The sequence below is a fragment of the Cetorhinus maximus genome, chromosome 19 (assembly GCF_964194155.1).
Source record: "Cetorhinus maximus chromosome 19, sCetMax3.hap1.1, whole genome shotgun sequence".
Taxonomy (NCBI): Eukaryota; Metazoa; Chordata; class Chondrichthyes; order Lamniformes; family Cetorhinidae; genus Cetorhinus; species Cetorhinus maximus.
The window spans coordinates 94,164,057-94,236,145 of NC_135897.1; the positions used below are offsets into that span (position 1 = coordinate 94,164,057).

At 42.6% G+C, this 72,089-nt stretch overlaps 1 protein-coding gene across 1 annotated transcript; it reads right to left on the reverse strand.

Annotated features, from left to right (window-relative positions):
• Positions 1-23,122: 23,122 nt before the first annotated feature.
• On the reverse strand, positions 23,123-41,408 carry LOC144694116 (scavenger receptor cysteine-rich domain-containing protein DMBT1-like). Its single transcript, XM_078564474.1, has 10 exons — positions 41,054-41,408; positions 38,259-38,570; positions 35,335-35,649; positions 34,644-34,958; positions 34,032-34,106; positions 33,063-33,218; positions 29,142-29,273; positions 26,597-26,683; positions 26,427-26,510; positions 23,123-23,196 (listed from the first exon to the last, which is right to left on the reverse strand). The coding sequence occupies exons 1-10, from the start codon at positions 41,406-41,408 to the stop codon at positions 23,123-23,125; spliced, it is 1,905 nt and encodes a 634-aa protein (XP_078420600.1).
• Positions 41,409-72,089: the final 30,681 nt, after the last annotated feature.

Genomic DNA, 72,089 nt, shown 5'->3' on the forward strand with positions numbered 1-72,089 from the left:
TTTAGGATCATATAACCGCTGTTCCAAGTATTATTAAAATAATAATTTGCATTCTTAAAAATAAAAGGTTAAGCTACTTTAGAGGCATGCTTTCAACAGAACCAAATATCCGCAGTGGATGACTGCCTTGCAGTCTCAGAGTATAATCTCAGAAAATCAACATTGTGCCTACACCGAGAGCGAGGGGAGTGGCGTATATCTTCTAAGCAACATTTGTTAAATCAATGCAAAGGATTATTGTATTCCGATACTGAATAATTTATAATGCATTTAGCTCCAAGTGTAAAAAACATGTACCTTTCTGAGTCGTTGCTTCAACTGTAGCAATTTGACGGGTCGGGTGCAAAGAGGTTCCAAGTGTTGCGTCTGAAATTTGAAAAGCGATTATATCAATTCTAACAAATGTAAAGTGTTTGGTTACTGGCATTAAATAATTGAACATGAAAGCTTCAACCCCAAAATAAAAACTTTGTTAATTTCTATGCGTTTAGCTGAAGCCCTTCATTCATAAAATATCCGTATAGGGAATAGTCACCAAATTGTGGAATATTGCAACAGAGAAGGAGGGCTTTCGGCTGATTGGGTCTGCGTTAGATCTTTTGAAGAGTAAAGCCATTAGTTCCACTCCCCAGCAGATGTCATAACCTCCCACGGTGATATCAGTGGTACTCAGGAGGAAGAGTATAAATGACTGAATATTTTCGGTAACAGCCTACTCTTTGCATCCTCGCCATCAATTGAATTGCATTCTGAGGACCGGGAGCCCATAGAAGTTCAAGGGCTAATTAGATAAAGGCGAACACAACACATTTCCTACGAAACATCTCTCATGGCATTGAACCAACTCAGAGAAAGAGCCACACATTTAGTTTCAATATCCGTCCATTGTAATTTAATCTATTGTCCGAATCAATTTTCTCTGGCTCCCCTTCTTAGCAATTGTGTGCATTGTGGTCAATCCACCCTGATAAATAATATTCCGACAGTCATTTTATTTTATACATTCTAATTAAACAAGTAAACTTACAAGGAATCTTTCGGAATGAAACGTGATAAAATCCGATAGACTATATCTATCTGGATTTTGTGTGATAGTGTAGCGAGTTGACAGCCTGTTTTACATCATTCTCAATTTGAAATTCCATCGACATCAAAATCACTCTCATAAATCTTCATCATGAATTAAATTGTGACATTTATCTTATATCTTTTCCCATTCTGCACCTTCGTTAAAGAAAATAATGTCATCTCCGTGATTACATCACCGGGGCTGTGCGCGATAACCCAGGTGGGATTTATCAGGAACAGAAACCTGTAAGAATATGGTTTTGCGGTCCGTGGGATGAAGTTCACCATTTTACAAAGATTTTCTGGTGCAGTTGTGGGGACCATTATCTCTCATGATCGGGTGTAACACGGGTATTCGTGAATCAGGGATATGTTTTTAATCTCTTTTGAGTTTCATATTCATCCAAAAAAACTGGAAAGAAAAAGAGCAGAGATCTACTCTGCTCAGATTATTCCCGATCACCCATATTTTGCATAGCAACAAGTTTCAAGAACTGCCGAGTTCATCTTCTTTTTTGTTTACAGTCATGTTGTATCATTTCTTTACTCTCTCTCCCACCAGCACCCATTATATCCATGATGCCGGGTCATCTCTTCCTCATTCTCTGTGTTTCGATGACCACATTGCGTACCCACAAGTTTTATTCTTCCACACGACTCTTCATTCTCACAGGGTCTCATCTCTCCCATTACAACAGTTACTGCAGGTATTTAAAAACAGAAGACAATGGAACAGGGGCAGGGTATACGGCCCATCGAGCCTGCTCCGCCATTCAACACGATCATGTCTGATCTTGGGCTTCAACTCCATTTTCCCCCCTGCTCTCCAAATCCCTTTATTCCGTGAGAGACCAAAAATTTCCCTATCCCAGCCTTAAATGCATTCAACTGCGGAGCATCCACAACCCTCGGGGCTGAAAATTTTAAAGATTCACAACCTTTTGAGTGAAGAAATTTACCCTCCTCTCATTCCTAATGATCGGTTGCTTACCCTGAGACTGTACCCCTGTGTTTTAGATTCGCGGAGCAGCGGAAACAGCCTATATACTCCAGATGTGGTCTGCTAATGACCCTGTACGAGTGTAGCAAGATTTCCATATTCTTGCACTCCACTCCTCTTGCACTAAAGACCAGCATTCCACCTGCTTCCTAATTCATGCATAGGCCTGCAAAATTTGGATGCCCTTTGTAGAAGCACATCCAAGTATCTTTAAGCATCACACAAGTGTCTCACCTTTTTAAACAATATTCTGTTTTGTTTGTTCTCATGACCAAACTGAATAAGTTCACTTTTATTGCCCACTCACGTAACCTGTCAATGTCTCTTTGCAGCCACCCTACAGTTTAGTTTTCCACGTAAGTTGATATCATCACCACTTTGTGTCTCTTCATCAAGGTCATTAATATAGACCCTAAATAGCTGAGACTCCAGCACTGATCCTCGCAGCACTCCACTATTCATTGTCTGCCAACTTAAAAAAGCCCCTCTTATGAGTGTTCTCCATTTTCTATCCCTTAACCAATCCTCTGTCCATGCTAGTTTATCACCTCCAACTGCATGAGACCTTATTCTGCCTATTAACCTTCTGTACCGCACCAGAAATGCATTTTGTGATTACACGGTTACTACATCTACCGGTTCCCCTTTAACTACCCTCCTCGTTGCATTCTCACAAAGACTCAAAGGGCTGTGTCAGACAGGATTTCCCTTTAGTTAAACCATGCTGGCCCTCTCTTATCAGATTATGTTTTTCTAAGTGAATTGTTAAAACTCCCTTAATAATAGATTTCCAGCATTTTCCTAACAACTGTTGTACAACAAACTCTCCTGTTGCTCAATGATTTTTTTCTCTCCCTCCTTTCTTGAAATCAGTGCAGCCTTTGGCAACTTCCAAACTATTGGGGCCAATTTTAAACCTATGGAATTTTGGAACATCATAGCTAGCATAATCTATACCTCTGCAGCTATTTATTTTAGAACACTATGGCGCAGGCCATCAAGTCCCGGGGATTTGCTGGATTTTGGCTCCTTCACTTTCTCTAAGGTTTTACCTCTGCTTTTATTAACTTCCCTAAATTCCTCATTCGTTGTAGCCTCGGGATATCGTCTATTTCTAGGATGGAACTTGTGCCCGCAGTTGCAAAGAAAGACATAAAATATTTGTTCAATGCCTCCGCCATTACTTCATTCCCTTTGATCTCCTCCCCTGCCTTGGTTACTAAGGGACCAACGTTACGTTTAGCTACTCGCTTCCTTTTTAAATAATTTTTTAAAAGCTATTACAGACTGCTTTTACATTTTGGGCTATTACAATCTCATGTCGTATCTTTTGCATTTTTATCATAATTTTGGTGGCCCTTACCTCCTTTGCAAAACTCTCCCAAGCCTCAGACTTGGAACTTTCCTTAACATTGTGAGTATCTTCTTTAAATCTACTACTATCCTTCACTTCCTGTGTTTGCTACGGATGGATCCTCCTTGCTGACTTTTTGTTCTTCAATGGAGTGTATATTATTGAACATTTTAATTTTTAAAAATATTTCCCCCAGTTCCGTTACTTCCATACCTTTCAGTCTAATTGCCGAATTAATCTGAGCCAGCACTCCCACGTGACTATGTAACTTATTCAGTTTACATTCAAGATTCTTCTTTGCGGTTCAAATGTGTCACTTTTAATTTAAGATGGAATTGAATGTTATAATAGCCATTGTTTCCCAATTGATCTTTTATAATGACACTTCTAATTAACACTGTTTCATTACATAATACTTGATCTGAGATAGTTTGTCCCTAGTCAGTTCCAGCACGTACCGCTCCAAGATACTGTCACGAAAACAATCTGCAAACACGCCTTCTAGAACCATTATAGTCAATTTGCTAGTCCCAGTCCATATCAAGATTAAAGTTCCCTCCAAATAATCACATTGCCTTTGTTGCAGGCTCTAATATTTTCTTCTTTAATGACCTGCCCAACGGTATAAATACTGGACGGTTGCCTATAAACTGCTCACAGCCGTGTTTTCTTTACTCCTGCTGTATCTAATTTCCATCTGATTCTACTTCATGATCTTCGAGACATAATTCGTTCTCTTTTATGTCGTTATGTCATCATTTACTATCAGGGTCATCCCGCTTCCTTTGCCATTCTGCCTGCCTTTCAAAACTGTTGTATAGCTGGAAATATATATTTCCCAACATTGATCGCCTTGCAATCATGCTTCTGTAATTGCTATTAGATCTAAATAATTTACCTTGATTTGTGCCAATAACTCAGCTAACTTATTTCAGATGTTTCGTAAATACAGATAAAGAGCAGTTAATTTCATTTTTTACTTCTGTTCCCTGCAATTACCATATTCTTTAATGTATTTTTTTTTGTTGTTAACTCTCTATCCCTCCCTATTCAACTCTGCTTGTCTTTTCCTAAATCTCTTTACTGTTCCGATACTTCGACATTTCTGTTTGAAATTCTAAGTCTCCCTTCACCCGAACACCAACAACTACACCACCCCCGCAACCCCCCCACCCCCACATCCCCAATTGGCATGAACTTTCAATCTTAAATTTAATTAAAGTTTCTTTTTCACTTGATAGGTCAATGTACCCACCAAGGGACTGTAAGGATGTGAATCACCTAACTGCGGTTAGTTTACTAATTGATATTAAAATAATCATTAACTGAAATCCGCCGGATTATAGATACCTCCACTCCTCTGAAAATTTTGCGTTTGTACTGGGCTCTGTATTTATTTAAACAGTAGATAAGGCTGAGGCATTTGCATTAATTCTCCCGCCAGAAATATAGAGTGAATGATATATATCGGCAACCTCCAGAGACCGCCAGGATCACATATGTCTGTCTTCAGCCACTTCGATTCACTCCACGTGATAAAAATCAACTTGCCGCTCCCCTAGCCAGGCTGTTCCAGTACAGCTACAACACTGTCATCAACCCGGCAATATGGACAATTGTTCAAGAATGCCCTGTACACAAAAAGCAGAGCGAATCTAACCCGATTAATTATTCTCAAACTACTCTCGACCGTCCGAAAAGTGATTCCAGGGGTCATCAACAGTGCTATCAAGCGTCACTTGATTGGAAGAATTATGAGAGTGGAGACGGGGATTCCTTTTCACGCAGAGTTTGGTAGGGGTCAGGACTCAATGCCTGAAAGTGTAGTGGAGACGGAGAACCTCAACGAATTTTTAACCTGCCTGGATATGCAATTGATGCCCAGTAACATCCAGAACTATGGACCAATTCCAGGAAAATGGGAGTAGCGTGGGTGACTCGTTCTTCGACCGCCGCAGACACGTTGGGCAGAGCGGCCTCCTTCTGTGATATAGTTACCTATATTTTCTAAATGTCATAAATACCTGAAAAGGAGGAAAGTGTCGGGGTGTCAGGAGACAGCTGGGGAGTGACCGTACGTGAATTGCTCCTTAGGAGAGCCAGCACAAACACGATGGGCTAAATGACCGGCTTTTGTGTTTTAAAGATTGTATGATTATAATTCTTCAAAACGATAGGCTGTTGGCATTGAGAAAAAGCGAACTTGATCATGACCTATGTAGCAAATTGAATTAAATAACGTATGGAATTTTCAGCCCATGTCGCACCCTGTCGAATATTATTTTCTATAGAAAGGGATCTATTATGATTCATAGACCTGATGTCGCCTATTTCGCGCTGCTCCAAATGTTGAAAGTACTCCCGCTTCCTGCCTTCTTCTGATATTTATTTCTGTTACTCAATATTAAACCAAAGATCCAAATCTAAATCAAACAAACAACGTTTGTGACTTGATTCGAACAAGACACAAAATAGTGAATTACATTATTTTAAATGATTGTTTCGTATGTAAATTCCTTGCGCCTTTCAAGGAACCTCAGCTCACATCAAACCACTATAATATACGATTAATATATTCCAATAGATTTTAACTAAGCCTTTAATAAAGAGAGTTAGTGAGCTGTCCGCCAGCTCATGCAGCGGAATATCGGCAGGCCGCAATTTGTGCACCAATAAGGCATGGGTTGTCATACATTTAAAGCTGTTATTTATCTTAGCCCATCGCAGCTGACCAGTGTCTCGAAAGGTTTTCAATGAGCAGTGCACAGATAAGAAACAGACAAAGCCGTTTACTGCAGAAACACTTATTGTTACATGGGAGTTGACATTGCCCCATCCATGTCTTCCTTAGCAGTGTGGAGCTGATAATTTGTCAATAATCACCATTAAGCGCAAGGAAATTAGCCAAAGGGTGAACAAAAGTTAAAAGGGGGCGTAATATAACAAATGGCGAAGGATTCTATGCGACTGAGTGAAATGTGCCAAATCACTCCAATACAATGCACCCTTTCCAGATTTCGGGAAAGCAGAATAGCGAAATACTTACCCAGTAAAACTTGCAGAATCATCACGAACATCCCCAAGCGATGCATTTCACGGCGATTGTATCAGAGAAAACTGCTGAGAATCTGATCAATGGATCTGCGAAGGAACTGTACCCCAGCGCGGTGAGAATGACATGTGGCGCTCATCCGGCAGCGGTTCTAATTAATCAGCGGAAGGGGATTATTTCTGCGACTGACTTCTGATTTCCATTTTCAAGACCAGAGAACTGGAATCGATGTTATTATCAATTTAGACAAAGCGACATCCACTCCGTGATGGTGGGAGGGGTTTTATGACCTCGAAATTGCCCGACAGGTAATCAGTATTCAAATTTAGAAATTATCAAGGGGTTGGATTTAATAATGCTCAATTTCATTAATTCGTGCAATTTCCTTCGGTTTATATACAGTTACTAAACGAACAAAAAGGCCCGGCAGCCACAGAATATGACGAAAGATTGAAACAGTCGTTTCTACGCAGCTATAGACATCTTTGCCCAGCGAATGGAATGGCGGAACCTCACGTTGAGGATCTACATTGCGTCCTAGGCCACAGCCCTGTCAGGTACAAAACTTAAAGTGATCGTCTAGATAGATAGATAGCGAGATAGACAGACGGACAAGAAGACAGACAAACAGAGAGAGAGACAGGCAAACACTTTTCTCACTGACACGATTAATTTGTCTCTCTGTATCTGAAGAAGAATAGCGAAAGTGATTTCAAATCGCAGAAATATTTCAGAATTTGAATTCATTTTCGAAAACAGGCATCCGTAATGGGGATGTTTAACCCTTGCCCACCCCAGCCCCGCTGCCGCCACCACCACCGATGATGGTCAACTTGCCACAGGGAAGGACTCCCACCACGAAACGGCTAGGCCAGATTTGCATGAGTCCAGCAAGTTAAAACGGGTTGTCGTTTCAAAGGTGAAGACCTTTTGAATTTCCGTATCCATCGTTGATGGCAATGGCCCTCAGATAGAACTTGGAAGTACGAAGCTAACAATCTATAGGGGCCAATTTGAGCGTGAACCGGTGGGGGTGGAGACAGTGACCAGATGAATAATGAGCATTGGCTAAAAGGGGGGATTTTTTTTTTCCCACTCGTTCGTGGGATGTCAGCATTTATTACCCATCTCTAGGTGTTCTATTTAAGAGGGCATTTAAGAGACAACTACATTGCTGTGGGTCTGGAGTGACGTGTTGGCTCCTAGATTTCCTTCCCAGGTGGTTTTGTACAACAATCAGCAATGGTTTCATGGTCATCATTTACAATTTTAATTCCAGATTTTTATTGAATTCAAATTCCACCATCTGCCGTGGTGGGCTTCGAACCCGGGATTCGAGTGCCAAAAGCATTATCCTGGGTCTCCGAATTTCTAGCCCAGCGACAGTCGCATTACACCATCGCCTTCACTTTGAGCTGAATATATATTTTACAATCTGTTTATTAAGTTCCCACGGTAGTGGCCTTTTTAAGAACTCTAAACGCCGCGGCTACATTTGGTTTTAATGAACATAGCTATCCAGATTTACTCAATATTGTAAAGGGGCAATAATCTCTCATAAATCCCCTTAGTTTCACGTGCGAACGTCTAAAATCTGTTTCAGGGAACAGTGCTGGACACACATTTTGATTCCTATAGCAAATTGCCAGTTGCTGCCTCAGAATATAAGAGACACTTCATTTTGGATATTTTTGTACTTCTTCCCGGCTGGTCGAATGTGCGCCATCTAAATTCCGGGACATGTCTGTCTCTGTCACCATTCTCGACCTTTCAAAAACCCACGTCATTGCTTTTTTGTTCCAGCTTTCTCTGCATTTTTCCATCTCAATCCTAGCTTATTTCCTGACTATATGCATCCTTCTGGCTGTCGTTCACTGACGCGATTTCTTTCTCCTTCTCTACCTGCCTCTCTATGTAACTCGCTCTATTTTCCGTTGAATATGCATCTTTCTCTCCTGTCCCGCTGTTTCTTTAGGTATTTGTTTCATTTACTGGTTGCTTGTCAAAGTATACATATTGTGTAAATCAAGTTTCACAGAGACATGCCAGTAATTTAGAATTATAAAAGCACAGACTAATACAGTACAGAAGGAGAGTATTCGGCCCATTGTGCCCATGATGATTTTTTTTTTTTGCAGCAGAGTACAGCTTAATCCCATTACCCCGTAAGCATGCATTTATATAACTTTAAGAATTTAACCGATTTCCGTTTGAGAGAAACGGCTGAATGATCTTTCAGGCAATACATTCCGCGTCACAAGAATTCGATGTTTAAAAACATGTTTTCACAATTTTTTTAGCTGATTCTTTGCCAATCACCGTAAATCTGTGTTAACAGACCTTCCGACACTGATACATTTTCTGCTTATTCAATCGATCCAAGTCACTCATGATTTCGTGCATTTTAATAAAACTTTCTCTGTTCGGTGGAGAGCAATCCATATTAACTAGTGTCTCCGCATAACTGAAGCCCTCGGTACCATTTGAGTAAGTCTCATCTGTAATCACTCCAAGGTTTTAACATCCTTTTATAAACTTTGAACACAATAACCCAGTTCCGCCTTAACCAGTGTCCAAAACTGCTGTAACATAAATTCATCACATATGTACTCTGTCCCTCTATTAAAAAGCCAGTGATCGTTATGTCTCTCCTCAACTTGTCCGTTGATGAAGATTTATACACATGTGTTGGCAAGTCTTTCTAATCTTGCGGCCCCTTTAGAATTGTACCATTTGGTTCAAATTGCCCCTCCATATTCTTCCTATGCCTGTGTTAAAATTAATTTCCATGTGCCTGTAGTTTTTACCAGTCTATCTATGCCCTCATGAAATCCGTGCCTGTCCACCCCAGTTGTTCCTAGAGTTTAGGGTTTTGTACCACACGTTCGTCCTGTGATTTTATCGAAAAACTCGAACACATTAATCAAGCATGAGTTGCATTAAAAAAGTCCACGCTGAACGCCATTTATTATTGTCTTTAAGGTTTGTAAGTTCAATAGTCCAGTTAAAAGTTTGGTAAGGTAGCTGACTCAGCTGGCTGTGTGACAGTTAACTGTCAATCACATGAAACCTGATTAGTGCCTGAATAGGTGTTAATTACTATTTGAAGCTTAACTAGTGTGAGTTACCTGAACTCTATTTAAGAAAGGGATCATTTGGAATCACACTACAGGGTGCCTGCACACAAACAGAGGGGAGAGCTCATCCCGAGTGAGGGACAGCCAGAGTGAGTGTGGGTATTGGCAATTTGGTGCACCGTGGGAATTCGGCGGCTATGGGAAGAGGTGCTCTTTAAATTTTTCTTGGCTATCCAACTTCATAAACCTTCAGAGAGCGGTCTTGCCCTGCTACAGCAGTAGAGGCTACAATGGAAAGGAATGACTGGCAAGTACATGGTCAGGCGAGTAAGTGTTTACTACTTTAATCGCTTATAATCTAAGGTCTTTTTGTGGTTTATAGTTTGCATATTCTATAGTAACGAAGATCAGGAAAGAAGGGCCCTTGACTAATTGATTTAAAAGGTTTTATTTAAAGTGATAAGTCATGGCAGGAGAGCTCAAAGCCGTGGTGTGCTCCTGTGGGAAGCCGGGGGCATTTCCAATGCCCAGGACCAGCATGTGTGCAGGACATGTGTCCAGCTGCAGCTCCTGGAAGCTCAGGTTTCAGCTGGGGACACTGTGGAGCATCCACCAGTCTGAGAGCATCATGAATAGTACGTTTAGAGAGGTGGTCACACCGCAGCTGAAGGGGTTTGAGGAAGGAAGAGAATGGGTGACCACCAGGCAGTCCAAGAGAAACAGGCAGATAGTTCAGTAGTCCCATGGGGTCCAGCTTGCAAATCAGCATGCCATTTTGAAGGCTGATGAGGGCGCCAGTTCCACCAGGGAGTGCAGACAGAGCCAAGTTTCTGGCACCACAAGCAGCCTGTCTGTACAAGGGAGGAAGAGCAATAGTAATAGGGGATTTGATAGTCAGGGGAACAGATATGCGCTCCTGTGGCCGTCAACGTGACTCCAGGATGGTGTGTTGCCACGCTGGTGCTAGGGTCGGGGATGTCAGTGAACGGCTGCAGGGCATCCTGAAGAGTGAGGGTGATAAGGCAGAGGTCATGGTTCACGATGGCACCAATGACATATGTTGAAAGAGGGATGAGGGCTTGCATCAAGAATTCAGGGAGTTAGGCAGTAGAATAAAAAGCAAGACCTCTCGGGTTGTAATCTCTGGATTACTCCCAGTGCCACATGCTGGCGAATTCAGAAATTGAAGAATAGTGCAAGTGGATACATGGCTTAAGAGTTGGTGCAATTGGGAGGGTTTTTGATTCCTCGACCACTGGGAGTGTATGTGGGGAGGGTGGGACCTGTATAAGCGGGATGGTCTACATCTGAACTGGATTGGGATGAACATCTTTGCAGGCGGGTTTGCGAGTGCTGTTGGGAGGAGTTTAAACTAATTCGGCAGGGGGCGGGGACACAGAATATTAGCCCAATAGGGATGCATCATAATACAGCAAAACAAGCAAGTCAGAGCGAGTACAGCTTCATTAACTTTCAAGGGAGTAAGGCAAGGCCGGATGGCCTCTATTTTAATGCCTTGAGTATTACACATGAAACGAATGAGTTAAGGGTAAGGATTGACACGTGGAATTGTGATATAGTAGCCATCACGGAACCCTGTTTAGGAGAGGGGCAGGATTGGCAGCTCAACATTCCAGGATATAAAATTTTCAGGTGAGACAGGGGAGAGGGTAAAAGAGGAGGAGGCAAGGCATTCTTGGATAAGGAGTCATTTACTGCAGTAAGGAAAGATGATATAAGACCATAAAACCTTATGACATAGGAGCTGAAATTAGACCATTCGGCCCATCGAGTCTGCTCCGCCATTCAATCATGGCTGATAAGTTTCGCAACCCCATTCTCGGCCTTCGCCCCGTAACCTTTGATCCCCTTACCAATCAAGAACCTATCTATCTCGGTCATAGGTATATTCAATGACCTGGCCTCCACAGCCTTCTGTGGCAATGAATTCCATAGATTCACCACTCTTCGGCTTAAGAATTTTCTCATCATCTCTGTTCCAAAAGGTCTTCACTTTACTCTGAGACTGTGCCCTCGGGTCCTAGTGTCTCCTATTAATGGAAACAACTTCCCCACGTCCACTCTATCCAGGCCTCTCAGTATTCTGTAAGTTTCAATCAGATCCTCCCTCATCCTTCTAAACTCCATCGAGTGTAGACCCAGAGTCCTCAAACGTTATTCATATGTTAAGCCTTTCACTCCTGTGATCGTTCTCGTGATCTTCCTCTGGACCCTCTCCATGGTCAGAACATCCATCCTGAGTTACGGGGCCCATAATTGCTCACAATATTCTAAATGTGGTCTGACCAGAGCCTTATAAAGCCTCAGCAGCAGATCCCTGCTTTTACAATCTAGTCCTCTCGAAATAAATGCCAACATTGCATTTGCCTTCCTAACTACCGACTCAACCTGCAAGTTAACCTTAAGAGAATCCTGGACTAGAACTCCCAAGTCCCTTTACATTCCAGATTTCTGAATTCTCTCCCCATTTAGAAAATAGCCTATGCCTCTATTCTTCCTACCAAAGTGCATGACCTCACATTTCCCCACGTTGTATTCCATATGCCACTTCTTGCCCATTCTCCTAACCTATCCAAATCCTTCTGCAGCCTCCCCGCCTCCTCAATACTATCTGCCCCTCCACCTATCTTTCTACCATCTGCAAATTTAGCCAGAATGCCCTCAGTTCCTTCACCTAGATCATTAATGTATAAAATAAAAAATTGTGGTCCCAACACTGACCCCTGCGGAACTTCACTAGTCACCGGAGGCAAATCCTGAGATGGACCCCCTTATCTCCACTCTCTGCCTCCTGCCAGATAGCCAGCCTTCTATCCATGCTAGTACCTTGCCGCTAACACCATGGGCTCTTATCTTACTGAGCAACCTCCTTTCTGGCACCTTGTCAAAGGCCTTCTGGAAGTCGAAGTAGATAACATCCATTGGAACTCCTTTGTCTAACATACTCGTTACCTCCTCAAAGAATTCTAACAGATTTGTCAGGCATGACCTCCCCTTGATGAAACCATGCTGACTTTGGCTTATTTTACCATGCACTTCCAAGTATTCTGAAATCTCACCCTTAATAATGGACTCTAAAATCTTACCAACGACCGAGGTCAGGCTAATTGGCCTGTAATTTCCCGTCTTTTGCCTCACTGCCTTATTAAACCATAGCTTGGAGGGGACATCAAATGAAGCTTTGTGAGTAGAGCTAAGGAGTAAAAATAGGTCAGCCGCATTGTTAGGTGTTTATTATAGACCCCAGATAGTCAGTGGAAAATTGAGGAGCAAATATATGTACTATTTGCGGCGGTATGTAGAGACAATAACAATAGGGTAATTATATTAGGTGATTTCAACATTCCCAACATTAATTGCAATAGACATAGTGTTAAGGGCTTGGATGGAGTGGATTTCTTGAAATGGAGACAGGAGAAATTTTTAGGTCAACATGTAGAGGTTCCAACAAGTGATGGCGCAGTGCTGGACCTAATTCTGGGGAACGAAGACGGACAGATGGCTGAGGTGGTGATGGGGGAGCATTGGTGATAGCGAATACAACATGCTTTCACTTAAGTTTGTTATGGACAAAGCGATAGACAAGTTGCAAATAAACGTTTTGGATTGGGGGAGACTGGATTTTAGTAAAACCAGGCAGAATCTGACGAAGGTAGACTGGGAACTGCGAATTACAGGGAAATCTACAAAGGAGCAGTGGGGGGCGTTCAAAACGAAATGGGGAGGGTACAGGCTCAACATGTTCCCTCTGGGGTGATAGGAAGGAGTGACAAGCCCAGAGATCCATGGTTGACCAGCGATATTCAGGTTACAATAAGAAGGAAAAGAGAGGCTTTTAGCAGGTACAAGGGGAGCAAATCAGCAGAGGGAGGCATTTGTTGAGTACAGAAAGTGCAGGCTGGAGCATAAAAGAGCAATTAGGAGAGCAAAGAGCATATGAGAAAGCTCTGGCTGGTAAAATTGGGGAAAATCCCAAGATATTCTATAAGTATATCAATGGGAAGAGGATAACCAAGGAAAGAGTAGGGTGCTTAAGGGGCCAAGGGGGCAATCTCTGGGTGCAGCCAGATGACATCGCAAGAGTGCTGAATGAATCCTTCACATCCATCTTCACCGAAGAGAATGAGGGTGAAGGGATTGAGCTCGAGGATAGAGACTGCGAGTTTCTTAAGCAACTTGATATCTGGAGTGACAAGGTATTGGAGCTGTTGGCAGGCTTACAATTGGAATAAAATCCAGGCCCGTATGATTTGTGTTCCAGGCTGCTGAGGGAGGCAAGGGAGGAGATCACCGGGGCTCTGACGCAATTTTTTAATTCCTCTCTAGCCACGGGGGAGGTGCCAGAGGACTGGAGAACAGCTAATACTGTTCTGCTATTTGAGACGTGTTGTAGATATAAGCCATTGAACTAGAGGCCAGTGAGTCTCAGGTAAGTGGTAGGGAAACTATTGAAGAAAATTCTGAAGGAGAGAATCTATCTCCACTTGGAGAGGCAATGTTTGATCAGGGATAGTCAGCATTGCTTTGTCAGAGGGAAGTCATGCCTAACAAATTTGACTGAATTTCATGAGGAGGTGACCAGGTGTGTCGATGAGGGTAGTGCAGTTGATGTAGTTTATATGGATTTCAGCAAAGCCTTTGACAAGGTACCACTGGGAGACTTATAAAAGGCAAATTCACATGGCATGCAGGGTAATTTAATAAGGTGGATTCTAAATGGGCTCAGTTGTAGATGACAGAATGTGATGACAGAAGGACGCTTTAGTGACTGGAAGCTTGGGTCCAGTGGCGTACCACAGGGATCTGTGCTGGATCAGCTATTATTTGTCATATATATAAGCGACATAAATGACTTTGTGGGGAATTGAATTGGTAAGTTTGCCGATGACACAAAGATTGGCCGCGTGTTTAATGGTGAGGTTGAGTGTTTTGGGCTACAGGAAGATATTGATGGGTTGGTCAAATGGGCAGATAAGTGGCAGATAGAAATTAAACCTGAAAAGTGTGCAATGATACACTTGGAAGGAGTAATTGACAAGGAATGATTCAGTGAACGGCATGGCACTAGGAAGTTCTGAGGAACAAAGGGACTTGCGTGTGTGTTCATAGATCACTGAAGGCGGAGGGGCATGTTAGTGGGGTGGCGAAAAATGCATATGGGACACTTCCCTTTATCACGCGAGGCATAGATTACAAAAGTCGGGACGTGATGTTAGAGTTGTGTAGAAGTTGGTGAGGCCACAGCTGGAGTACTGTGTGCAGTTCTGGTCGCCACATTCTAGGAAGAATGTGATTGCGATGGAGCGGGTGCAGAGGTGATTCACCAAGATGTTGCCTGGGATGAAACATTCAAGTTATGAAGAGAGGTTGGGTACACTTGGGTTGTTTGCGCTGGAGCAGAGAAGACTGAGGGGCGTCATTATCCACTATACAATATTCTGAAGGGCATGGACAGTGTAGATAGGGAGCAGTTGTTCCCCTTAGTTGAAGGGACACAAGGAGACATAAGTTCAAGGGGAGTGGCAGTAGGTTTAGGGGGGATGTGAGGAAAACGTTTTTACCCAGAGGGTGGTGACAGTCTGGAATGCACTGCCTGGGGTGGGGTGGTGGAGGCGCGTTACCTCACATCCTTTAAAAAGTACCTGGATGAGCACTTGGCAAGTCATAACATTCAAGGCAATGCGCCATGTGCTGGTAAATGGGATTAGTTAGGTTGGACTGGTTTTTCTCAAGTGTCGGTGCAGGCTCGATGGGCCGAAGGGCACTCATTGATTCTGTGATTCTGTGATTACCCAATGGGTTTCAAAATGGGAATTATGTCTTTCAAAGCTTAATGCCTATAAAAGCTTCCCACCACCGATCGGCTTGCAATTGTCAGTTTCACCGTACTTGCTTTTTGGGGGAATTTGCAGTCCTTCAGTCACCTGGTAGCAATCCCAGAATTCTACTGTGACTATTTCAACCCATATATCCTTCGATAGCCGAGGAAACATTCCGACCATGAGCATTCATACATTCATTTGCGCCACAGGAGGAGGCCATTCGGTCCATCAGTCAACAACTGCTCCCCTGGGATCAATCCTGTCACTTCCAATTCCTGAATCGATCCCTGCATTCCTGCAGGTTCATTTCCTTCAAGTGACCATCCGATTTCCTTTTGAAATCATTGACTGTTTCTTCTTCCACCACCTTCGTTTGTAGCGAGTTCCAGGTCATTATTATACTCTGGCTAACTGAAGTACTTTTTGCACTTCCTCCACACCGCCGCCCCCGTCCCCCCACCCTCCCTCTCCCCCCAGCCCCCAGCCACCGGTTCCCCAAAATATTTGATATGTGATGCTTACACCTTGTACCATCAACCAATGTCACAATTGTATGCACCGCTGCCAAATCTCCCTTCAATCTCCGTTGGTGCAAGACGAAGAACGTCAGCTTCTTCAAGATAAAGTTTTAGATAAAAGCCCCTATCACTGGATGAATTCTGCAACAACCCCGCCTCGTTGTCTCAAGTGACTTCACACATTTTTGTAAAGTGCAGTGCCCAGAAGTGGAGGAAATACTCTATTTAAGGTCTAATTAAGGATTTGTAAATGTGCAACATAGCTTCAATGCATTTGTGCTTAACGCCTCTCTTTATGAAGCAGAGGGTCCCACAAGCTGTGCTAACCATTCTCTCAACAAATCATGCCATCTGCAAAAATCGTTGCACATGAACTCCAGGTCCCACTCTCCCTGTCCCGCATAGATTTGTGCCATTAAGACCATAAATTCTCCCTTATCCCTTCCACCAAAATTCACCACCTCACACTGCACTTTATTAAATTCCATCTGACACTTATCTACACATTCTGCTGGCCTATCTCTGTCCTGTTACAGACCATTAACATCCTCCTAAAAGTATGACATTCCTCCAAGTTTGCTATCACAGGCAAATTTTCAATTTTTTCCCCGCATTCCAATATCCAAGTCATTAATGTATCGCAAAAAATCATTGGTGATGACAATGACAATTTCTTTATCTAGCTTTTAAAGTGTATGTGCTAAAAAAAAACTAACGATTCTTTTTCTTTTATTTTTTTCCTTACTTATGCTCATGGGCATTGCTTGCAAGGCCAGCATTTACTGACGATCCTTAATCGCTTTTTTGAAGGTGGCTTTGAGCCGCTCCATTCCTTATGATGTAGGCACATCAACAGATCTGTGAGGGAAGATTTTCCAGGATTTTAGCCAAGTGACAGTAAAGGAACCCCAGTACGTTAATGCTGAGTAATTGTGAGGATACGGATTGTCCTCTTCGTGTGTGCGTGTGTGTGTGTGTGTGTGTGTGTGCGCGCGCAAACAGTACATACAAGTACTATTTACCACAAGGCCGTGTTGATGCCAATGTTGTAGGTGTACTGGAATAGCTTGCCTAGGGGCATGGCTTCGTCTGGTGCAAATTTCTTCAACATTACAAGTGGATGATATCAGAGCCAAATATATTTGCATCGTTGGTCGTTATTTTATGCTCACATTCTCTCTTTGCCTCTCCTGTTTCCTTTTTAGATATTACTAGCAATGTTTGTATTCAGCTTCGTTCTCTACTTCCTTATGAACCTTAGGATTGCCACAAATATCTTTTTATGTTTAATTTTAATCTTTATATATTGTTTCGAGTGAGCTCCAGTTATTGATGTCTTAACTTTTCACTTCGTGGGATTCTGTCGTATAAGTATAAGAACTAGCATTCGTGTTAAGACCTGTCGTTGCTGTGTACGTATTTTTTATTTGTTCATGGGATGTGGGTGGCTCTGGCTGGGCCTTCATTTATTGCCCATCCCTAATTGAGAGGCTGGAGACCTACTAAGGATGGCAGATTTCCTTGTCTAAAAGACATTAGTGAACCGACAGATGATTAATGGTCATCAAACGTTTAATTACCGATTATTTATTGAATTTTAATTCCAAAATCTGCCCTAGTGGAATTCCAACCCGGGTCCCCAGAGCTTTCTTTTAGGTATCTGGATTACCAGTACAGTGGCAATAACACTATGCGGTCACCACCTCCCACATACTAATTTACCTTTCTTTAATATCTGTGTGGAGCTGGGCCAGATTCTTTTACAGATCACAGCAGCAAGTACTCATACGGTTAAGTGCATAAATGCTTGATTATGTCTTGTCCTTCTCCGTAACTGTTCTAATTCTGACGATGCTAAGTTCACTGTTCCCAAAATGCACTGACAGGGTATCATGCTGCGGAGCATAACTCCATTCCTCAGATCCTTGATCCATTACTACTTCGTTCCTCGTTGGAATGCTAACACATTGCACGGGATGGTTCTCCAGGACACATTTCTGAAATTCCAGCTATTCTTTACGCCTTACACTCTAACTATTCCAGTCTGAATTAAGATAATAGTGATCCCAGCATCCCCACCCTCGAACACTCCCCACCTCGCCCCACCCCCCCCGCCCCCCCACCACCCCCGCCACCCAACCCCCATTACCACTGCTCTCTAACTCTTGCACTTTTATTCTAGCTAGCAGTAATCTTGCTCGTCTATCTCCTTTCCTCTATTTGGTGGCCTATAGTTTATTCCAGGAGGGCATTGGGCCCCCATTTTCTTTCTTCTTCATAATTAGACCTCACCTTTGTTTTCCCAACTAAATTACCCTTCCCCTAGATGCAATCGTTCATTTGATCGACTTAAACACCCGAACTTCCTTTTTACTTCTATATTTTATTTTTCTGAATAGGTTGTAGACATAATATTAAGTTCCAGGCCTCGCCTCTTTCAAACAGGCCTTTGATATAGCAGCTCTATAATCGCTCAATATGGATAGTTTACTTATAGGTTAGCCACATTATTGAGCAAGTTCAGTGTATTTATTTACATTCACTCTAAACATTACTATTTAGCCCTATGTTTCAATTCTTTCAAATTCCTCCTACTTCTGAAGCATTCTAAAACAGAGTCATTATCCTCGCCCGTATAATTGTGCATCTCCTTTCCCCTCTCTAAAATTTAATCCTGTTGCCCACTCATCTGCTAAATTAGTTTAAGGTCTTCAGGTCCAGCCAGACATGAGTCACACCAGTGCTCAGGCCTTACCAGCCAAATTAAATAGGCCCCTCCTGCCCCAGATATGTACCCAGCGCCCCGGCGCCATTATACAACATTTGTGCAGCAGCGTGTTAACCTGTATTATCTCATTCATTTTATGCTCCAAAGTGGGCGGAAGTAGGAATCATTTAGAGAATGCAACCTTTGAGCTCGTGTATTTTTAATTTCATTCCTAAATCCTGAAAATTTAATTGTAAGACGTCTACCATTTCCTTTCTTATGTCATTTTGTGTCAGCTGGTTCACTTCTTCTGTTTATGCTGCATCCAGCACCCTAAACCACAGCTTCAGAGGAAGACTGCACTGCCTGCCTCTTCCTACAATTCCGAAGGACCATGCACACAGATCTTTCTAACTCTCTAGAGCTGCTGAGTGAACACTTCTTGAAACACGACGGCCCCAATTTTCAAAGACTCCCCATGCGCGGCAGTGACTTAATACGCTCTTCAAACTCGAAACTCTGAGTTTTAGGTCGAGCAAGTGGATGCACTCCCCGAATCTATAGTAATCCAGGACAGCCGAGTGTCCTGAAGATTCCACAATATAAAAGAATCACAGCCAAAGTATCTCAGTTGTCAAATTAACTTGCTTAAAGTTAACTTTAAGTCTAATTGTCTATTCCGATACTCAGATATGTTAAAATTGTGTTTTACTCTTGATTCATTTTTTTTTTGTAGAGCTGAAGTTATAAACCCAGCTGTGAGCCTGGAAATTCCCGTTTGTTTATGAGCTGTGTTGCCAACCTTTACCCAATTAGCTGAACTTTTTGTGTAGCTGTTGCCACGAGCAACTGCTTATCTGAATATCTTTGTTTGAAGGGTGACGCACAATCGAACACTGAGATCTTTCTGAAGCGATGCCTGCAGTAGCAATACAAGGTCGAGTGAGCAGACGCTGGCTGCAGAGCAATGGGCTGAGTTACCGTGCAAAGTGTTATCTGATTTATGTCTAGGCTTTCAATAACAGCGCAGCTACAAACATAAGATTTTACTATCTACATGAATAAAAACCGCAAAGAGTCTAAATTCACAAGAAAAAACTTTAAAGCCATAAACAGTATTTAATTCTGTCTAACACTGGTATCAAATGCTGATCCTCCTTATACAAAACAGTCCATAAGTATATTGAGCCTTTAAGGTAGAAAGAAGAGCCAAAGGTTCCTCAGACCACTCTCTGAAAAAATGACAGCGTGCGCAGTACAGAGGCTTTAGACGGATTATTTGACATAGCTGCTAGAATGGCTCTGCTGCAGGTGGTGAGGTAACCAACAATAAGGAAAACCTATTTGGCCTCTTTCTCACCAACCTATCTGACGCAGAAAGCTTTGCACATGACAGTGTTGGTAGAAGTGACAACTGCACAGCCCTTATCGACAAGAGGTCACTGCTGCACATTGATGAGAAGTTGCATCGTGCTTTTTGGCACTACCACTTTGTTCAATTGCATAGATTTGGAACAGATCTCGAACTCAAAACTGAGCATCCATGAGGCATTGTGTGTCATACGCAGCAACATAATTGTACAGGAACATAGGCACAGGTGTAGGGCATTCAGGACAGCTCCAACATTCAATGAGATCCTGGCTGAACACGTACTTCAATGTCACTTTAACAAATTTCTCTCTTGAACGTAATCAATGATTGAGCTTCCACACACCGTGGGATAGAGAATTGCAAAGATTCAATACCCTCTGAGTGAAGAAATTCCTCCTCATCTCAGTCTTATATGGCCTGCCCTTTATCATGAGATTCTGTCCCCTGGTTTTAGACTCACCGGCCAGGGGATACATTGTATCTACATCCAGCCTGCCACGCCCCGTTAAGAATTTTATAAGTTTCAATGAGGTCACACCTCATTCTTAAAACCTCTGGGGAATAGAGACCCAGTCTACTCAATGTCTCCTCATAAGGCAATCTTGGTACCCCAGGGATTAATCTGGTGAGCTTCCAATGTACTCCATCTATGGCAAATATATCTTTCCTTAGATAAGGGGGCAAATCTGGACACAATACTCCTGGAGGGGATTCACAAAGGCTCAGTAGAACAGAACCAAGACAACTTTGCTCTTGTACTCAAATCCCCATGCGTTCAAGCCCAAAATATCATTTGCCTTCCTAATTGCTTGCTGCACCGGTATGCTAACTTTTAGAGACTCATGAACGAGGACACCAGTTCCCTTTAAACACCTGCACTCCCAACCTCTCACGATTTAAGAAATATTCAACATGACTGTTTTGTTTTGCTATGAAAATGAATGATGTCACACTTATTTGCATTATGTTCCATGTACCATATTCTAACCTATTCTCTTAGCCTGTCCAAGTTCCCTTGAATCCTCCTTGCATCCTTCTCAAAGCTTACATTCCCTCATAGTTTGGTGTCACCACATAGTGTATCGAACCCCACTCTGTAACCTCATGGTCCAGCATATCCCCCACTCTAACATTACCATGAAGCCGATGAATGAACTCTGGTTCAATGACGAGTGCAGGAGTACTAGCACCAGGCATGCCTAAAATGAGCTGTCAACCTAGTGAAGCTACAACACAGCATAACCTGCAGACCTAACAGGGGAGGCAGCGCGTGGTAGATCAGCCAGAAAGCAGGCCATTCTAGATCTAGTGATAAGCAACATGACAGGATTCATTAATGACTTCAGCTGTTTCATCAATGATCTTCCTTTGATCATCAGGTCGGAAGTGGGGATGTTTGCTGATGATTGACCAAGGTTCAGCACTATTCGCGACTCCTCGGGCACTGAAGTAGCCCATGCTCAAATGCGGCAAGACCTGGGCAACATCCAAGCTTGGGCTGATAAGTGGCAAGTAACATTCACGCCACACAAATGCCAGGCAATGAGCCATCTACAACAAGATAGAATCTAACCATTGCCTCGAGGCATTCAATGACATGACCATCACTGAATGCCACACTATCAACATCCTGGGTTTACCATTGACCGGAAACGGAACAGAACTAGCCATATAAATAATGTGGCAACGAGCAGGTCAGAGGCTAGGAATCCTGCGGTGAGTAGCTCACCTGCTGACTCCACAAAACATGTCCACCATCTGCAAGGCAGCTAGAGAGGGAAGCAAGTATCACATGGTCAAATGCGAAGCTCCTCTTTATTTTTACAAATTATCTTGCTGTTCTGGATTTCTCAAATTTCATCGTTTTTTTAATATGTTCTAGGCCTGGTGGTATATTGCTCTCAATTACCGTTGTTAGCGAAGAAGTATTTAGTCATAATTTGCTTCTCAAATCAACAATGTTCTCGAATTTTGAACAAGATGTATCATTAGTTTATTAAGTATAAAGCGCCAAATTTACACATTTCCGTTAGCTCCTCCTCAATGCAAACATGTTTAATTTATTAATTACATAAATGTTTAAATACAGCTTGATTAAAATAATTTGCTACACATTCCTTATCAATATTTTCTGGTTACTAACTCAACTCAACAAATTCTGTTTCCGCACATCTCCTTTAGTTTCTTTTCTCAGCTGGAGTTATATGCTTGATGCGTAGATCTGCCATTCCACGAACTGAAATTTTAATGATAAATTTATTGTTCCTTCAGTGTCGCTCTGTAACAACCACTAACTTGGATCAATGTAAACTGCAATTGAAAAGGTTGATGTAAAGGCGGATGTTTTCCTCATTCAAAGCTTCTTATCCTGGATATGTCGGAAGTTCAGTAAAACTCTCAGATGTATTAGAAATGTGTTGCTTTAAGGAATGAGTTATTATAAGAATCCCCCCTTTATCAGAATTCAGATTTATTAACTGATTGACAAGACAAAAGGTTAAATATCTGCAATGTGTCAGAAAGATGGATAGAATACTCTACAGTGTGCAGCTGAATATCACACGATATGCTCAGTACAAAGGTTCATACCCCATTTATCGCTCCATTCATCAATCTATGTTATAACTCTCTGCGTTAATTATGGCACATCCGTGTAGGTCGTCCCAATGTCGATGAATCATCAGCCTCATCACTTTCATGCAAAGTAGAATCTAATGGCCACGAATAACTTTAAAGTCAAATATAATTCATCGAGGCACACATGCACAATAGCAAAGATAGGAAAACTTCCAGTTGTGTGTGAGTAAGCATTTCCGAAGCAAATGACCAAGGCATGAAATTGTAATGTCCACGATAATACCAAAATAAAGGCAAATCCCAACTAAATCGATTACGAATTTCAATTATGGGACTGACACCAAAGAATGCTATAACTTATCATTCAATTCACAGCAAAAGTTTTACTGTTTCATTTCAACAAATTGTCATTCCTCAGCAATGCTAAATGGGCTGAATTCAATTGTCGATTTTCACTATTACAACTTGTTTCAAATCAATGTACAAAACCTAATTATCACATGCAGGAGAGTGTGAAACCAACTCCTGGTGAGCAACTCAAGCGGAGGTAGTCCTCATTGCTCCATCTCAAATGATTGAACATCATCATATTCTCTTCTGGATTCAGCATCACATGATGAAAATGAACCTAAAAAGGACAACAGGAATATTAAGCTGATTTTGCTCCAAGTAGACCCCAAAATAATGAGTGCAGTTTTCAGTGAAATTGTTTGAGAATCTATCGCGTTGCTATTATGATCCTTGGACAGACCCCAGGTCATGCAGGTAGGTTCAGCTAGGGATCAATAACGTTGTGTGCAAAGTGGATAAGTTGTGATATTCAAGATGCTTACCAAGTGAATAAATGTTTGGAACAAACAAAAATAAACCTTACTACAGGTTCAGAAAGATAAAATAATTTACAATACCTAGCTAATACTTGAACATTCAGTGTAACTATAAGGTACATGTGAAATAACAGGCAATATATGCTCGAACACACTGCATGACAAAATAGATGACAGATGTGGCCAAAACTGATTCTATGGAATTCCCAACACCCCAGCCAGTTAGGCTCTACATTGTGAGCCAACCAAACTCACCGAAACTTCGTCTTTCTCATGAGAGCTTCCAATTACTACACTAAAAGATTGTGCCTTTGTAAAATCTCGAAAAGCCTTTCCCAGTCGGCTGGCCCACCTCACAGGGTTTCAGTCTCGCCTTCCGAGAACCCTTTCCCCTAGATCTCCGAGTACACTCAAGATACACTTCAAAGCACAACATCAGTTCTTCAGCCCTGCCAAGATCAGAAGCACTGCTCCAAAGGGGTACCTTTCCCCAACGGCCCACAGCACAGATTCACCAACTTTAGGCTGCCTTTGTGGATCTTCCGGGCTTCTCTCGAGCACAATTCACTTAAAGCCTGCTAACTGCAGCCTTTTCTCCAAATTTGTGTGATCTCTCCGCACTCTTCTTTTTAACTTAACGGGACCTATTGCCGTCCCTTGAGTTTTATCCCTTGCCTGGGACTTCCTTTGCGGACCTCTTCCAGCCCCCGTCCCGGTTTTGGGATCTCTATCTGCCCCAACAACCCCAAACCACTCCGACCCCCGCCCCCTCCCCCACCACCACCACCCCGCCCACCCCCCGCACTCCCCCCGTGTCCTGACCACTGGAACGCTCAATCAGCAACGGTTCTCCGTTCCCGGACATCTGACCTGCCCTTGCGGGCCTTCTTTCTTCCTTTTGCCGAGGCGCACATGGCCTCGTAAACAGCGCGTATAATAAGCAAATTGTGCATAGCCGGCCCGCTTCCAGCCAGCGCATGTGTGAAAGGCCCACGGGAATCATTGGGAATCGGAATTGCCGCCCTCCAAACTGAGCAATCTAAATACAGGTTTCATCATAACATTCAATCCATGTCATCATTCCTAATATCCATTCATCTATCGCTCACTAGACAAAGGGTTGAAATTACTTCAACTGAAAGCCCTATTCCCTATTTAATGTTGACCCCACTAAAACGCATGAAAAACTTCAGGTTGAAGATTCTTTATGGCTGATCATGGGTTTAATTTATGAGAAAATGCATATTTTGCAATGTCATTATGCACAATTCGCTATTTTTGTATTTCTGATTGCCATTGCGTTACCAATGACTGCTGCTTAATGGCTCACTCTGTAAAAGATATGCAAAGGGCGCTTGACCTCTTAAACATCACGTACAAGCGGCTTAGCTTATCCTTAAACATCACCAAGATGGAGGACCCTCACCACCCTTCATTGGGCCAGCTGAGGATCCCCGGCTCCATTGACATAGGTGGGGTGGTTCTGGAGTATCTGCGCTGCTTCACTTATCTAGGCAGCCACCTCACTCTAGGTGCTTGTATCGATGAGGAGGTCCAACGCCGAATCAACTGTGTCAGCGCTACCTTCTTTAAGCTGCGCCAACATGTCGTTGACAACAAGGAACTTTGGAATTCAACAGAGATTCTGGTTTATAAGGCAATTGGGTTAACCACCCTCCTCCACTGCAGCAAAACATGGACTGTCTACTGATGCCACATTAAGGACCTCCAGAGCTACCATCAGTGGTGTTTGCGTGGAATACTTGATCAAATGGGCGGGCCGCTGGACTAACGTGAGCGTCCTCAATGAAGCTGAGTCTACCAGCATTGAAGCCCTGCTCTTGTGGAACCAAATCCGATGGATGGGTCATTGCATCTGAATGCCCCAAAACCACCTCCATCAGCAAATTCTCTTCTCTCAGCTCTCCATTGGCCAATGCTCAAAAGGTGGCCAAAGGAAAATGTATAAGGATGTGCTCAAGGTCGCCCTAAAGCACGGAGGCATTAACACCACTGGCTGAGAGGAGAATGCTGCCAATCGCTTGGCATGCCACCACCTGATCCATCAAGGCGCAAGCCGCTTGGAGGCTCAGCTCCTGCACATTGAGGTGGAATGGCGGCGGCAGTGGAAGGAGAAGGAAACCAAGCCGGGGCTGCGATTTCCACTCTCCTGTGCAACAATGTGCCCCCATTTTGGAAGAAGTCGTGGATCCTGAATGGGCACCTCAGCTATCTGAAGTCTCACAAAGCGTGACAGACGCGATCCTCGATTCTCAGGGACAGCCGATGACGGCCAATCCTGCAATTTCTGTAACTCTTTCGAGTTATCAACAGATCGCATGTAACTCTTTCGAGTACATTCACAGTTCGTGGTTTCCGGGAGTGGGACATGAACCCACAACCTTCTGATTCAAAGGCGAGGGTGCTATGAACTGAGTCCCAGCTAAGTTGCAGTTGTAAAGCTTTAATTTGTATTGAGCACAGGTGCAGGACTTCTTTATTAAGCCAACCTTTATGTGTCCCCTGTCACTTCTAACAGCTGAGTACAGGTGTAATCGGAGTTTTGACCTTATATGGACACAGTGTTGTAGCTCTATTGTTTATTCTTTGGTAAACGTCTGGATGGTGTTCACAAATCCTTTTAGCTACACGAACTGTTAAGTAACGATTATTTAGTCTGGGAGTAGCTAATTACCTAGAAGTGAATTTAAAGGCCTCCTATCACAGTGCAGACAGGGATCGGTTGACATTTTTTTCTCCTGACTGCTTATGGTCAAAAGTAAAGGTTGCAACAATCCTCTAACGAGGCAATCGATGGACGTCAGTTGGAAGGAGCTGGTCAGAATTAACATATACATTTTGCATTGAGTTTGTGTTAATAAAATGACTCCGCACTAAAAACCAGGCTATTGATAGATTATTGTGTGTTTTTAAAGTAAGCCCATCTACGAGGGTGTTGGCTTATTTTATCGGCTTCCGAATTGCGAGGTGGGGAAGAGACGGCATGTGGCAGAGTCTTAGATTGGCCTACCTTGCATATTTACATCTTCACATTCATGTAAATCGCTGCCTGTATAATATTCCAACTTGTCCAGTGAACTGTTGGAGTGGAAATCTAGAAGTGAAACAAATTCCAATCTTAAAATGCAAATCTCACTTAAATTTAAACGTTCAATTTAAACGAAGGTTCAAAAACATTACCTGGGCCTGTACCAATCTCCTGAATGTCAACCTCTTCATAAACAGGGTCAGTTAATCCAGCGTTAAAATATTGTCCATTTTGGTTGCCTGTAATAACAAGTACTCAGAAACATAGAAACAGAAAATAAGAGCTTGAGTAGGTTATTCGGCCCCTCGACCCTGCTCTGCGGTTCAATGTGATCATGGCTGATCCCCTATTTCAACGCTATACACCTACGCTCTCCCCTCTCCCTTAACGTCTATAGAGTCCAGAAATCTATCGATTTCCTTCTTCAATATATTCAATGACTTGGCCCCCAGAGTCTTCTGTGGTCGAGAATTCCACAGGTTCACCACACTCTGAGAGAAGAAGTTTCTCCTCGTCTCAGTCTTTAGTGGCCTACCCCGCATCGGGGTATTATAGATATGGGATGTTGTAGAGGAGCAACCATCAAATGTTGCATATTTATATCTCATTCCCCCTTTCCGTTTCCATCTCTCCTTCTGGCTTTCTAGAAACTACCCATTATCAGAATTCCTCTGGCCCTTAAGAGCACTGAACACTCATATATATGCTTTGGCAGCAAGAGCAGCACTGAGGCTAGGAATCCTGTGAAGTTTAACTCGCCTACTGACTCACCAAAGGCTATCCACCATCCACAAGGCATAAGTCAGGTGTGCGATGGAATACTCCGCACTTATCTGAATGAGTGCAGCACCCAAAACACTCAAGGAGTTTGACACCGTTTTGGAAAAAGCAGCCCACTTGATTAGGACCACATCCACAAACATTCACTCCCTCCACGACCAGTGCAAAGTAGCAACAATGTGCACCATCTACAACATGGGCACAGGAATTAACCGAGGCTCCTTAGACTGCACATTCGAAAGCTACGCGGACTACCATCTAGAAGGAAAAGGGCAGCAGGTAGATGGGAATGCCAACACTTGGAAGTTCCGCTCCAAAACACTCACCATCCTGACTTGTAAATGTATTGCTGTTCCTTCACTGTCGCCAAGGCAAAATCCTGGAACTTCCTTCCCAATAGCACTGTATATATACCTACACCCCATGGACTGCAGCGGTTCAAGAAGGCAGCTCACCACCACCTTCTCAATGGTCACTCGGAATGGGCATAAATGCTGGCTCAGTCAGCGATGCCCAACTCCTGTGAATGAATAAAAAATTCTATATTCCTAATCTTGCTGGATAGGGCGAGTGGCACTGCCTGAGCACATTGCCAGCGAAGGATCAGCTCCTGGCTCGATATTGCTGCTGGAACTATGGCTCAAACAGGTGACGGTGCTTATGATTCCTCTCAATATACTCCACCCTTTGGCGCTCTAGGTTCTCTGTCTTATTTGTTTCGACAGGCCAAGGACTGAATATGCTGCCCAAAGACACACTTGGTCTCCTCACTATCACAAATGCGCCCTCACCATCCCTGGACCCTCCCGTTCGCAAGAGAATCCTGGTGTGTCCACCATTGCCAACATCTTGTCTATATATAATCGGCTTGGCAATCAAGTGTATTTGTTTCAGTGGACGCCATGGTCACACTTCGACCACTTTCGATCCGCCATGAAAGAACAAATTAATCAAGGCAATTTTTTCGGTGCAGCTCCAGGTTTTGGCTAGGTTCAAATATTCTGGAAATTCCAGGCAAGAGTTTGAGTTGGGGGGGGCATAACATTGAGGATCTTCTTCAATTTTCTTTGCAATGGATCGAAATTTAACATGTCTCGCACGCTAAGAAGAAATAAATCATTCCTTTAATATTGCAGAGAATCGGGGCTCTCTCTGGACGCCAGTATCAATGATTTCTGTAAGCAGGAGTTAGATTGATTTAACTTATTCTCCCACAAAGCAGACCTGTGCAACATTATGCATTCACAGTTATATTTTTCTATGTGTATTGTGCTTTCTGCAAATTCTCAGCCGATTCCAAAAACACTAAACGCTCATGAGAACATGACAAAATCATAGGAAGCCAAGAAGGAGGCGGTTCGGACCCTCGTGTGTGTCGTCCAAAAACCAGCTATAAAGCCGAATCCTACTTCCCAGCACTGTGTCCAAATTTTGTAGGTTGTGACATTTCAAGTGCATATCTCAATACTTTTTAAATGCCCCTGCCACACTTTCAGAACAACCCAAACGCGACCCCTACGACTCTGCGCGAAAAGACTTCGCCTCAAATTCACTCTAATCCTTCTACTAGTTATTTAGTTTATGCCCTTGGCTGTTGACTTCCGAGATAAACGAAAGTGGTCCCTCCTACCCACTCTACCTCCGCCCCTCCTTAACATATATACGTCAAACTAAGCTCTTTTAAGCCTCCTCTATTCCAAAGTAATCAACCCCATCCTATCCCATCTCTTCTGCAAACTTAAATTCTCCAGTCCGGGAAAATCCACATATGTCCCCTTCTAATCTAATGCGATCACATCCTTCCTGTAATATGGTCGGCAAAACTAAAATGACCTGTAAGAACTGCAGAACATTAACATGAGCAGGAATAGGGCCCTCCATTTATGGTCCAGAACTCATAATTCTTCATTAACCAACCTTTCTGGAAGCTTCTCCGCAATTCCGCCGCAAAAGCAATTGATACAGCAACGAAAAGGGTAACAAAAATGCAAGGGATCATGAAAACGGAGAGTGTCTGCAGTTTGAAAGGCGATGTGTACTGTCGACGGCCTGTAAGCAAAAGCATTACACATTAACACTGTCAAAATCTGCCCCTCGCGTTTAATTCACTCGCGGAAACAGCCTCGTGATCAAAGTGAAACATCAAAGTGAAATCCACTGGGCAATAAACACATTACCTGCCAGGAGCTCTGTTATTTACTTTACGGTATTATTAATTTAAGTAACAATTTTTTTCAGCTCAGCTAAGGAATTCAATCTGAATCTCGCACTTTCTACCTTGTCACAGTCTTCGATCTCAAACTGGCATTAACCATTAATTTCATTGGCTGTGTAGAAACGTTCCAGTTCTGCACAGCCATTGGACTGTGGCACAAATGGGAAAATAATGTAAATTATCAATGCCAATAATATGAAGAAAGAAAAGTATATACAAGTTTAATGACGAAACCAAGTTAGTTGCCAAAGCACAAATTGCAGATGGGGTCAGAAAGTTGGAAATCGTCATTGACAGATTAACTGAATGATCAGAGCTGTGGGAAATGGAGCTCGAAACATTTCATTCAATCACGTAATGTTCGCATCGCTGGCTTGGCCAGCATTTATTGCCCATTGCTAATTGCTCTGGGGCCTCGATATTTACAATCTATATAAATGACTGGGATGAAGACATATAGACAAATCAATCTATGTTTGCTGATACCAAGATAGGTGGGAAGGTAAGCTGTGGGCAGGACAGACAGGCTGCAAGGAGATAGACGGTATCCACAGGTTAGAAGAGTCGGTTACAAGATTGCAGATGGATTATAATGTAGGGAAGTGTGAAGTTATTCACTTTGCTCGTCAGAATATAGAAGCAGAATATGTTTCAAAAGGTGAGAAACTTGTAAGTGTGGAAGACTTGGGTGTGCCTATACAACAAACATAGAAACCTATCATGCAGTAGCGTTAAGAAATTAGGAACACAAAAGGAATTATTGACTTTACTGCAAGGGAAATGAAGTACAATAATTAAAAATTCTTACTACAGTTGTACAGGGTTTTGGTGAGCCCACATCTGCAATACTCTGTGCAGTTTTTTGTTTCCATGTTTAAGAAAGTATAAACTTGCATTGGCGCGGTGCGGTGAAGTTCCACTAAATTTGTCCCTGGAATGAAGGGTTAGTCCTATGTTGCGAGTCTGAGTAATTTAGGCTTATATTTTCTGCAGTTTAAAAAAATGAGAGATGATTTCATTGAACCCTTCAAAATGCTGAAGGTGTTTGACAAGATGGAAGCTGAGAGATTGTTTCTGCTGGTCGGGGAATCAAGAACACGGAGGCACAGTCTCAGGATAAGGGGCCGATCATTTCGGACAGAAATGAGAATAAATTGCTTTACTGAAAGGTCCCGAATCATTAGAATTCTCTACCCCAGGGGGCTGTGGATGCTCCGTCATTGAATACATTTAAGGCTAAGGTAGATAGATTTTGGATCTCTCATGGAATTAAGGGATATGGGAAAGAGGAAGCATTTGGAGTTGAAGCCAAGATCAGCCCGGATCGTACTGAATGGTGGAACAAGCTCAATGGGTGGTGTGGTCTTCTCCTGCTCCAGACGTGTTCTTTTGATAAAGTGTTGATGAGCTGCCTTCGTGAACAGCTGCAGCCTCTATGGTGCAGGCACACGCACAGTGCTGTTAGGAAATGAGTTCCTGGATTTTGTCGCAGTGAAAGTGAAGGTACAGCTATATTGCTCCAAGTCAGGAAGGCTTGGAAGGCAAATTGCAAGTGTTGGTCTATTCCGTGCATCTGGTGCCCTTGTGCTCCTAGCTGGTAGGGGCTTTGGAAGGGGCATTTGAAGAAGCCCAGGTGAGTCCCTGGAGTGCATCTTATAGATGGTACACACTGCTGGCACCACATTCGTGGTGGAAGGAGTGAGCGTTTTTTGTGATGGATCTGTGCCAATCATAAAGGCTGCATTGCTTGAATTGTGCACAGCATCTTAAGTATTTTTAGCGTTGCACAAATCTGGCGAAGTGGAGAGATTTCCATTGCAATCCTAGTTTATGCCTTGTGGATGATGAAAAGGCTTTGGCGATTCAGGAGGTGAGTTACTCGTCGCAGAATTCACAGTTTCTGACCTGTACCTGTAGCCACAGTACTTGCATGCTTGGTGCAGTTCATTTTCTGGACAATCGCAACCCCCAGGATGCTAATAGTTGGAGATCAGTGATGACAATGCCATTGAATGGCCAGAGGAGATCGTTAGATTTCATCTTCTTGGAGATCGTCATTGACCGGCACTTTTGTGGCATGAATGGTATTTCCCACTTATTTGGCCAAACATGAATGTTGTCCACGTCTGTTGCATATGATGATGGACTGCTTTGGTATCGGAGAAGTCACGAATTGTGCTCAACAATGTGTGTCATCAGCAACCATTTCTTCGTCTGACATTATGAATCACGGAAGATCATTGATGAAGCAGCTAAATATGGTGGGTGCTAAGACACTACCCTGAGGAACTCCTGCACTGATGTCCCGGCGCTGAGATGATTGACCTCCAACAAAAACGACCACCTTCCTTTGTGCTAGGTACGACTCCAACCAGTGGAGAGCTCCACCCCAGGTTTCCATTGGTTCCAGTTTTACGACGGCTCCTTGATGCCACACTCGGTCAAATGCAGCCCTGGTATGTAGGGCAGTCACTCTGATCTCACCTGTTGAGCTCAGCTTTTTTGGCCATGTTTGGCATAAGGAAGTAATGAAGTCAGGAGCTGAGTGGCCCTGGCAGAACCCAAACTCAGCGTCAGTGAAGACTCTGGGGAAATATGAAGTGATAAACTTTGGGCTTATGCTTAATAGATCAGAGTATTTACTAAATGATGAGAAGGAAGGAGCTGTGCTGAAAAAATGTTTTAGTATCCAGGTACAAGAATCACTTTAAACCAGTGGGCAGCAGCAAAAGGTGATGAGACGTATCCCAGATCTGAAGAGCTGCATAGGCTACTCATCTTGTTCTAATCGTGCCGGGGGAGTGTAGGCGCATTGAGGGTGAATTATATCAAATTTACACGTTTTACATGTGCAGTCAGATCTAGATTTTCTTCAACAGGTGACGTCATCGGAGAAGAATCGCACTTTCAGAAGGTTAAGGCTTTCAATATTTAAAAAAAAATGTCACCCACAAGATTGGCGTGGTTACAAAGCTAAACATGTACTTTTTGAAAAAAACTAAAAACTAACAGGCGTACTAGTGTTTTCCCAGTAAGGCGCTGTCCACTTTGGAATATAATCAGGACACCTTGCTCTTATATAGCGCATTTAACGTAGTGTCAACGCCCCAGCGGCAGTTCAGATTACCATTCGCAGAGAACATTTGGCAAAGAACCACATATACAGATATTAGGGCAGATGACAAAATGCTTCAGCAAACAGGTAGACAGGGGCAATTTAAGAGAGGATAGAGAGGTAAAGCGGTGGAGGTGGTTAGGAATGGAATTCCCGAGCCTAGCGCCCAAGCAGAAGAAGACACGAATGCAACGGAGAAACCATTACATTCAGTGTTACACAAAAGTCCAGAAATGGAGAATTCTCCAAGGCTCTACGGTAAAACTTGGACACATTAATAAGTTGGGGTGTGGCCATGGGGGGATTTGAAGGCGAGGGTAACTGTTGTAAAATCGAACTTCAATTTAAAACCGCGTACCGGAACATATCACATTGACGTCTTCTTTATGTTCACAGACATGATCGCCCATTGCTGAAAATTGGCAGTCCCATAGGAAGCGTTCACTCCCCTTGCATTTAACGTCGTCCATCCAAATTGTGCCGTTTGCTGGGCCGAAAAACGTCTCACCCGGTGTCCACACTGGGTAACCACAGTTTAGTTGTCTACAGACGACAGAGGCATCGTGCATATCCCAGGAATCATCGCAAACCGTTCCCCATGTACCATTGAAGAAAATTTCAACTCTTCCGGAGCAATTGTTGAATCCTGCAGCCAGCCGTAACTCTGCAGTAAAATATAGCATCTGAGAACTGAGCACGTTAACTTGCAATTGGGTACAATTCTTTTATTTGCCCAGAACTGAATTCCAACCAACTGGGCTACTGTTGGACGACACTCATGTTAAAGACCCTGGGATTCGCACTGGCCTAGGAAACTCTTCTGGTATACATAAAGCTAAACTAATTGCCCAAAATGTATAACACAAGTTAACTTTTCACTCTCGTGATTAACGATGTTTAATAGGATGACTGAAGAACTTAGGAATGTAGCCAAATTTATTGAAATTCATTCGACTGACAGGCGGTTGAAATCCTGACAGATATCGAAGAGCACTTGTTACGCTTCTCATGTTGTGCCAGAATTCAGAATATAAAATTCGAATGGTCCCCGAAAGATGGCAATTGGCCGAATTCCAGTGTTGAATGCAGGGTTGATGCAATCTTTGGGAAAACTGGCTCTCTGCTGGATGGATCTGATTCATGAACCTCCAGTTCCAAACATTGTGTCCAGGGAGCCACGCCTTCAACATTTGTCACTGGTTAGCAATAGCGCCTTACGAAGTGTTCAATGACATCTTACTATGGCTACTCTCAAAATCACGGATCTTGTCAATGATGGAATCTGCTGCCGGTGAGACATTCCAGGGATCCGCTGCCCTTAAAGTTGTCAAGTGCACTTGCTACTCTACTTAAAATGATTGGTGTGTTAATAGACAGAATGTAAACATCTACATATGATTTTTTTAAATTATATACACAAAGGAAAACATCAGAATCATATCCCACGATCATTATTAAGATCGTTATCAATAATTACCGACACGGCCTGAATCTGGTCCCATATTTATTTTCTTCATATTTCCCTCATGGTGAATCTTCATTGGATTAATTTCTGGGAAAAAAAATCAATTACTTCAAAAACAACATATTTATTTAGCGCCTTCACCGTCACGAAGCGCTTCACGGTAGCATTAGAAAACAAGGTATGACATGAAGATACAGAATGGGATATTAGGTCAGATGACCAACAGACAGGTTTTAAGGAACCTCATACAACTGGAACGCTAGGTAGGGAAAGGGAGAGGTGCAGAGGGAGATTTGGGCCTCGGCAGCTGACGACATGTCCAATGGTGGATTAATTATGTTGGGGGAACGCACAACAGCCCCGAATCAGAGAATATCAGGTTTATCGTAGAGTTGTGGGGTTGGAGTAGTTTACAGGGATAGGGAGAAATAAACCCCTGGAGGCACTTGAAAGCAAGGATGAGAATTTCAAACTCAAGATTTTGCTTGATCAGCAGTCAATGTGAATCATCGAGCACAGTGTGCTAGGTGAAAGTGACTTAGCGCGAGTTAAGACAGGAGCTATGAAACACTGAAACATCGATGAAACATTCCAAGAGAAATAAGTTCCATTTGTAGTTGATACCTGAGCAAATGACTCCTACATCATCCCGGTGGTCACAATTATGTTCACCCCATGGTGAAGATGGACATTGCCATAACAGTGATTCGTGCAAACGACAGTTCACATCATCAAGCCAGATGTGTCCAAAACCCCTTCCAAAAGTGACACTGCTTTCCACAGATCGGGCCGATCCGCAGCTGAGCTGCTTACAAACGACTTCTGCACCCACCATTCCAAACGAATCAGCACAAACACTCCCCCAGGTAGCGTTATACAAAACCTCAACTCTGCCCTGGCAGGGACTCGGTCCATCCTGCAGCCTTACAGCCCTGTGCTCTGCAAAACAAAATTGAAATGTATTCTTCTCATCAGTTCAGTCCTAAGGCAGTAAATGTAGGAAACGACGATCAGGCATTCTGCTTTGAAACGACGTTAACGTTATGAGATTGCTTATCACAGAGCACCCAGAAGGACAACTATTCCAAAGGAAGGAACTTAAGAGATACTCCACTGTTTCTTATAGGCTTATTCTACACTAATCTGTTTTGTGAGTAGACCAAAGGACGTGCTAATTGGTTACCGAAAACAGTGAGGTCTTAATTGTCAATCTGAATGATTACCATGGCTACAAGTCAATGGCTCCCACCCTAAATTTGTTAAAAAATTCTCTTCAACAAGTGAAAAAGTGCGAGTGTTTGTCAGTGCATCTCACCCGAGCAGATAACTCCAGCATCTTCTTTATGATTGCATTCGCTCTGAGCCCTTGGGCCCGCCGGACATTCCCACAAAACAGAATCATTTGCTGTGCACTTCAAATTATGTAGCCAGATAGGCCCTGCTCCTGGGCCAAACCAACCGGAAACCGTTGCATTTTGAGCCTGTCCACACTTCAGCTGGCCACATACAACATGGGCGTCTGCTAAATCCCAGGAATCATCACACACAGTCCCCCAGGTTCCGTTGTAGTAAAGCTCCACCCTTCCATCACAGCGACTTCCACCATCTACCAGTCTTACCTGAATATGATCTGCAGGACAGAAATGGCTACATTAACAGTGCTTTGTCCATGAAAGTGTTCCTAAACGTTAGAAATCGATACATTCCCAACTGTGTCTAACTACTATTCTTACAATTATTTGTTTGTCACTTTTCTGGCAACGTTTTGTGCAATAAGATTGTCAATTGCAGCCTCCTCAAATGCAAATGCCACAGTGCTAGAAATAGTCACATGATATAAAATAAAAATGAAAAAGATTAACGACTGATAATTTAAATATACAGATCTGAATTCTGTCTGAATCTGATTGATGGGAATTCTGAAAGCTTGAAAATCTAGTCTCGGCACATGGACATCACTGGAAACGTTGTTTTTTTTGTCCACCCTTCTAAATGTAGTGAAATAATTGATTGGTTTAGTAGATTAATGCAGAAGGCAAACTACTTGGCGTCGGACGAACCTACTGGCCAGACTCATCAGCATCGCAAGTCTCCTTCCCTAAACGACATTAGCGACCTAGTTGGGTACAGTTAAAGTGAAAACTCTTGCTTCCACTGAGTACTCGCTATATCTAAACTTGCCAAGCTGTATGTTTAGCCTGCCCCCAGTGGATTGGCTGTGCCATTTTGGCTCCTTCCATTGTTCAGCCAGTACAACTGAGGAGTATATCTGCACCAATCAACTCCATTTTTTTTTGTAAATTACATCAGGAGGGATGTACTGCATTGGAAGTGGTTCAGATAATGTTCACAAGGTGGATTTCTGAGATGCAGGAGTTGCCTTATGTGGAAAGGTTGAGCAGCTTGGACCTATACTCTTTTGAGTTTAGTAAGTTGATGACTGATGTTTTTCAAACATGTAAAATTCCAAGGGAGCTTGACAGAGAAGGTACTGAGAGGACGCTCACTCTCGTGGGGACATCCAGAACTAAGGCACTATTTAAAAACAAGGTGTCGCCCATTTAAGGCCGAGATGAGGTCGTCAGTCCTTCGAATTCACTTCGCCAGATTAAACGGCGGAGGTTGAGCCATTGAATTTTCAAAAGGCAAGTTAAACAGATTTTTGATTGAAAATGAATCAACGGCTTTTATGGGCAGGAAGGGAAGTGGAGTTAAGGCCACAATCAGATCAGCTATGAGCTTATTAATTAGCCGAGCAGGATCGAGGTTCTGAATGGCCTAGCCCTGCTCGTATATGTAATGTTGTTACATTCTCACCAATTTGATGGTTAGGCATAAATAGAACTATGCCTTTGGAGTATTTTGAAACGTATTAAGGGAAAATGTAATGCAAAATAACGAATACGGAAAACGTTCGTGCTTTCGGATTCACGGGAACCCAACCATTCCTCCCTGCTTCACGTGTAAATTTTAAAAGCAGCTTCATTTTTTTTTTTAATTCTTTCATGAGATGTGGGCAACTCTGGCTCAGGCAGCATTTGTTTCCAATCCCTAACTGCCCTTGACGAGGTGCTGGTCAGCTGCCTTTCATCTGCTCCACTTATACGGACAATGATAGGGATGGAGCTCCCGGATTTTAAGCCAGTGACAGGAAAGGAACGGCGATATATTTCTAAGTCAGAATGGGGAGTGGTTGGGGGCCAGCTTCAAAGTGGTGGTGTTCCCATTAGTCTGCTGCCCTTGCGCTTCTAGATGGTAGCGGTCGGAGGTTTGCAAAGTGCTGCCTACGGAGCCTTCGTGAGTCCCTGCAGTGCATTTCGTAGATGGGACACATTGCTGCCCCAGTTCCTCGGTGGTGGAGGGAGTGAATCTTTGTGGATGGGATGCCAATGATGCGGATTGTTTTGTCCTGTGTGCCACCCCAACGGAGATCGACGAGCAGCATGTTATAAATCTGAATTATAGTTTGTGCTTTCAGCAAGTGTCAGACTTCCTTTCCTTCTTTCTCTTCATAGCTCATTACCTTTGCGAGGTATTTACAGAACAGACACAGGCCACCCGCTCAACAGCTCTATATCAGATTTCAAATGATATTTGAGAAGGTGCCACGTCAAATATCACCCTACAAAATCGGAAGTCATGGTCTACTGGTTGCCATTTTAGCGTTGTTAAATGATTAGTTAGCAAAGATGAAGCAGAGATTAGGGATTAATGCGTTTTTTGGGTTTGGCAAGTTTTACTACTGGAGTGCCACAGGAATCACTGCTGGGGCCTCAGCTAGTTACAAACAAAATCGATGATCTGGATGAATGTACAGAATGAATGGTAACTAAATATGTTGTTGACACCAAGATAGCTGTAAGCCAGCTGTCAGGGGAGATATGTGAATGCGCAAATAAATGGCATATAATGTGAGCGTTTGTTTGGGCGCCCATTTTGGCAGAAATAAGAGAAAATCAGTGATCTATTTAAGTGTAGACAGAATCAAGGACTTGCCCTTGCAAGAATCAGTACAGTTTATCTCAAGTACTCCCTCTGATAGCGAACTCCAATTTCTATCCACTTCTTGGGGAAATAAGTTTCTCTTGAATTCCCTATTGGATTTATTATTAACTATCACATCATAAAGGGCAGTTGTCCCATTACTATGATGAGAATGACCGTTGGGTTATTTATGAATATATAATTGAAGTGCGATGCTCTAGACATTTTTAGTTAAGTAACGAAATAAGTTCGTACCAGAGCAAACCACGCCGACGTCATCGGTGATAGGTAATTGTCTCGTTTGTGTAAAACTACAATTCCACAGAAAGGATTCACTTCCATTGCATCGGACGTTGCTAATCCACACTGGACCGGCACCTTTTCCAAACTTCGAGTGGTTATAAACACTTATTGCAGTGCCACAGTTCAGCTGCCTGCATACTACATCTGCATCCTTGAAATTCCAGTCAGTGTCCATCACTCTGCCCCAAACACCGCGATTATAAACCTCCACTCGGCCATCACAAACACTTTCTCCATTGATCAGTCGCAACTGCCTTTGTTCACCTGGAAGAATGCAATTTGGTAATTAAAGTTAATTCAATATTCCACAAAGTCATATTGTGGACATGCATTACAAAATGTAACATTTTTGTACGGTTTACCATTGTCCAGATTCCATGAGGTAATAATATGATATAAAAAGAGAATTCAGTCGATTTCAGGAAGAGACAGAAATAGCAAGATGAATGTTTCAGAAGCCCCGGCCATAACTGCTGTGATCAGTAGAACAAGCCCATGACAGGAAAGCAAGAAGAAAGATGGAGTTATATCGTCAGATGAAGCTTCAAAGTTCAGGTCATGTGACTACCTTTCATGTCGTATTCATTCGTGGGGTTTAGGCGTCGCTGGAAAGGCCAGCATGTATTGCCCTTCAGAAGGTGACCTTGTGGCGCCTTATTGAACGTTGAAAAACCTAAAATGTAGGTACAACCATTGCACTGGTCGCGAAGGAATTAGACGATCTTGAGCCAGCAACGATTTGGGACAGTGATATTTTTCCAACTCGTGCTGGTTCGTGAGTTGAGCAAAAAGCAGGTTATATTAGACTTGGTATTTTGCAGTGTGGTAGGATTAATTAATTACCTCAGATTAAAGGCAACCCTAGGTAACAGCGACCATAATATGATTGGATTTTACACTCAGTTTGAAAGGGAAAATCGTTTGTCTCAGATTTGTATTTTAAATTTAAATAAAGACAACTATCTGGGCATGGAAGCAGAGCTAGTTGAAGTGAACTGGGAAAGTAGGCTTGGTGATAGATCAATTGAGAAACATGGCAGGCATCTAAGGCTATTTAGGAATACTCAGAATAAGCAACTTCCTACAATTAAAAAAAACCTAAAGGGAGCACCCACTATTCCTGGTTAACTAAAGAAATTAGGGAAAGCATCAAACTTAAGAAAAGGCATATAACCGCGTAAAGATGGGTGGCAAGTGATATAATTGATCAGAAGTTAAAAAACGTCAGAGAATGACTAAAAGTTTGCTCGGGAGAAAGAAATTAAAGTATGAGACGAAACGAGCTAGAAATATTAGAACGGATAGCAACAGTTTCCACAGGTATTTAAAGAGGGAAGGAGCAGTCACTGAATCGGGGGTGAGCGGCATCCTTCTTGCCTTTCAGGGCCATGTCTTTGCGCAGAAGTTTTGGTCTGGAAGCACTGAGAGGTGTGCGCGCGGCTGCTCTTTAAAGATGCCGCCCGATATGAGGAAGCAGCGAGGTGATGGCGTGGCGGGAAAATGAGAGCCCGCCCGCTGTCAAAACAGCATATTTTCCTGGAATGCATAATTTATGAGGCGGAATTGGGTTTGTAAAATGAGAAAAGTCACCATTGCGGCCCATGGGTAAAATGTTTTCCTGCCTGCCCTCTACCAAGTTTGGTACAAATCTCGGACGCTTTTGCCCTAAACGAAGTGTTGCTCAATGAAAAACAATATAAAATGAGAGTAAGAGGAATCTAAAATGAGAATTGCAGCATTCAGCCACTCGACACTGTCCTGTAATTCAATTGGACAATGGTTCATCTGTGTTCGATTTAGATCCACCGGCCCTCGTCATATATATACACTTGGCTAAGACAAATCAAAACGACTTCAATTTGAAAATCACTATGTAGCTGGCATCTATTAATTTTTGTGCAAGAAATATCCGCATTTCTTCAAAATTTTACAAGAGCTATTTTTCTTCCTGAATTGCCTGGCTCTACTTTTAATTTAAGCTTCCTTTGCTTTAACCCTCGCCGTCAGCAGAAAAAATACCTTCGTCTTCCCTATCAATTCCTATCACAATCCCAAAAATAACAACCAGATCACTCTTGTAAAACAAGAAAATTGAAGCCTCTTTTATATATTCTCTCCTCATAATTTAATCCTGAGCATCGCTAAATTTAGGGGGAATCTCGGCCAATTTATCCTTTCTTAGGTGTGATGCCCAAAAAGGTCCACGATACACCAGATATGGTTTGGGTCCGAGCTATACATATGCACTTCGGCTGAGGTATGAGCCCACGTCTTGGTATTAAGTTATGGACGTCTATTTGGGGTGGAAGTGTACTCACTCACTTGTGATTGATTTATGACCTCCCACCTTGGACTAAGATACGCAAACCCGCCTGGGATCAATGTATGTACATCGTCTTGAAAATGAGTTACACCACCCATTGGATCGAGGCATTTAAGGGTCTGACCTCTAATCAAAAATCATATCCACTGTACACGTAGGATCTCTGCCGTGTTGGACCCGGGGTCCTCGCAGGGTTAATACAGATACATTTCAATTTCTTCTGACAATGGGTATAAACTGAAGGTAAATAAATAACTCGACTCTTGGTGACTGCAACACTCAGGCCACTCTCTCCCAATTCTCCCAAATAAAATGAAAATATAAATGGGACGTTATACTGCACTTACTCGAGAAATCTTGCACCAAAATAAGTAATAATATAATTTTGAGAATCAGTGACACTGACAATAAATGACACACCTACCAGAACAGATGACACCAGCATCATTTTTGTGCGTGCACTGATGGTGCCCCCAGGATGACACTGGGCAGTCGCTCAAACGCATCTCATTGCCGATACATTCATTAATATCATTCCATATCGAACCATTTCCCTCTCCAAAGAAGGCTCTTCCCGGCATTGATACCACAGCCCCACAGCCGAGTTGATTGCAGACTACAGCCGCATCCTGTAAATCCCAGTAGGCATCGCAAACTGTACCCCAGGTGTTGCCCAGCAATATCTCCACTCTTCCTGAGCAGGTGTCATCACCACCAACTAACCGCGGTCCTTTATGTCCTTTTTGCAGAAACAAAGAACATGTTTTCAGCTTATTCATATTCCATTGGAAAGCCTTTTCCTCCTTTAACTTATCAAATGTGCACCAATGGAATCTGAGTATTGCTGACAAAATACATTCTGTCAAAGCTTGTCACATTGGGCTCACCAGCACTATCGCAAGAATACCCATGTCAAGTCAATGTTACCGAGACTACTTCCAAACGAATCAGCACGCTCGTCTCACACAGTGTAAAGTTGTTGCTTCCTCTGAAATCGGTATTCTTGTGATCGACCTGATGAGTGCAAGAAGAAAAGCTTTGACAAAATATATGTTTTTCACTAATACTCAAGTTGTGAATTGTTCAAAACAAAAAAGCAAGAATCAAGTGAAAAACACTAAAATGATTGAGTAATGGTGAAACAAATAATCTTTCTTCCATGACATCGCTTTAACAATTAACACTACACTGCAGCGCCAGAGCGAAAGAGGAGTTACTGTGGAACAACTGCTGGGAGTGTGTTTAGAGTCAAGGCCAAGACTGAAACGCCAATGGAGGATGAATCCAATTTTCTGAAAACAGTGTTAGAATTATATCTATCAAGACTGATATTTTCTTTGTCAAATTGGAAGGACATGGCCTGATTTGGACATTTCGCTGCCAACCTGGTATTTTTTTTTTTTTAAAAAGTTTCTCTGCTCACTTTCAAACTGTCAACAAATAAGCCTCTTCCAAGAAATAATATCAATTTGAAAAGGAAATGAAAACAAAACTTGAATTGGAGGCAAATGAATAAGAACAATAAAAAGAAAGAGAGGAAAGTGAAAAGGAGAGAGCATTTCAAAAGGAAAAAGCAGAAAGGCAGGAGAAATAACGAGAGCGAGATAAGATAAGAGAACTTGAGCTGCAGAGGGATAGGTTCAGAATGGAAGAAAGAGATTAGGAAGGAGAAAGGGAGTAAGGGCTTAACCGGCTGAGATTGAAAACGCGTCCTCAGATATAGAAGAAGCTTCTGATGATAGGCTCATTGAAATCTCCAGCACAGAAGGAGGCCATTCGGCCCATCGTATCAGCGCCGGTCAACAAAGATCTGACGACACTAATCCCATTTTTCAACGCATGTCCCATAGCCCCGGAGGCCATGGCAACACGAGTAATTATCTAAATACTTTTTAAATGTTACGAGAGTTTCTGAGTCAAACACTCTTTCAGGCGGTGAGTTCCAGACACCCACCGCCCTACTGGGTGAAAGAATTTCTCTTAAACTGCCCTCTTCGCCTTCTGCCTCTCATCTGAATTCTATTTCCCCTGGTTATTGGCCCCTTACTAAAGCATGCCTGACTATCTGTGCCTTCAAAATCTTATAAGCCTCTCTCTGATCCCATCTCAAACTTTGCTGCTCCAAGGAAAACTACTACAGCCTATCCAAAATTTCCTCATAATTCAGACCCCCTAGCCCAGCCAGCATCCTGCTAAATCTCCTCCGCACCCTCTCCAGTGCAATCACATCCTTCAAAGTCCTTATGAAACAACCTCCAAACTAAAGCCTAGTTGGGAGACGTTTAATTTTGTGCAAGCCCTCCCAAAGTTTCAGGAAAGGGATGTGGAGGCGTTATTAATTTCGAATGAGAAGGTATCGAAGCAAATGAAGTATCCAAGAGAAATGTTGACATTACCTTACAAAGTGTGTTGGTGGTAGAGCTCACGAGGTTTATTCTTCACTTTCAGAAGTGGCATTTGTTTATTATGATGCAGTAAAAAAAAAGGTTACTCTTTGTGCACGAGGGTTAGTCCCTGAGGTATACAGGAAGAAATCTCGGAATATACTGAAACAACCTGGACAGGATTTCATTGAATTTGAGAGTGCAAAGCAAAGCAAATTTGGCCGTTGGATACAGGCATTAAAGGTAGACAGAACAGTTGTAGTTCTTAGAGAAATTATTCCCCTGGAAGAATTTTAAAATTCAATTCTCTAATAGTCAGAACCCATGATGAATATCAGAGGGTCGCAAAAGCTGCACAGGCAGTGGAGATCGCTAACGATTATGAACCGGTCCATAAATTCAACCCCTTTTTCCATCACTCCCACAAGCCCGTGAAAGAGAGCAGCTGGGAAGGTGAAAGGAAGTCAAGGAGCCAGAGAAGAGAAGGGACAGCTGGGAATTTCCTGGAAGCTCCTCCTCAGGCAAGAAAGAAAGGTGCTGCGGGTGGTAGTGATATACTCAAGCCTAAGTGGCTCCATTATAAAGAAGTGGGACATGTTTGAGCTGATTGCTGGAAGTTGCACGGTAATCCATGGGACTTGCTGGAGTATGTAAGGGTGTTTCAGGAAAAGGTGCCATGACTGAAAGTACAACAGACCAAGTTGTAGCGTTCACTGCCGCTGTGAAACTGAATGTGAACACTGCTGTGTGTTCAGGAGAGGTGAATGAGAAACATGAGAGTAATAAGGATTTTTTGTCGAGGGGGAAAGGAACCCTATATCCCTCTAGTGAGACTGCTAAACCTTTAATCATACTAAGGGATACGGGAGCTACGCAAACACTTTTGCTCGGGAAAGGCATAACTTATCCACCAGACGGCGCATTACATGCCAAAGTTTTAGTCAATCGTAATCGTGGGGCCTATCTGCCTGTACATTTTTACCAGGTGCACTTGGTGTTTATTTTTTTCTGGGACAGTGACAGTAGGGGCTGATCATTAGTCACCCGCATGTGGAGTTGATTTACTCCTGGGAAATGATTTAGCTGGAGCGATGTGGTAGCTTCTCCCAGAACTACAGAAAGCCCAAGTGAGGTTACAGATACAGAGCAGTTACTGGAAAATGTTCCAGGACTTTTTTTCTTGATGTGTGATGGCCCAAGCAATGGGTAAGCCAAGTGCATCATCAAAGGTCAAAGTGATAGCACAGGCAGATATTTGGCTTGCAGAAACTTTCTTGAAAGTCTAAGATAATCCATAAGAGATGTGTAACAAAGCTTCTCTACCTGAGGTTCAAGAAACCGATCCAGGGTTAAATAATATAGCATAGTAAGGTGGCATGGTCGTGAAAGTGCCAGGCAGCTTTTGAGAATTTGAAGGCGATCCTAACGAATGAAGCAATATTAGCCGCCCCTAATTTCACTAAACCTTTCAAGTGGGCAATCAATGCCAGTGACTTGGGGTTGGGTGCGGTCTTATTGCAAGAAGATGAATCTGGACTAGAAAAGCCAATGTTTTACTTTTCGAAAAAAATAATAAATCAGCATCAAAAGCCATGCTGTACAGTAGCAAAGGAAACCCCTGGATTGCTCCTGGCTTTAAGCATTTTGAGGTATATAGACAACATGGCTGTCAAGAAACCCTAGGACATACTGAACATAATCTCTTGGAATATGGGGAAATAATTTAAGTCTCAGAGTGACAATGTGTTCGAATGGAGCTTGATAATACAGCATTCTAACTTCAAAACTTTTCATATTGTTGGAAAAGTTAGTATAATCCCTAAACAAAAATAATAATACCTGGATATTTCAGCAGTTCTGACAGCATCTTCAGAGAGGAAAACAGTTAACGTTTTGAGTCCATATGACTCTTCAGCAGAACGAAGGGAAAATAGAAAAGAGGTGAAATATAAGCTGGTTTAAAGGCGGGGGGGGAGGGGCGGGATGTGGGGGGGCGGATGGGACAGGTTGAGTTGGATAGAGGGCCAGTGATAGGTGGAGATAGCTAAAGGATGTCATAGACAAAAGTACAACATGTGTATGACATCTTTTGGCTTTCTGCACCTATCAATGGCCCTCTATCCAGCTCAACCTGTCCCACCCACACCACCACCACCACCAACCCCCCCACCCCCCCACCGCCCCACCACACCACCACTTTAAACAACATTATATTTCACCTTTTTTCTATGTTTCCTTATTTCTGTTAAAGAGCTATACGGGCTCGAACCATTAACTGTTTTCCTCTACGCAGATGCTGTCAGACCTGCTGAGTTTTTCCAGCTATTTTAATTTTTGTTTTGGATTTCCAGCATCTGCAGTTCTTTGCATTTATCTTAATATAATTCCTGATGCATTATCAGGAATGCATTTGTTTTTTTTTTGATCTGCAAAGCAATAAAGTAAGGAAAATGAACATAATCTGTATAAGGAGTGAACGACTGATTGACTGCATGTTTGATTGCTGTTTAGATGTTGTACATATCTTTCTCTGAATACTTTGCGATGAAGCACATTTGGAAATGTTGTTTAATCTCTTAAGCATGGAGGCATCTTAGAATCATATCTCTCAAGGCTGATTTTTTATTTTACAAAATGGATGGACATGGCATGACTTGTTTTTTTTAAAGAAGGCCATAAGTTCACCTTCAAACTAACAGCAAGTAGGCCTCTTCCAGGAAATTGCCTGACCTTTTTGTTAATGGAGGAAGATCTGATTTTTTTGTTTTGAACAGCAATCAGTTTACCTGATGGAAATAAAAACTGGAAAGGAAGGTTGTGAACTTGCTGGACATCCCTTGAGTCAGAGTAAAAAAACTTGAGTTGTGAAGCTGCTGGTTTTGAGGGCAGCCTTGTTGGGAAACAACCTGAGGAAGGAAAGCCAGGATAGCTGGCTCTCTCACCTTGTTGCCTAAACTTGTGTTTGGCTATCAAACTGTAGTCAGAGAGCCCTCAACTGAGTGTAACTAGTCTGCATTTGGACCTGTAAACCTGAGACCAGCTGATGAGAACTTCCAGGCATCCACGGGGACCAGCGGCCGGTCTTCACCCGAGAGAACTATAGGCCAATGGTATTGCGACCTTGTGGACTTTATCCTTTATTCTATCACGCCCATCCTTCAAAGCCCATCTCTGCAGAGAGACTATCTATGTGTCTTTTGCTTGCCAGCGCCTGTATCAGTCTGTCTGCTGGGGGAATTATTTAAGCCTAGTTAGATAGTGTTATACCCCGATTAGAATTGTGTGTTAACATATTGTGTGTTAACATAGTGTGAAAAGAAGTTTTGTTTTAAAATGAATTCATCATTCTGAGTTTTTCAGAAGAAGGCTGGTCAGAGTATTTTCTTCTGGGTTCTTGAGCCATAAATCTACAAGTGCAATTGGCCACTTCGGTGAGAAAAACAACAGTTGAATTTATGGTGCGGCCTGCCGAGTAGTGGGCTTTGATAATTCGTGCACTTCTCCCATCCCGATCGTAAGATAAAGAAAGATATAACCTAGGTAGGAGTGATCAGTTGAAGAAAACTTTGGACTTTGGTTCATCCGAGTGCCGTGAAGCAATACATCCTGCCAGATTAGCAGGATGCTGATAGAAACTCCTGAAAATGACGAAGTTAAAGTTGAAAGAAAACGATGGGTCTTCGGTTGAAAGGCGGCGCTCGCCTGTCGAAAGTAAGGAGACCTGTGTGAACAATGTTTCAGTCTTGGGGTGGGCTCTAAAAAGTGTGTTATTCTAATGCTGTTTTGCTGGGTAAATACGAAACCAATTAGAATCCAAGGGGTTTTAATGTCACTTCCTCAAACTCCAGGTTTTGCTGGAATTTGAGCTGTGGACTGTAATATTGTATTGTCAATCGGTGCATCAGAATGTAATTCAAAGGTTTATTTAAATTACAACTGTCGTCATGAAAATAATGAATAAATTGATTTGATATAAATAAAGAACGTGATACCGCAGCGTCACTGCCAGCCACCGATATTGCAACCACAACTGCAATCTTGTTCTGATACTGAGCATCAACGATATTTCCCAGATAAATGATGGAGGTGAAGAGAAGAAATGCATCGAATCTATAAAAGCACTTGCGCGGATGTTAAGCTATCTGCGGTCCAGCAGGCCTGGGTTTAGGAAGGAATGAAACACTTACCGGAACAAATGACACTGACGTCATGTCTGTGCGTGCAGTTGTGATGATTTCTTGATGTAGTGGGGCAGTTCCAGAGAATGGCCTCATTACCCTGACATTCATAGATATCCTGCCAAATAGGACCACTGCCTTCACCAAAATGAGCCTCACCGGGCACCGATATCACGTCCCCACATTTCAGCGATGCACAAACCACACGGGCGTCCGGTGAATCCCAATTTGAATGACACACAGTCCCCCAGGTGCCTCCATACCTTATCTCCAACCTTCCAGAGCAACTGTCCGCTCCGCCAACCAGTCTCGGCTCTTTGTGTCCTGTTGATTTTTAAACAAATGGTATAAAATTTCAAACCACTTTGCATGAATCCAAAGTTTCACTCAAGAACATCTTCTTACTAGAATAGACTATTCATTGCTTAATAATACAGTTGGCATAGTTCGTTTCTGTTTGAAAATACTGACAATGAAGCCTTTGTACTATCTAGCCATCAGGTTGGGCACCTGTACACAAATCTCAAACCCCATCACCGCAGCTGGTGATTTTTGAATTCAGTTAATAAACCTGGAACGTAGAGCTAGTTTCAGTAATGGTGAACATGGCAGCGATCATCGATTGTTGTAAAAGCCCAAGTGGTTCACCAATGTCCTTTAGAGAAGGAAACCTGCCACCCTTACGGCCTACATATGCCTCCAGGCTCGCAGCGTTGTGGTTGACTCTTCACTGCCCTGTGAAGTGGCAGTAGAGCTACTCAGTTAAAGAGCAATTAGGGATGGGCAACAAATGCTGAAAGGATAATTTTGATTTGTCGTTGCTTCCCTACCCTTAATGCATTTTAATTTCGAAAATGTTAGACAGGAGAGCTACCTGAGCATACGACGCCAGCTGCTTCCTCTTGCAGGGAACAGTTTTGGTGAGCCAACTGTTTTAATTGACATTTCCAGGGATCGTCCTCGGTGCCTTTGCAGTGAATTCCAATGTTTAGCATAGGCCAGTGGCCATCTGCAAATTGAGAATCTCCTGATGCAGATACAGCGTCGCCACAGTCCAGATATCTACAAATAACACGAGCGTCATTCATATCCCACGTTCGACCGCAGATAGTACGGGTCTCCTTCCAGTTGGTGGCATCAACTCTCCCAGCACATGGGCTGCCACCACCATTAAGATTCAGATATTGCTCTGCTGTAGTGGAATTAAAAAACAGTTTCAGATTATTCACTTTAGCACCATGACACCGAGGGCTGAATTCTCGCTTCGGGGAATGAAAAGGGAAACGAGCTTTTATCCCAGTATTGAAACTGTCCGCAGGGAAATTGTCACTCACCGAAATTTTCACTGGGGCAACATTAAATGCCTACTAATTTTTGATTCCAATTTATCTGGGTGAGAGCAGTTCTAAGCTCATTAAAGTTGATTTTTCCCCAGTTAATTATCCTTATCCTGGATTGTTCTCAGTTATTTATCACAACTAACCTAAAATTTGTGTAAAATAATCATTGTACCCTAAGTGCTCCCCGAATTCCACTTGACCCGCCTCATTCCAATCACACAATCACAGACTTTTTACAGAAGGAGGCCATTAAGCCCCTCGGTCCGCACCAGCTGTCCAACTGAGCATCATGACTTAGTGCCATTCCGCTACCTTTCCCCCATAACCCTGCACATTTTTTCTATTCAAATGATCATCCATTGCCCTCTTGAATGATTGGCTTGAATCTCCCTCCACCACACTTCCAGGCAGTGCATTCGAGGCCTGAACTACTCATTATGTTAAAATAATTCTCATATCACATTTGATTCTTTTGCAAATCACTTTAAAATTGTGCCTTCTCGTTCTAGACCCCTTGACGAGCGGGAACAGTTTCTCCTTAACTACTTTATCCAGTCCCACTCATAATTTTGATCACCTCTACCAAACCCCCACTTTGCTTTCTCCTCTCCAAGGAGGAAAGTCCCAAGCTGTCCAATCTATCTTCATAACTCAAGTTTCTCATCCCTCGAATCATTCTTGCAAACCTCGTCGGCACTGTCTCTCATGCCATCACATCCTTCCTATAGTGTGGCGCCCACTCCTGTACCCATACATTGGAGCCCAGAATTGTGACTAACTGAGGTCTAACTAATGCGTCATATAAGCTTGCTCCTCTCTGAAATTGCATGAAAATGTTTATCTCCACGTTTTTCCCACTAGTTGGTACCCTTTAGGCGACAATGAGCAAAGACATTGCACATTTTTTTTCCTTAGATCAAATCAAATAGATTATGTCTTTGACTCCTCTGAAAAAGCCCTCTCTCCTGTAATGTAATGTTCTTCTTAATCAATACAGCCAGCTTCCCTCTTTCCTTCAAGTCCTATCTTCTCTGAAAGCCTTCAATCCAGGAATATTGATTATCCAGCCCTGACTTTATTTGAGCCAGGTCTCTGCTATAGCCACAACATCAAATTTCACTGTAGCAACCTGCACGTGTAATTCACTAATCTTATCTAACATACTCCAGCACCAAAGAACAGAGTATGTTCCCTGTACTTATCGTGCCCCCTATTACATTATTTCCCTTTTAACCACCCACAATAGACTGGCTGTCTGCACCATGGTGCTGGGGTCAGCGTGCTGTTTCCCGCAACCGTTCTTGCTCTTACCCACAGCCGGAAATATCCTCGAACCATTTGGACACTTGCAAGGTCTGAGACTCGTGAGCGTTCAGCCTTGTTCTGCTGTTAACACATTCGGCCATCAGACACTTTTGCCAATATTAGCACCTTCCTTATTCTTTAACACTAGCATTCCACGACATTACCATGTCCATGGCATATTTGTTAAATCTCTCCTGAATTCCCACCTGTCCTTGGCAATTTATTTTGTTCCACCTGCTCTATACCCCCACCCACACCCCCCCAACCCCCGCCCCCTCCCCACCCCCCGCCTTCCCGCGCCAACCCATCCCCTCTTCAACAGTATAACGCCCATCACGTTGCTATCTCTCTTCTGGTCTCAAGAATTCTATTGCCGACTCTAAATTTGCCAGACTGCTGATCCGAAACCTAGTATTGGATGAACAGAAATTTCCTCATGAAATATTAGGAAGACTGAAAAATTCGATTTCAGTCCCTGCTCCAAACCCTGTACCTTCGAGGCCTTCATCCCTCTCACTGGCAGCAATCTGAGAATTCACGCAACATAAATGTGATATTTTCCACTGAGCTGAGCTTCAGGCTAGATATTGACAACATCACTGGGACAACAATGTGGGCACCGCTCGCAAGGCCAGCATTTATTGCACATTCCTAGTGCAATAAAAGTTGGTAATGAGCTGTCTTCCTGAACCGCTACAGCCCATGTGATGTAGGTGCATCCACAGTGCTATAAGGGAGGGTGTTCCGCGAAGGAAAGTGCAGTTCCAAGTCATAGTTCCAAGTCAGCATGCTGTGTCCTTGGAGGGGAACTTGCTGTGCTGGTGATCCCATGCATCTGCTGCCCTTGTCTTTCTAGGTTTTAGAGGTTATTGGTTTGAGTTGCTGTCGAAGGAGCCTTGGTGAATTGTTACAGTGCATCTTGTTGCTGACGCACACGGCTACCACAGTGATAGTGGTGGAGCGAGGACATGTCTAAGCTGGTAAATGCAGTTGAGATCAAACAGTCTGCATGGTCGTTGATGATGTCGAGCTTTTTTAGTGCAGTTGGAGCTGCACTATCCAGGCAACAGACCAGTATTCCTTTAGACTCATGGCTTAAACCTTTTAGATGGTGGACAGGCTTTGGGTAGCTAGGAGGTGCGTTGCTTACTGAAGAATTCCCAGCATTCGACCTGCTCTTGCATCAACAGCATTTGTCTGGCTGGTCCAGTTCAGCTTCTGGCCAATGAAAACCCCGCGGATGCTGATAGTGGGGAATTCAGCCTGGGCAATGCGATTAATTATCAAGGGTACACGGCTGATTCTCTCTTATTACAGGTGCTCATTTATTTGCACATGTATGGTGTGAATGTTACTTGTCACTTATCCGCTCAAGTCTGAATGTTTTCCAGGTCTTCCAGTATTTTGACATGCACTGCTTCAGTGTCTGACGGATCAAAAATGGTGCTGAACATTCTGCAATTATCATCGAGCTTCCCTTTTTTGATATTATGATGGAGGGGAGGTCATTGATGAAGAAGCTGAAGATAGTTTTACCTAGGACTCTGCCCTGAGGACCACCTGCAGCGAAGCTCTGGGCTGAGCAGATTGACCTCCAACAACTAAAATAATCTTCCGTTGTGCTGAAGATTTTTGCAAATGTTTCAGCCGTGACTTTTGCAGTTTGCCTAATTGCACTCCATAATACTGTACAAGAGTACACCTGCCTCAGTTAACCTACTGTCCAAGAATTGATTCATGCCTTTGTTTTGGCTCTCCATTGCCCCGCCAAACTCATTCCTGCATGGCCTCTTAAATATTACCTTCCGTACAATTGAAGTCACCCAAATCACTGCTGCCCATTTCTTACCTCACAGGTATACAAACATCCATTTGATAGTACAGAACTTGAGTATTACTGTAAAATGAGACATGTTGAAGATTATTGTCTTGCGCTCTTCAGGACATTTCGCAAGAATGCCAGTTCAATGGGAAAAAAATATCCTGTAAGTGAACAGTGCTGATTGGTTGGCAAGTGGGCTCTAATTAGTAGAGGCGTTGCCATGGAGAATGCACCAGTGATGGTGACTGAAATGCCAAGTATTGCTTGACATTTAAACCACGCACCTTGACATTGATTTACCAAGGCATTGCCCTGAGGAATGAGCCCGCAAATGGCTGTCACTTATTTTGCTTATCAGAAACAGGTGCAATGTGTGTACATGTTCTTTCTGCAGGCAATAGGTCCCTGTATATTAACATATGTAACTTCCAGTACAAACAAATGTGCTGCAATGCAAGCCCGGCGGACAATCTTAAATTTGTGATCAGCGTAATTCCTAACACGCTGAAAATTATTTAGCAAATCGCATAATTATATCTAGAGCTGGACACTGTGTTTTGAGTTTTGCAAACACTGGGTGGTTGGGAACAGTGTGCACCTTGCCCGCTGCGAACTGCGGCTGGAACATGCTGTTTGATATGACCCGCCATATGCATGTCTAGCATCACACTGGCAGTGAAATTCTTAGATTCGTTATTCATATGTGTGATAGGAAAAACGTCTTTTTATTTGATGGCAGTTAGTGGTCAATACCACTCGTGTTGCTACTGCAATAGTCGCAAGATGAAACAGCTAGTCTCACCTGTTGCTCAATTTTTTTCATTCGTTCCTGGGATTTGGGCATCATTAGCTAGGCCAGCATTTATTGCGCTTCCCCAATTGCTCTTGTTTAGAGAGCACCTACATATGCTGTGGGACTGGAGTCACATGTAAGATTGGCCAGGCCAGGCAAGGGCAGAAGTTTCCCTTCCCTAATGAGCCACATGTTTTTTTTTTACAACAATCGAAAATGATTTTATGTTCATCATTAGACTTTTAATTCCAGATTTATATTGAATTCAAATTTCACCATTTGCAATGGTGGGATTGAACCCGGGCTCCCAGAGCATTACCTTGGGCTTTTGGAAAACTGGTGCAGTGATAATACCCCCTCCACTCAATCTGAGGTAGACTGGCCCACCTTTCAGGCCCGGAGGTGACAGCCTTCACGAGTTTCCGTGATATACAGAGCGAAAGAATCTGATCGCCGTAGCCATTATCCTGCAGGATGTATCCGATGCGCCCCATTTCAGTATCAAGCTTGCATGGTGAGCAAACGGTTTCGGCCATTTTTTACAAGATTGCTGAAAGACAAATCTTATAGCGTGTGGAACCCTAAGAATCCCAACGCGCATATTGACCAATGAAGGTAGGCTTGTGGTAGGCCGTGGTATAGAGTCCCCTGGCATATTTCCCAACTAGTACGTCAAGGAAGACGAGTTCATATGATTACTCTATTTCAAAGATGAATTTGATGGAGGATGTAATCCATTAAGCTATGTAAGGAAATTATGACATGCGGCTGCGGATTTAAATACAGCAAACGTGTCATCCACTTGTCGGAAACATGCGAGGGGTAGGTCGATGGATGTGAAGTGCTCCGATAAGCGCCAGGCGAAGAGCTCCGACATGTCTGTTTTTTCAGCAACACTGTTATCTCACACCACGTCCAAGTTAATCAACACCCCTCTGATCTCTGGCTTACATTCGGTCCTAGTCAGGCAACGTCTTCATTTTGAATTTCTTACTCTCTCTTTCACCTTCATCCATGGCCTCTCCCTTCCCTCGCTCTGCAATCTCCTCCAACCCAACAATCCTCGGAGGTATCATGACTGTCTACTACTGGCCTCTTGTGAATCACCCATTTTAATTGCTCCACTGTTGCTGACCATGCCTTCAGTTACGTAGTTCCAAAGCTCTTGAATTTCCTCCCGACACCTCCCCACTCTAGACTTCAGTTTCCTCTTTTAATCTATTCCCTTCAAAACCCTATTTTTCACCAAGCTTTCAGTCATCTGACGAAATATATCCATTGGTGGTTCGGTGTCGTGTTTTGTCTTTTTATGCTCTTGTTAATACGCGCTTTTGACATTTGTTGCTATACGAGCGAACAGCCCGTTTACATTGGCTGGCATCTCTCGGAGGCGGGACATTGGCCCAGAAGACCACGAGAACCCAGTCCCCAACCAGCTAAATGTCTGGTTGGCATTAAATAGGTTAGTCGGTGTGGTGATAGCCACAGAGTGCTTGTCTCTTTTTCCTCATTTAATAGACCGTCACACTCACACGGCCATTAAATTCCTCCCTCAGTGCGCGGCAAAGTTAGGGAAATCCACTCTATAGCCTGGGTAATTTCCATACAAGTCAAGATAAAACATAAGCTAAAATATTTAACATCAATTATGGGGATACAGACCTTTACAGAAGATGACTACAGTCGCTCCAGTTTCGCAATTCTGCTGGTCCGCAATATTGAACTGACACTCCGACAATGGAGATTCAGTTCCATTGCACTGAAGCGTATCCAATAACACAGAACCTGTTTCTTCTGAGATGGGTTTTGTCAATGATGTGTGATAAGAAACGCAGCCAATTTGCTTGCAGACGACTTCTGCAGTAGCTGAACTCCACAGTTTACTGCAAACCGAGCTCCATTGACGTCGATAATATACTTTGAGTTCCCCAATGCATGGCGCTTCCGGGCCGACCAACCGCAGGCCTCTCAACTCTGTGAAACAGTTAAACACTAATAATACAAACTGTCCAAAACTCAACAGAAAAATCATAGTGGAATCATTACAAGCCACTTTAAAATTTGACACTAAAAGTACATTGATCAAACAGAACATTAACGTTATTTTGTGAATTAACGTGCCAGTTTTTTTTTTTTGCCAACGCTTTGCTCTTTTAATGTTTTGGCGTAAGCTGAAGCATATCCCATTGTATGTTTGGTCACAGGCTTAATTACTTAAACAAATCATTTTTGTCTGTAATACTTACCATTGTTTTCGCTTAAACATTAATTTCGATATAATTTATTTTATTAATCTTTTGATTTGGTTAATATCTGAGAGGAGCAAGAGAGCTGGAACAGCCAGTGCCTCAACATCCTGAACAAACAAAAATGATTTTTTACATATTTATGTTTTGGATAGGCCAATTTGCAATTATTGAGCAACTAATTTGAAACTAAATTAGAGTGGCAGAACCAACATAAGTGAGCATCGAAATCTAATGTCGGGTTTGGTTTTGCCTTTTCATGGGAGGGCAAGGAATTACATTCGAGCAAGAACTAAAAACTGGCGATTTGGAAATGCCAATAATTATACGTCCTGTTCAATTGCAGTGCGCCTTATGCACTAAATTCGCCATTCCCTGTAGCGCTCTCCGGTATTTTATTTTTTGAGCGCGAGAATGAAATGTTCATGTGCAGAGTGCATGGAAATGGCTCGGTCCAGTGTGGCAACGTTTCATTTATTTTCCTCCAGCTCTCAGGCTAATTGCGGGATGCCCGAATAAAAAGTGGGCATTGAGGCTAATAAAGGTTCTATCTGACTACCAGTCATTTTCAAAAGCGAAGAAACAAATTGTGAAAAATTTGTTTCGAGAGTTTGCTTTCTTTTAATTTAAGTTTCTGAAGGATTGTGTCCAGTTCCTGATGTCATTCTGTTGCTCTGACACAGGGTTAGTGACTGGAGTAAATTTCAATAGATTCGAGGCCCCTAATACGATTCCAATTTAAATGGCGCATTAGCAAGCAGATAGACGCGGTTTAGATAGGGCTCATTCCAAAATGTCAGAGAGATCACCAGTGCTTTTGAAGCAATTAACTAACTCGAGGACTGTGAAGGAGCTTTTCGGGTCTCATGAGAGACGCCCCGTTGTCACACTGTAGAGCAGGCACAGAGAAGTGACTGCCACTGAGGGTCACCAACACTCCACTTTTTTCGCATTAAGAAGCTGATTGATAACTTGCTTAGAAGAGCCTACAACTACAACACGTTTACCTAGAACTCAGAGCAAGAGCAACGAGTGCTCTGGAACTGCAAATGGTAGAGTTCCAAAAAGCAAGCAGTGGGAGATATTGTTCAAACGGCACCTCATACGCCAAAATAAAGGAGTTTCTCTTGTATAAGGCTTTAAGACACTTTTTTGCGACCATTATGCAATTTGTGTGTAACCATCTTCATGGATCATGCAGGTCACTTGTCCAACCTCAAGACGGCACTGCTGGTACCTTTATTCTAGTTTCTATCCCAGCATGTTGATGATCCATAGAATAGGCCTGGCTCCAGGTGATAAAGAGCATCTGGCATTGCACTAGTACATGATTCTTATGCAACATTGTCACACAGAACCTGAGCTTCAAAGCGAGGCCCTGACCTTGATCAGGATCTTACAATTGATTAGTACAATGCCATACCCTTCCAAATCCTTGGACAAGTATAACGTGCAGTCCTTAAAGTATCCGGTATCATGGTGGAAACAATAGGTTTCCATAGGAATTTAGCAAAAAGGCATACAGCTGGAATACCATAAATCCACTAAAATGTAATGGGGCGATAGTTTTTAGGAGGCTGAAGAATCACTCTGCCATACAGCCACGGTTTTAACTATAGTTTGACGAATTATTTACATTTTATAAATATAGGTTGAGCAAGTTTAGGGGCATGCTTTCAGCATAACCAAATGTCCAGAGGCGATGACTGTCTTACAGTCTCAGGTTGGAATCTCTGAAAATCAACATTGTATCTGTTAGGAGAGCGAGATGAGTGTCATATATCTTCGAGCAACACTTACTAAATCAATAGAAAGCATGGCTGTATTATGATACTTAATATTTAATCATGGCTCTAGCTCCAATTGCACAAAATCTTTACCTTTTCCATTCAGAGCTTCAGCTATAGCACTTGGACCGGGAGCTTGCAAAGAATTTCCAACTGCTGAGACTGAAATGCAAATAGGAGATGATATCAATTCTAAAAGTTATAAAGCGTTTGCTTAGTGGCATTAAATAATTGAATGGGAACACTGCAATTCAAAAAAAAAAGCAAAATTTCTCTGCTGTTAACTCAACACCTACAGCCATAAACTTTATTTATGCAGGATAGAATCATAGAATAATGGAATGTTACATCACAGATGGTGGCTAATCGGTTGATAGAGTCTGCGTTAGATCTTTTGAGGCGCAATCCAATTAGTCCCACTCCCAGCAGATGTCATAACCTCCCACCATAATGTCAGTGCAACACGACGAAGAGTATAAATGACTGAATATTTACGTTAAGAGCGCATTCCTTGGGGCCTCGCCAGTCAGCTGAATTGCATCCTGAGGCCTGGGAACCTGAAGAATTTCAAGGGCTTAGCAATCAAAGGCGAATCCAACACATCCCCCGTGGAAACCACTCATCACTTTGAACCAAGTCAGAGAAATAGCCACACATTTAGTTCCAATGACCATGCATGGTATTATATTGTCTGTATCAATTCAACCTGCCTCACAATCTTCTTAACTTTACCCTGATAAATAATTTACTGACAGACATTTTCTTTAATATATTCGACTTAAACTACTAAAAGTTCCAGAAAGTTTTCCAAAGGTGACGTCATGAAGTTCTTCGTAATAATGTAATCAAGGGTTTTGTGTAGCGAGTCTACCGCCTGTTTCACACCTCTTTAAACGTGGATTTCCAACGATTTCAAATTTACCCTAATAAACCACCCTCGTGAATTAGATTGTTGCCATCTAGCATTTTTCCTGCCTGCTCTGCACCAGTTAAAGCACAATAATTTCCTTCCCACTATTACATCACCAGGGCTGCGCACAATAACCCAGGTGGGATTTCACCTGAGTAGAACACGGTGAGAAATGATCGGCTGTTGATTTGCGGACTATGCGATAGTCTTCCGGTCCCGCCACAGGTTTTCTCGTAAAGTTGGGGAAATGTTAACTTCGTACTTGTCTTCACGGATAGTGCTTAAAGTGACTTTTGATTTTCTTATTGATCCTAATCAAGGAAAAGGCAAGGAGCAGTGATGCAGTCCTGTCGGATTATTCCTGATTTCCCTTATTTAGCGCGGCAAACAGTTTCAAAGTTAATTAATTGTTTTACTGACGTTTTCCGTTTATCCCACTATGCACTCTGTCGAATTTATATTTGTATAGATTTTCTGTCTCACACACAGACACCGGGTTATCTCTTCCTCATTTTCGCTCACTGTTTCAAAGGCCACATTTCTTTCCAACACACAAATCTTCATTCTCACAAAGTCTGACCATGCCCTTTGCGTAGGGTCGGTTTCATTATTGCAGGCAGTGTGGCTATTTTTTTTACCTGGAGAGGTCGATGTGCCCATCAAGGGATTGTTTGAAAAAATGTGAATCAGCTGACTAGGGTTGCTTACTTTACGAACGGAAATTATGATATTTATTGTTAAACTGAAATCCGCCTGAATCAAGAAATCTCCAAAATGATTTCAATTTTTTCCGTTTATTTTAGGCTCTGTTTTTACGGAAACAGCGCATAGTTGTTACTTGGACACCGTTCCGGATGTGTTAGGGATTGGGACCGAATTTAAATATTCGATTACCTAATCCTCATGTCTCCGAATCCCACAAATACGAAACGGTAGCCTTCTCTCCTCATTGGGAGAGATTACAAATATGGTATTTTAGTTCCTAGCACGGATTCCACGGATGGTGAGTGACTTGGAGGGGAACTTTCAGATGGTGGTGTTACCATCTATCAGTTGCCCACGTCTTTCTAGATGGCAGTGGTCGTGGGTTTGGAAGGTGCTGTCAAAGGAGCCTTGGTGAATTCCTGCAGTGTATCTTGTAGATGGTAGACACTGCTGCTTCAGGGCGTGGGTGGTGGAGGGAATGAATGTTTATGGATGTGATGCCATTCAAGAGAGTTGCTTAGTTCTGGATGGTGTCAAGCTTCTTGAATACTGTGGAAGATTCATTCTTCTAGGCAAGTGGGTGGTATACCATCACACTCCTAACTTGTACCTTGCATATGGTGGGCAGGTTTTGGGGAATCAGGAGGTGATTTACTCTCCACAGCATTCTCAGCCCCTGACCTGCAAGGCGAAGGAGAAAACCATTCGACCTATTAAACCGTGCCGGCTTCATCCACGATCAATCCAAATAGTCCCAATGCCCTGCTCATGCACTGTATGTCAGCACTTTTTCTTCTCCAATTACTTAACCAATGCTCTTCTGAAGCTACCTTTGAATCCACATTCACCAAGCTATCAGGTAGCACATTCAAAATCTTAATAAAAGAAGAAAATCTTCGATATTATATCGCCTTGCAGAACAATTAATCTGAAATTTAGCATGTAAATGGCTCAAGTTGTGAGTTGGTTTCTGTTCAGTTCGGAACTTTAATAATTCGTGAAAAGTAAATATTCAGCACACCCTGCAACTGCAAATTCTTGACCTATGTTAAATTTTCATCAACAACCTTTTCGATTTTGCTTCCTTAAGGAGATTTATTCTATTGAATTGGTGTAGGACACAGCGCCAACTCTAACACATTGTGCTTATTTGTCCTTGTTATTCTCGGATCTATGAGACACGCTAACTCAGGAAGGGCTACAAACCCACCATAAGCCGATCCTTCCTTCTAAGCCTTTTGCGAAATAGTCTTTAGCCGAGTGAGTAGTTTTAGTGCTGACTTTGAAAAGCAGACGTGTCCTTATTACGGAACCGATTCTGAAGTAGCCTTTAACCGATCCTGTCAGGAAAAACTTATGTATTGCCGTCTCTTAACGATTCATTATGTTTTGCATTGTGTGAAAATCCATCACTCAGTGAATACACCAGTGAATGTTACAGTATCCTAGCAGCTCCCAGTAGCACCCGGAATCGGTAATACCGCTGAGCATTGACCTGCTCCAGTGGTTGAGCTGCCTTGCCTGAGAACGGAGCGAAGGGATTGTTGTCTCACGACGGGGCGAGAAAATTCGAACATGAAGCTGCCTTGGGTGAGACCCGATTGAAGGGATTGTTGTTTCATTCAGTTGGGCAGGGTGCCCTTGTGTTTAGATACATATTCTATTTTCCACCTCTGCCAACACGGGCATTGTGATTCCTCTGTCAGGTATGGTAATAAATATTGGTGGGTTCCGGACGTGCGACTTATGATCAACAACAATAATTACATTGCTTTCGCCTAGGAAACTCTCAAAAGGTGCTTCACTTTGGCGTAATCCGACAAAAATTGACACAGAGCAGCACAAGGAGATATTTCAGGGTAGGTCACAAAATGTTTGGTCAAAGAAATAGGTTTTAAGCAGCATCTTGAAGAGGGAGTGGTGGAAATGGAAAAGGATTACCTCCCATACAATTGAAAATCCATCCCATATGGAATAACATTCACCTTAGTAACATATTGAGCGCTTGATTCCATTCTGCCTGATATATATTCCAATATGACTGACCGAGCATCGGCTATTTTCCAAGCTCACTCAAGTTGAATTTAACCGCCACTGCGTTTGGATTATTCGTGTTGGCCGCAATAAAACTACCCGATGAGTTTAAAATCATAGGCTGCTGGCATTGAGAAAGAATGAAATTGATCTTAGGCTATGTGAGAAATCTGTCTATATTGAATTTGCAGCCCGTGTTACACCCTGTCGAATATTGTTTTCTATCATCAGATATACCATGGGCCACTGATCTGCTATCGCCTATTTTAGGCAATTTCAAAGATTCAAAACACCCCTGCTTCCCAGCTTTGTTCCAAAACTGGTGTCAGTGGCCCCCACCCCCACAGCCTGCCCCCAATAGAAGCCACCCTCCACCCCTCACAAAGGCGCCTGACTTTAATTTCCATTAATTTCATTAATAGACGGACAAATCGAAGATCAGATCAAAATGTCTGGGCTAAATGCAAATCATCAGCAAAATAGGACGCCACGAGAATGTCAGTAAATTCGCTCGTGTCACTGATGAGCCCTGCTCGGTCACGTATATTTTCGATATTTTATTTCACATAAAATGAACTAACGGCTAACCCGTCCACTAACAGTCATCCGTCCACTCAACGCCCTGAACCCCTTTAGTCTATTCGATTTAAGACGGGTTTGGAGCTGTTAACGTGCACTCACAGATCCGGGGATAACAAGGGAAAATAAGCAGAATCGCTTTACACAAATCTGGCGCATCTTGGGAGAGCAGATGTTATGGATATCACTTCCAGAATAATCTAAGATCGCTGAAACTGTGCTTTCCTGTGAGGTTGCAAATTTCGGGAGATATTACAGTCATGGGCTGATTAATTTTCAGGTATCTTAGGGACATCATTTGAATGTTACTTTTTGACAGCTGTTTAGTTCCATAGGCCTAAATGTCGCCATTAAACTCTGGCTCCGGAATAATAAAAGTGAGTGAGAAATATTTGGCAGAAATTCGCAGGAGATGAAACGATAAAATACTACCAATGGAAACGGCGAAATTGTTCATTCAAATAGCTGGAATTATTATACTGTCTGACGCCTCATTTTCCGAATGTGAACAACAAGGAGTGAAAAGTAAACCTCTATTCCTGAGACCACCATCCCACTCTGATCTAATTTATCAGATTTTAAAACGATCCTGCCTGTTGGTGCCAATGACATTAATAGAATTAAATTATATTTCCAAACTGGGATTTCCATCAAAATCACAACATTGAAAGTAGAAACCTGCTACAATCCTTCCAAAACATCATTTGACTGATATTTATTCATGTTACCATTTGTAGCTTACAATATTAACTCAAATATCCAAATCTAAATCACGAAAACTCAATCGCATAACATTGCATTACATTGTTTCAATTTTTTGCTTCGACTGGAAATTCACCCTGTACATCAAAGAACTTCAGGTCAAATCAAAACTTTGTGACATACGATTAAATTATTCCAATGCTTCGTAACCAAATGTATATAATATATAAGTAATACGTACAATTAGTTAACCAGCTCAGACAGCAGAATATCTATCCGTCGCAATTTGTGTTTGAATAAGACATGGATAGCCAAACATTACAACTAAATGTCTATCTCATTCCATCGTAGCTGAAGAGTTTCTGGAACCCTTTTCCATGATCACTGCACAGAAGAAGAGGCGGGTTTAATCAATGCAGAATTCGATATTGTTAATTGGGGCTTGACGTTCCCCCATCGCTTTCTCCCCGAGCAGTGTGGAGGTTGGAATCTGTAAATGATCACCATTAACAGCGGGGAGATTTTGAAAAGGACGATTTGAAAATACTAGTTTGACAAATGCTAATAGGTTCTGTGCGAGTGATTGAAATGTGCCAAATCACTCCAAGACAATGCATCCTTTCCAGATTTCGGGAAAGCAGAATAGGGAACTTACCCAGTGAAACTTGCAGAATCAGCACGAACATCCCCAAGCGCTGCATTTCACGGCGACTGTAAGAGATTCGGATCAATGGCTCTGTGGAGAAACTGTACCGCAGCTCGGTGAGAAAAGCATGCGGCGCTCATCAGGCAGCCGCTGTATTTATTCAGCGGAAAGAGATTAAATCCCGACCTGACAATGATTTCTGTTTCATTTTTTCAGTGGCATAGAAATAGAATCGATACAACGTAACTGATATTACCAATTTAGGCAAAGCGACAGTAAAATCGTGGTGGGAGGAGCTATATGACCTCGAAATTGCACCAGATTTATGATCAGAGTCCAAAGTTAGGAACTATCAGGGGGTTGAATTTAATAGTGCTCAATTTGATTAACGCCTGTAATTTTCTTCGGTTTATATACAGTTACTTACCCAACAGAAATCCCCAGCACCCACAGAAGATGACGAAGGATTGAAGCAGTGGCCTCGACTCAGTGAAAGTTCTTTGTGCCCAGCGAGAGGGATGGCCGAACGTTGCGCTGAGTATCTATAATGTGCTCTAGTCCACTGTCCTGTAAGGTACAAAATTTTATGAGATTGTTTTCCTATCTGGATAGAAGATAATCAAATATTTTATATTGAATAGGGATCTTAGAGGGAAATTATACAGGCTTAATATCAGAATGATAGATGCATTGAGGCAGAAATAATTAGTTTACACTTCTCAGGTCGGTTTGTTCTTGGATTTGGCTCTCACCCTGTTCAGTCGCTTGCCTCTGTTTCTCTCCTGTCCGTCTCTATCTCTCTTCCTGTCTCTGGCACCATTCATTTGCCTCTCCATACAGAATTGGAGAATTCATGCTACTGAACAAGAAATTAAGATGCCTGGATTAATAACCTTGTGGAAGTGATTTAAAATTCCATCATGGCAGTTTCCGAATTTGATTTCATTTCGAAAGATTTATCAGCAAAAGAGATCATGTAGCCTTCAGATTGCGTTGAAAGCGTAGTAGTCCACATATGCCCTTTAAAGAAGGAAACCTGCTGTTCTTGATCTGTTGTCTGGCATGTGAATCTCACCAAAACACGGTTGAATATGAACTGCCATGTGAGCTGGTTGGTGTTTATTCAAAGCGACAAGTAATAGTGGGTTTTTTTTTGCCGGTATATATTTGGCACAGGGACTGATTTCTACATTAAAACTGCTCGACCCGATATATCTCGGACGAGCCAGTTACTGGTGCGTTCAGGATTGAACCGGGCAGCTTCCCAGTGAAAACAAATTGAATTTCTGAATCCATCGTTGTTGGGAGTGGACCCCAGATAGAAATTAGAACAACTTGACTCACCACCGACTACGCGAGGTCAATGGGAAATGGGCAATATATATTGGCCTGACCAGCAAAGTCCACAACTAGTGAAATAATATAAAAAGGGGTGCACTACCAGGGGGAATCAAACCGATTAGAAGAGGTGGAAGTGGATGTGGGGGAAGTAGTGATCGGGATGTGGATGAGTAATGGGAAACTGTGGGCCGTGATTTTAATGTGGAACTGGCAGAAGTGTGCCTGCGCTTCGAGACTCCACTAATATATATTTCACAGTCTGCTTATTAATTGCAGCCTGTAGTGGTCTGTTTAAGAACGATATACATGGCTGGCACAGCTGCTTTTGAATCACGCAACCCACCATATCTCCCCAATTTCGTAAAGGAGGCATCAAACATGCGTTATTTCCCCTCATATGCCTGTGAAAACTATTTCAAGTGTAAAATCTGTTTCAGGTGCAGACTCTGAATAGTTCTTTTGATTACTATAACCATTACTGAGTTGCTAACTCAAAATGTGCACCCGCAAGCGGCACGTCATTTTAGATGTTTTCGCACTATTTACCGCCTGGAACACACGTGTTTCTCATGGAAGTTCCGGATCCCCTTCTTTCTCTGCCAGAATTATCTCACTGTTTGTACAACCTATATCATCGATTTGTTTCCATCCACATCTGCATTTTCCTATCTCTGTTTTCATTACTTTCCAGGGCCTAACTGCCTGCCTCGTTCTGTCCTTCACTGAGGCAATTTGTCTTCACTTTTCAACCTGCCTCGTTCTCAGTACTTCACTTATTTATCTTTCTCTGGTGATTCCTTATGCATTTCTGTTATGTATTTGTGCTTATAAAAGTAAATATCTGGTGTGAATTAAGTTTCACTGAGACAAGCGGGCAAATTGAGAATCATAAAATTATAGAATGAGACATTTTAAAGGGAGGACATTCGGCCTATTGTGCTTGTGCTGATTATTTTCTAGACAAATCCAGTTTATCTCACTCCCCTGTGCTTCCCCCGTGGCCCTGCACTTATTTTCCTACAAGCATTTACTGGATTTCCATTTCAGTCATAGGACTGATTGATTTTCCGGGTAGTAGATTCCGCATCACAAGCACTCGCTGTGCAAAAAAAAGTTTCCACGTTTTGCATCTGATTTTAATCCGTGTTGACAACTCTTCCACCACTGCAACATTTCCCCCTTATTTACCCAATCAGAGCCATTCATATTTTTGTACACTATCAAATTTTCATTACTCCAAGGAGAACAATCCACATTACCCAATCTCTCCACATAACTGAAGTCTTTGGTAACATTCGAGTAAAACTTATCTGCAATGCATCCGAGCCCTTGATGTTCTTTTTTAACAACAGATAACCCACCTGAGTCCAAACCACTGTTTCAAATTAAAAACACAGTGTTCTGGAAAACTCAGAAGAGTCTGGCGGGATCTAAGACGAATGAAACAGACTTAACATTTCGATGCCAATGACGAAGTCATATCAGACTTCGAACCGCTAAATCTTTTCCTTTCTCGACAGAGCAGCAGGCCAGACCTGTCTATTTTTTTCAAGCACTATCGTTTTACTTTCCGTTTCCCCTCATACGCAATATTTTGCATTTATTTCAGTGTTTTACATTGCTTAACCTATATTCATTGTTCTTTTTTATTCCATCTGTGTCAGTAAAGCCACGGGTCGCATATGCCTCTCCTCAACTTAACCTGTCAGAAAATCTGTGCACACATATTTCCACAGCTCTCTATTCTTGCGGCCCCTTTAGAATTAGGTCATTGGGTTCAAATCTACCCTCTGCATTCTTCCTAACACAATATAACCCTAGAATAGTGACGGTGCAGAAAGCGGCAATTCAGCCCATCGTGTCTGCGCCCGCCAAAAAGAGAGAAAATAAACTGTCCACTCATCTTAATTACACGAACCGGCACTGGGTCCGTAGTCTTGCAGGTTCCAGCCTTTCAGATTCACATCCAGGTACGACTAAATGAGTTGAGCGTTTCAGCTTCAACCACTTAGTTAGACAATGAATTATAAACACTCTCCACCCTCTGGGTGAAGAACATTTTCCTCAGATCTCCTCTAATCCTTCTCCCAGTCACCTTAAATCTATGCTACCTGGTAATTGACCCCTCAGCTAGGGGAAGCAAGTATTTCCTGTCTACCCTCCCTAGACACCACAAAATTTTGTACACATCAATTAGATTATCCCTTAGCCTCCTCTATTCTGAGGAAAACTTCTCTAGCATATCCAACCTCTCCTCATAGCTGCAATTTTCATGCTCTAACAACATTCTTGTAAATTTCCTCTGCACTCTCTCCACAGCAATGATCTCCTTCTTGTAATGTGGTGACTAGAATTGTACACAACATTCCAGCTGTGGCCATTACAACGGTTTGTACCGTTCCATCATTACATCCCTGCTTTTGTATTCAATACCTCGTCCAAGAAAGGAAAGCATTCCACGTCCTTTCTGGACCACGTTTCTCACCTGTTCTGCGACCTTCAAGAAGAACGTTGCAGATCCCGCATGGTCTTTCACTTCATCTACATGTGTCTGTCCATTTTACTAATCTGTCGATGTCACCTTCATATCTGTCTCTATCCGTATCCTGTTTACTATGGCTTTGTGTTTTGTATCATCTGCTATTTCTGATATTTCTTCACCAAACTCAAGGGTATTAATCAAACATGATTGGTTTATAAAAATAACGTGCTGACCATCCTTACACAGCCCATACATTTCTAAATGGCAATTATTTATTTCCAGGTGTGTTGTTTATAAATGCGTTCCCACCTTCGATGTTAGGCTGACGAGTCTGTAATCGTCAGTTAAATTCCCTCGCATTTTTTGGAGGGGAAGTGGGTGGGGTGGGGGTCGTGGTAATTCCTACACTCCAGTTGTCTGGCACCAATGCCACATCAAAACAAGATTAGAAGCCTGTGGTCATTTCAACCCATGCATTCTTCACTGGCCTTGGGACGAGCCTATCCAACCTGAGACTTCTCTATTTGCAATTAATATGTTTAAAATGGACTATTACGTTTCACTCCTGTGTTTTATTTATTATTCATTTACGGGCATCGCTTTGAAGGGCAGAATTAAACGCACATCCCTAATTGCCTTTCAGAAGTCAATGTTCATTCGCATTCATGAATCGCTGCAGCCCTTGTGATGTAGGTACACGGTGGGGCATGCTGCTTTGTTGCTGTGCCGTTTCCATGTTCTCTATTGTAAGTTCTCCAATTTCGGACTGTAAGGGACCTACATTTGCCTTCACTAATCTTTATCTTCTGGCATAAGTCACAAACTATATCAATGATTTGGATGAGGGAACCCAATGTAATGTTTCGATGTTTGCTGATGACAGGACGCTTGGTAGAAATGTGAGCGATGAAGCGGATGTTAAGAGGCTTAAAGACGAGTTGGACAGGTTCGGTGAGTGGGCAAATACATGGCAAGTGCAGTATAACTTGAATGAGTGTGAAGTTATCTACTTCGGAGTGAAAAACAGAATGGCAGAGTATTATTTCAATGATGATAGATTGGGAAATGTTGCTGTCCAAAGGAACCTGGGTGTCCTTATACACAAATCACTGAAATCAAGCATGCAAGTGCAGTAAGCAAATAAGATGACAAATTATATGTTGGCTTTCATGAGAGAGGACTTGAGTACTGGAGCGAAAATTTCTTACTGCAGCCGTACAGGGCCTTGGTGAGACCACACCTGAAGTATTATGTGCAGTATTGTCTCCTTACCTAAGAAATGATATATTTGCCATAGAGGGAGTGCACCGAATGTTCACCAGGCTGGTTCCTGGGATGACAGGTTTGACATATGAAGAGTGAATGGCCCCACTAGGCCTTAATAGCTGGAATTTAGAAGAATGAGAGGGGACCTCATTGAACCTTGTCAAATTCTGCCAGGATAGGACAGACTGGATGCAGGGGGTCTAGTATATCGGGTCACAATCTCAGGATACGGGGTGAGCCATTTAGGACGGAGATGAGGAGATTCTTCTTCACTCAGAGGATGGTGAACGTGTGGAAATCTCTACCACCGACGGCTGTTGAGGGCAAGTCACTGAAAATATTTAAGGAGGAAATAGATAGATTTCTGGACTCTAAAGGCGTCAAGGGGTATGGGGAGAGCGCGAGAATATGGCTCTGAGATAAATGATCTGGCATGATGATATTGAACGGCGGATCAGGCTCCAATGGCTGAATGACCTACTCCTGTTCCTATTTACTATGTTTCTATGTCTACTCGGGGTTTTTGATGCTTGTCTCATTTGAATGTTACCTAATGCCATATGCAGTGACTCTCACCTCACTTCTGGAATTCAGTTATTCCAATATATTTGGGGAAAGGCTGCAATGAACTATGGAACCGAGTGGTCATGCTGGAACCCAAATGAGCTTTGATGAGCGGGTGCTTGCTCAGTAAGTGCCGCTTAAGGGCTCTGTCCACGACTCTTTCCATCATTTTGCTGATGTTTCACAGTAGACTGATGGGGTTGTAATTGCTCTGGCGGGATATGTCACTTTGTGTGTGTGCGTGTGTGTGTGTGGACAGGGCATACCTCGGCAATTTTCCACAATGTCGGATATAACTTTGATGTAGCTGTACTGGATTAACTTGGTTAGGTGCACGGCTGCTTCTGGCGCAAATGTCCTCAACACTTAAATCTGATGTCACCCTGTCCCATAATCCTCACTGTGTTAGCTAATCTATTTTCATGCTTTCCCTTTGCAGCCCCTTTATTTTTTTGACCTCCTCTGCACTTTCTATATTGAGCGCAGTTCTTTACCAGATAATGATCATTAGGATTGTCATAAGCTTCTTTGTTTTCCGTCCAATTTTCATCCCTATATCCTCAGTCCATGGAGCTCCAGCTGCCAATGTGTTTTGTTTATGCTTAATGGGAATCCGTCGAGTCTAAATAAAAAACAGCTTCCGTGAGAATGTTTCTTGCTGATCTGTGTTAATTTGCCCACCAGATTTGAAGCCTGGGCCAGATCCATTTTCAAATTATGGACGTTAGTCCTTCTGCAATTAAGTGTTTTTATGTTTGATTCGACCTTGCCCTTTTCCGTTACTATTCGAATTCTAATTATGTTAAGATGACTGACCTAAAATATTCTTCCAATGAAACCTGCTGCAGACCGGAGCTCCATTCCTTAGATCCCTGATCCAGTACTGTTTTCTTCCTCATTGGGCTGGAAACACACTGAAGAAGAAAGTTCTCCAGTACACATTCCATGAATTCCACCCCTTCTGTGCCTTTTACACTGACACGATTCCAGACTGAATTAGGATAATAGCAATTTCCCCATTGCCACTAATCTGTAGTTCCTGCAGGTTTAGTCCAGTTACCTGCAATATTGCTCCCCTGCCCACTTTCCTGCTATTTGGTGGCCGATGTAGTTTATTCCTGTACCGTACTACATTCTAAATATTTAGACTTTATCTTTTTGTTCCTCAACTAAATCATCCCTCTCCAGTGATGCAATGATTTATTTAATCAATATTGCTACACTTGCCTGTTTTACTTCCATATTTCTACTGAAAACGCTGTAGCCAGGAAAATTATTTTCCTAATCCTTAAAACAAGCCTCTGATATAGCAACTATATAGCCATTCAATGTGGTAACATGCAGTTGTAGGTGACCCAATTTATCGAAGTTATTCACATTCACTCCAACCATTCCTAGACCGCTTCATGTTCGACGGCTATCGAATCCCTCCGACTTCTGCAGCAGATTACTGCAGTGCTATTTCACTCTCCCAATATACTTTACAACTTCTTTCCCCTCCCTATTATTTCATCCTGGTAGCAACACACCTGGTAAATTAGTTTAAAGCCCTCGCTTCCAGTAAGTACATTAAGCTCAGCGCTGTTGAGGTCCAAAACATCCAGGTTAAGTGGGTCACTACGGCTCCAGAATTTGACCAGGGCCCCTGAGCACACTGCACCATTCGTGCAGTTGTTTGTTTTATCTTATTATTACTATACTCAGTAGTGTATGGAATTGGGAACCAACCAGGGTCAGCTCCCTTTGTGGTGATATCCCTTTTTTGATATCCCTCCAAGCTCCTGAAACTTTAACAAAAACCTTAAATCTTTTCTCTTCCATTGTCATTTACTCTCAAGTGGCCAAGTGTTTCTGATTGTTCACAATCAGGACCCTCTTACTCACATACTTTACCCTGTCATTAGTATAGTAACGCACCATGCTAGACTCATGCAGTTGTTTATGGAAACGTCAGTCTATCCCCCGCTGATACGATTCTGTATCCCAACTGGATTTCTATTCTGTTCTGACTCACTATGTACTAATTTGCCCTTCTGTGCCTTGGAATGTCTTCTAGGCTATACTTCAGAATGATTTGTCAACCTCATGTTTATTCACCGTCCGAAACCACGCCTTTGGCGGAATCCAGTACTGTCTGCCTCTCCCTACCATCTCAAATGACCACCCAGTTACGGTCCTTCTGAAGTCTCTGGAGCTGCCTCTTGAAACGTGTGGCCCAGGTATTTCACAGTTTCCCTACGTGCAGCAGAGACTTCAACGGTTCTTAAAGCTCAGAAGCCCTGAGTTTTAATTTTGGCGGAGACACTTTCCGGACTTATGGTTGTCCAGGCCAGCAGAGTGCACTGGAGCTTCCACATCATGCAATAATTGCAGGCAACGGGTCTCAGCTGTACCATGACTTTGCTTATAATTTAGGTATAATTGATTAGACCGATGAATTATATATGTAAACATTTTTGCAGTAACCTCTCGGCTCATTTTTTCATAGCTGCGGTTATAAAGACAGCTGTGAGTCTGGAAATTCCTGTTTGTTTATGAGTAGAGTTACCGAGTTTTACACAGTTATCTGAACTGTTTGTCTAACTGTTGCCAGGGCAGTTGCTTTTCTGAACATCTTTGATTAAAGCCTAACGCACAATCGAACACGAAGATCTTTCTGATGCGCTGCCTGCAGCAGCAATACAAGCTCAATTGAGCAGATGCTGGCTGCTGAGCAGCGGGTTGAGTTGCAGTGCAAAGTGTTATCTGATTTATGCGTAGGCTTTGAATAACAGTGCAACATAAAAGTACGAATTTAAAAATTCTTCAGCAAACCGCAAGCAGTCTCATTTTACAAGAAAATGGGGCTTAAAAGCATAAACAGTATTGAATTCAGTCCCTTAATCTGCGTCACAAATGATGTCCCTCGAACGCCCTTCATTTCCATAGAGAATTTAAAGTAGTATAAGGCCCCAAGGCAATTCAGACCTATTCCAATACAGTGCATAGGAGACTTGGGCATGGGTATTTAGACTGTAACGAGAGCACAGTGCCAACAGAATATATCGATACTTCAAGAATTGACTCTTCCATTTATTCTGGGCTCAAAAGGTCATGGGCTCAAACTTGGACATTTTTATAGAATTATATAATCATACAGCAGAGGTGGAGCCGTGTGGCCTATCGTGCCTGTGCCAGCTCTCTGAAAAAGTTACTGATTAGGCCTAAAATCAAAGCAAAATGCTGTGGATGCTCGAGGCCTGAAATAAAAACAGGAAATTCTGAATAAACTCCGCTGGACTGTCAGCATCTGTGGGGAGAGAAACAGAGTTAACGTTTCAAATCCAATATGACTGTCTTCCGAAGAAGAATCATGTTGGACTCGAAACGTGAACTTTGTTTGTCTCTCCATAGATGCTGACAGACCTGCGGCATCTTTCCAGCATTTCCTGGTATTATTAGTGTTTAGGTCCATTGTCCTACTCCTTCCCAACAGCGTTGCAATGTTTTTCCTTTTAAGTCAACATACAGTTCCCACTTGACTGTTAGCAATGAATCTGATTTTACCACGCTTGCAGGTAATGCATTCGAGATCATGACTCTGCCACGCAAAGCACTTCTCTGCATTAACCTCTGGAATGTTGCGCCAATAATTTTATATCTGTCTTGCCTGTCTAGATAACTCCTGCCAATGGAAAGAATCCAATTTATAACCTATCAAAATACCTCATAATTTTGAACATCTCCACTAAGTTTCAAATTAACTTTTCTGTCCCACGGTTTCGCTAGCCTTCCTACATAACTGAAAATCCTCAAAATTGAAACCATCATTATAAATCTACTGTGCACCCTCTCCAAAGTTTAACTGCCTTCAAGCAGCATGATTCAGAAAATTTGGCACAATACGCCACATGAATCTAAACAATGATTTGTGGTAGTTCAACACAATCTCTAAGGTTTTATGTTGCTGCTGCATTTACGAAAACAAATTACTTTGTTTTTGCTTACTCAGGTTGTTTAGCCACTTTTAAAGATTTGTGCATGGGAATTCGCAGGCCCTTCTGTTACTGACACCTTTATAACTGTTCCCTTCAGGTCATAACGGTTGTCCTCATTCTTCTTTGTAAAATATATTGGAAATTGGATTATTCCCATTGGCAGGGGGTTAGTTAGCCGGGCAAGGCAGGTTTAAAATTATTGGCATAAATATCAAGGGGGTGAGGCAGAGAAGTGCTTTGCATGGCACAGTTAGTTGTCATGATCTCGAATGCATTACCTGTAAGCATGGTAAAAGCAGATTCATTGCTAACATTCAAAGGGGGATTGTCATAATTCTCTCCATCAATGTTCAATCTGCCAGATTAACCAGTTGACAGATGTTATCCTTTTAGCTTTTG

Coding starts and splice junctions, on each gene's coding strand:
- LOC144694116 (XM_078564474.1), bottom strand. CDS start 41,408: ATGAATAAGCTGAAAACATGTTCTTTGTTTCTGCAAAAAGGACATAAA. Junction 29,274..33,062: donor TTACCCAGTGTGGACACCGG/GTGAGACGTTTT, acceptor TTTTGCTTACAG/GCCGTCGACAGTACACATCG. Junction 26,511..26,596: donor GGAGATTGGTACAGGCCCAG/GTAATGTTTTTG, acceptor TTTCACTTCTAG/ATTTCCACTCCAACAGTTCA.